This window comes from Dromaius novaehollandiae, chromosome 2 (genome assembly GCF_036370855.1).
Source record: "Dromaius novaehollandiae isolate bDroNov1 chromosome 2, bDroNov1.hap1, whole genome shotgun sequence".
Taxonomy (NCBI): Eukaryota; Metazoa; Chordata; class Aves; order Casuariiformes; family Dromaiidae; genus Dromaius; species Dromaius novaehollandiae.
In genome coordinates, this window is record NC_088099.1 from 89,828,835 (window position 1) to 89,900,923 (window position 72,089).

At 36.7% G+C, this 72,089-nt stretch overlaps 2 long non-coding RNA genes across 4 annotated transcripts in view; both read left to right on the top strand.

Annotated features, from left to right (window-relative positions):
• LOC135327524 (uncharacterized) overlaps positions 1–5,832 on the top strand; it is a 16,171-nt gene extending 10,339 nt beyond the window's left edge. Inside the window, exon 3 of the long non-coding RNA XR_010387783.1 lies at positions 1–5,832. This exon is cut by the window's left edge and continues 4,612 nt beyond it. This is a non-coding gene — a long non-coding RNA (uncharacterized LOC135327524).
• A 14,886-nt stretch (positions 5,833–20,718) lies between these two features.
• LOC135327525 (uncharacterized) lies at positions 20,719–50,071 on the top strand. Of its 3 annotated transcripts, XR_010387786.1 has the most exons (5): positions 20,724–21,263; positions 24,957–25,074; positions 32,628–32,786; positions 34,382–35,038; positions 49,825–50,071. It is a non-coding gene; the product is annotated as an uncharacterized LOC135327525 (long non-coding RNA). The 3 variants fall into 3 exon arrangements; XR_010387784.1 differs by lacking the exon at positions 49,825–50,071 and having other exon boundaries at positions 20,719–21,263; positions 34,382–35,422; XR_010387785.1 differs by lacking the exon at positions 49,825–50,071 and having other exon boundaries at positions 20,720–21,260; positions 34,382–35,422.
• The last annotated feature ends 22,018 nt before the right edge of the window (positions 50,072–72,089 follow it).

Genomic DNA, 72,089 nt, shown 5'->3' on the forward strand with positions numbered 1-72,089 from the left:
ATTAGATTTTGAAATACTAGAGACAGTTCAGAAGAACTCCATGGGAATAATTAAAGTTTCAGGAAATTTTTCTATAGCAAGTGCCTCAGGGAGCTCAATCTTCTTAATTTATCAGAGAAAAAGTTGATCTGATTGTGACTATCTATATAATAAAATGCTTCGCAGATTGACGAGGCAGTAGCATATAAGAAGATATTGGAAGCTAAAACTAGACCAAGCCCGACTACAAAAAAAGACAAATTTTTAGCAGCAAGGAAAATTAATCATTAGAACATCATGTCAAATTTGTGTTAGTTCATTCATCACTGAACACTTTAAAATCAAGATTGTTTGAGTTTCATTTTTGTCTAATGCTCCAGTTTGGCTACAAAAGCTTTAAGACAGAAAGTTTCATAAATTAGCTTAGCACGATGGATTTCATAATCGCTGTATCTACTGCCACCCCCAACACAGCATGAAGTTCAGAGATATAATATAAGTTTAAAAGATAGACATACATCTACTTCAACAGTAAATGTAAGTCAAAGCATGGAAGTAGATCACTAAAGATTGAAGAGTAAGATAAATAGTTGTATAGATATTCTGATACTTGAGCGTGTCTATTATTATAGCTTATACTGCCTGTGACAAAGCTCTTGTGCAAAATATAAAAAAAAACTATTAAAACCTTTTGATACTCACTGCTGAAATTGTTATCACTGCAGTGATATAAAATAAGAAGAAATTACAAAAGCAATTGATGAAAAACAGAATTTGTCTTAATCTACCAATATCAATATCTTTCTGGCTTATGTTATGTATGCTTTGGACAGCATTGTTGCAATTCATGAGAAAAGTATAAAAATATTCGAATAAAAAATTAATTCACAGAGTAGCCTTTAAAGCTTGGTAGAACTGAAAAATTTTTTATTACCTTTCCCCTTCCAATTCCAAAATAGAAACATAATAACTCATTCAGGTGAAACACTGATGTCTGTATTTCAAAGCATTTTCAAAGCAAAGAAATAGTATGATTCTGTTAAAAAACTAAATTTGGAAAAGACTGGCAAAATACCTATGGGGAGCAATAAATAAATCCCCTACATGGATCTTCACAATATGCATTTATAACAAATGGTTCTATTTCAAGCCAAGTTCTGTTAATTGCTTTTTCTTAGTATCCAGACATCATGATTTTTAACTCTCTCTCTGAGATCTGGAGAACAAACATTCATCAGCTGCCCAATTTGTTGTGAAAACATTAGCTCTCAAGTGAAATTTTAACATTTCAAAATGTCTCTTTCACATTAGACTTGTTTTGCCACTGTTGTAAAATGTGTATTCCTATGAAAGGACACAAAAGGATCTCTCTGCTTAAAGTCAAATGTTTTCTAATTGCAAGAGAAAAGAACCTGAGAAGCAGATTTCTATCTAACGGAACAAAGCCTTGCTTATGCTTTCTGTGGGGAGAAGATATTTTTGCTATTGAGGTGCCGATAATATTTTGCTTGAAAATAAATTGTTTACCATAACTATTCTAGATGTTACATTACTACGGCGAGAATGCATTTCCTTGATATCACCATACTGTGTACTCAGACATAGAGATTTAGAACCATCCTACAAATAACAATGGCAGTAGTTAATGTCCTCAAGAATAATTCATAATTTTTGTTGATCATAGAAGAATGACTCATGTCCAGCTCAGTAGCGGCCAGAAAGCTTTTGTGAGAATTAATGGTTTTGAGGCTAATTCCTAAAGGGTAGATAACCACACAGAAATCTCATCAGCGGAGCATCCTTGTGGAACAACCATGGCACGAGCTACCATACAGAGGAGGAAAACGAAGCTGTTTCTGTAACTTGGAGCTCTTATCTAGCATTTGTAAGTCAGTTCCAAATCTCTCCATATGACTGTGGGCAGATTGCCTAGGACCAGACTCAGGTTCTTAAAGAAGGTCTCAGGCAGAAATTAAGTGCTAAGTAGAAAACTATAATTCAAAATACCCTGACAACTCTACCAAACACTGCTATTGATATTGCCTTAGCACCTGCTTCTGCTTTTGAACATGCAGAGAAATCCTTCAGCCATGGTAGCACGGAGCTGCTCAGCACCTGGTTGGCGCGTAGTCCGGATCGGAAAGAGGTGTTCCTCTCCCGCAGGGAGCTTTAATACGAAGGCATGAACACAGCCCTATTTCTCACTTTATAACAGCTCACATTTGCGTAATTACAGCACTCTCTGAGAGCTGAGAGCTGTGCGTCTGCAGTCCATCAGGCAGGGTCCCTGAGCCCCCGTCCTCCACGTGCCTCCCACCTGCCCAGCCATGAACTGGTTTGTTACCACCCACGGTGTCTGCCTCCTGCTCCAGTGTTTCTTTCCTCGGCACGCTCTTTTGGCACACTGTTCTCCTTCCAGTAGGCAGGTCTAAAACGATCAGCCAGGTGCACTATACACAGCCTCTCCTGCTCTCCAACGGTGACCGTAGGTGTCAGATGCAGTGTTTTGGTGTCCTTTCTTCACTCCTGGTGCTCCTAAGGAGGTGATCCAAGTTTCAGTGAACCCAGATCTAACTTCCTTTTCTCCTTCTTCAAATCTGAAGTAGTAAGACAGCACAAACTTATAAGAATAAATGTATTCAAGAGTTTTCAGGTTTCAGCTCTATGGGAATGGGCACAGAAGGCAATATGGTATGGAACGGGCAGAAAAATGAGCAGGTTAGATATGCTTTTGTCTCATGTCATAGTTGTAGTTGAGGTATAAAAGTGATCATTTGTTTTTGCTATTCTCTGACTAAAATGGAGGATAAAAAGGGATAGAGAAAAGATCCTTAATTGGCAAATCTCTTATTATAGAAAAATATAATGTCTGGACATATGTTTACTGCTCATAGGTACAGCTTCTTAAAAGAAGCAAGCAGAAATTATCATAAGAATGAGTAAAACATAGATTTGTTACTTTAAATTTTGAATAAATAGTGCTCACAACTGAATTAAAATAATTTATTAATTTATTTTTATTTTGATAATGTGAATAAGCCTCTTGGGATTTGTCCACTTTATTTTAGACTTAATTCTACCTATTTCTGGGAGGATTATATGGGTATTTACTTGAAATTTGTCCTGTAAAAACCATGCGGATACTTTTATTTAACCTATATTGAATGAATGATTTGCTTGCTGCATAAACTACCTCTTCCTTTTTGGTTTCTTTTTACCTTTTTGCTTATGAATTGCAGGTTCCATATGCCTTCAGTGAATCATTCTGCCTTTGCTTATTATTTGTACCTTGAAAGAATTTATAGGCTGTGATCATGAACCCTGAGTTTTTCTTTTTATTTCTGTACTGTGCTAATTTATCTTCCTTCAGTCATTTCTAGAAACCTTGTATTATTTTTGTTGAGTGTCATTCCTATTCGTTCAGTTCTTACATTTCCTTCCTAAATTTACCACAGGACTCTATCTGGGCAATATCCATCTGATTGTAAACCACTAAAATATGTGTTCTTCTCCAAGCCTCTTGTTTGGTTTGCCCATCCCTAAATTAAAGGTTTAAGGAGCAAAGCGAAAAAAAAAAAACATTTCTGAAGTGGTACTTATAAAAAACAGATAAAAATGCTTAATAAATGATAAAAAGTAGAGCAACATTCATGATGAAAGTTGATTTTCACAATGTTCTACTGCTAACACTGTGTAGTACAAAGGCTTTTTCAACATGGCATTATGACTGCTATAATAAAAGAAATTGCACAAACAGTTATCTGTGATGCAATGGTGTGCCGCATCTGTCCAACGCAAGAATGAGTTTCCTGCATCAGTACTGTTTATTAGCAGATAACAGTATTAGAGGGCAATTCTGTAAATAGGATATCACCATTTCCTGTCACACCAAAATTAAATCAGGGAGCAAGAAGAGTATTTTTTTAAAAATAAACCGCTTCATTTTATGCTGATTTGTCTTCTTCTTGATATGTCTTCTAATTAAAGCTGTGCCAGCTTTTGAGGAAACAACAGCAAATGCACCCAGTTCATTTCTTGTTACCTGATCACACGTTACATGGTGCCCAATTACTATGACCTAAAGAAAAACAAAAAAAACCCCACTAATTAAAAATGGTGATATCAGTAGGTTAGAAGTTCATTGATGGGTGAATACTTCCTTCTCCTAAGACATATGACTTAGAAAAAGATTTTTAGAAGGAAACAACAAAAGGGAATTGAAGAAGAAACTAAAGAAAGACCACGAAAAGAGAAAGAAACAGAAATTCTAATATTAGAGTTGGAATAAAAGATACTTCACAGATTCATAGAACGTGACTTTCTTCCAGTTTACAGTCCTTTTTGCTTCCTATGATAAGCCCTCAGGACCATATTACCAAATCACATAGGAACCAAATTCAACAGAGCTGCTGGGCTCCCCTGAAACATTCACCAAGGTCACTCCTAAAAGCAGATGGATTGAAATAGGAGTGAAGGGTGATGGGTTAAAACAGCCAGCTCAAACTCCCACAGCAAAATTGTGGAACCAGCATAAAATTCAGCACTACTTGAATTTGTTACTTACTTAATTCACTTATGGATATGTTTTGGCTGGTTCATTTTACCCAGGGAATGTTTTACAGCACAACTACTCAACCTCCAAAGGTTAACTACTCAAACTCCAGTAGTTACACTAGACAGTACATACCTCAAGTAAGGTGCCATCAGGCTCCTCTTTCCATTAGGAGCTACTAAGTTCATTAAGGGTCTGGAGCATCTGACATACGTGGAAAGGCTGAGACAGCTGGGACTGTTTAGCCTGGAGCTCCAGGGCATCTTATCAGTGTATACAAATATCTGAAGGGAAGATATAATGAAAACAGAGCCAGACTCTTTTCAGTGGCTCCCAGTGACAGGACAAGAGGCAACGGGCACAAACTGAAACACAGGAAGCTTCGTCTGAACATGAGGAAAAACTCCTTTACAGTGAAGGTGACTGAGCACTGGAACAGGTTGCCCAGAGAGGAGGTGGAGTCTCCATCCTTGGAGATATTCAAAAGCCATCTCAACAAGGTCCTAGACAACATACTCTAGGTGACCCTGCTTGAGCAGGGGGGTCAGACTGGATAATCTCCAGAGGTCCCTTCCAACCTCAGCTATTCTGTGACTCTGAGACTCAGTTCCTCTGCTGTGATTCTGGTATAGGCCTTCTCCCATACTCATTGACCAATATTTAGATAAGTTGTGCATCAAGGTAGAGAAGAATTTTCCATTTTGCATAATATTTCCACAGTTATGATCAAGAAAATATTCCAGGTTCAAAGCCTTTCTGGGTTTGCTGGTGGATTGTTGTCCCTTGGCTCTGGACCTCGGTCCAGCTTTAGGAGACAGTGCAGATCTCATTATTTTCTAACCTTTCAGGAGAGAGGGACATGACAAGATTTTTGCTCAAGGGAAGACTGAATATATTTTTGGATCTATCAGTTTTCTGCCTGGTTAACTCTGGCTATGTATGTGAAGGTAGGCTGGTGGAGTCACTGGAATATGTGTATTTTTTTTGTGTGGAATTGTCAAAATCAAACAAAGCAATGGGTATGTGTTATTTCCTTCTCTATGTAAATCAAAAAACTAATCAGTTCATGGTGCTACTCACTGCATGCTTTGTAATAATAAGCAGCATTTAATGTTTTATTTGCTTCGAAGAGTAACATTGGGAACAACTACACAAAATAATCATTCTTAGAGAGTCCCTTCAGCAAAATAGATATTCTCAAAGTCTAAAAATAACAGCAACACAATTAAGAAGAATCCCTCCAGTTTTATTATGCTGAATCATAACCTCAGATGGCATCCAATTTTAATCTTCTATTTGTTTTGAATGAGAATAGATTTAGTTTCAAAATATAAGATTTCAGAAACATATGTAAAATTCTGTTGTATCTGAGAGTTTCTTGTGCTTGTTTAGTATCTGTACCTGATTCTAAATCAGCCTAATGTAGTCTATGACTGAACAAAATGTGACTTGTGATTAAACATCTTGTAAGCTCCTTTCCTGGAATAAAAGTGCTATCTGAGGTAGAAAATGAGCTTCTCAATTGATGCTATTCCCAAATATCAAAATTTTTCTCAGCTCAGGGGAGATTTTTCAAAGAGTATAAATCTGATTTCCGAGAAACCAGACCCAAAATCATGAGAACAGCTGCTGAACTAAGAACTAAGATTAAAAAAAAAGCATGATGCATTTATATATGCTTACTTAATATCCTTTAAGAGAACACTGCAGTCACAGTGTTCATGTTTTTGACTGTTACATGTTTTTATTTAAAACCAGGAGAATTAGAAACACACTTTACTAAAAAAAAAGAAAAAAGTACACATCGCATGTAATCACTGGACTTTGAGAAATGGAGCTAGGAAACCCCCTTACTAAATTATTATTAATCTTGCTATATATTTATAATCGTGGACGATCCTCTATAGAATCCTGAGAGTTATATTTTTTATTTCATAGATATTTGTTTTATATGCTGCAAACTACTTCTTACTTTTTTTTTTATCTCCATCTAATTACATTAAGATTAATGTAGCTTCCAGATCTGGGATATTTTGTACCATCCCAAGTGATCCCCCCTGATGATCCTGAGGTAGAGACATGTTTTGAACTTTACCTATCAGAACACAGGTATATAAAAACAAGAAAACATCTAAAGGTATATCCACAAAATTGTGTGCTGTTTCTGATAGTGTCAGTCTGTGGTGGTTTAAGGACATGAGATAAACACAAGGCAAGTAAAAAGTGATACTTCCCTCAGCATGTACCCAAATGCTCCCATATTGCTGTATTTCTGCATTTATTTTGAATAACTTTACATATATTTTGTATTTATTTATTGCATTGCATACAACTAATGCATAAGGACAGACAGGAAGGAGTTTGTTGATTTTGTCTATGTCTATACTTTTGTGAGCATTACATTAATTTGCATACTCATGTCTAATAATCTTAACTTGTTGACCTCTTTCCCCATAGGCCATTTCTATGAACTACTGACATTTAGCCAGTTGGCCTATTGTTGAAAGCACTGACACTCAGGGATTCTTCTGAAACTTAATCTACGCTCCTCATTAACCTCATGCATTCTTTTTTAATTTGCACAGATGTGCATAAAGATAGGCTTTTACTTACAACACATCTGCCATTTTGCTGGAGGTGCATCTGTTTTTTGTATTTTCCCCTGGGCTATGTTTTGAGTTTGAGTTTGCAACAGACTGGTTCTTAAACCTCAGTGTTTTTTATATTTTAGGGTTGCCTGCTTTATAAATTACTTCCCTATAAATATAAGCTTGGCTTTTGCCTTGTATGTATTCTTTTAATGCTCAGTGTCTAGATTTACTAGTTTTCATGGACTTTTGGTGAAATGATCTAAAATGCTTCTTTGAATTATTTCATCCATATATGTAATCCATTCATGTAAAGGTTTTAACCATCAGCCTACTCCAATTCTGGACTGGATTCCAAAATTTGCAGGATCAAGAGCTAAGTATTCTAAACTTATATCTAGAGAATAGACTTGGGTCTGGGTCCTGTGTCCCTAAAAGATCTTTAATATGTTAGGAGATACTAAGTCATTGGTATTTTCCCAGTGTCCTCTTCCACTCCTGTATCTCTTTTCAGAACATCCTTTAAATTAAGAAAGACGTCAGACCTCTTCTGCCTTTAAATGCTTAAAATTTTAACACTAGTCAAACACTGTCTAGGAAAGTATGGAGGGCAGAGACATCTTTTTATGGCACACATTGTGGTCCATTATACCTATGAAAGCAATTAAGCAAACTTTTCAGGAGGTCACACCCTTAGTCTTACCTCCTTCATGACCTATCCTTTATTTGGTATGTTTTTTTGATATAATGTCTGTATGCTTACAAAAACCATAAAAGGTGGAGAACGGTAGTGATGCCCTGAGACTTCCACTTTTATTCTATTTCTGCCTGGGGGAGGAAGACGAACTGAAGGAGGTAGGAGGCAGCAATCCCTAGTTTGTCTGTGCAATCAGCTGCAGTTCAGTGTGCCCTCTCTCAAAAGTGTGTACACCTGGTTACAACAACCTAAATCCTACAAATGATAGGCAGGCAGTCATGCCAACTCTATCCTCCAGCAGATGCATTTGGGAGGGTAGCCTGTAGTTCCAAACTACTCCACCCAATATGCTTGATAGCATAGATATATTGCTGCTTTTTCCTTGATTCTGCTGGGAGCAAGCAGGTTATTCTTACAACTGGCTTCTTTGGGTCTACCTGTAAGAGTCATTTCTGGCATGCCTGGATGCCGTTACCCAACAGCACCAGCAGTCTTTTAAAAATCTTGGGACTGTTGATGTCATAGGCAGACTTATAACATTAAGTTCTAGGTTCTACATCTGTTTGAAGAGCAAACTCAAACAGCACTGAACTAGATAGCGTTTGACATCTCTGACCTGGGATCTCCATCTCTAGTGGGATTTCAAAGTTACTGCACCAGAGTTACTGCAATGTTGTTTCTAGTAAAAGTAAGTGGTGTTGATTATTCTTGGCCAATTCTAAATACCTTGGAAAATTTCACTTTGCTTAGGTTAACGCTATTCTGTGGATAGAACAACACAGTTTCCTGTGCTATCAGTTTGATTCACAACCCTTCATTTACACTAAAATAACCACAAAGTTATAAAATGTAAAATCCATTAATTTCCAGAAACACTTTTAAATAGAAAACAATGCCCAAAAGTGGAGCAAGCTAACTATGTACTCTGGGTGGAACATACTCATTTTATGATGCAGAAGCAATCCACCAATAAAAACAGAATTGTCATATATTAAAAATACTGTTTAAGTAATGTTAAATTATAGGACCACCATCATTCATTTAACAGACACGTTTCACAATGGCTATTCTGAATTACATAATTACCTTCTTAAATTCATTTTGCTATCTAGCAGAGGCATAGTCTTGTTTATATCCTTGGGTCAAATTCTACAAGGTACTGAGCATCCTTAGATGATGCCTAGAACTGTCTGCTCTTATCAAGGAAGCTGAGGGTGCTCTTCATCTCACAGCATTAGACATTACCTAAATTAATAGCATTCCTTCTTAGTTGTCATTCTGTCTTTTTCCTAACATACATATTTCCTTTTATGGAATCAGATTATGGCAGAGCAGTCAATTGCATGAGCAATATAAACTGAAAATTATATTGAGCAGCAGAGTTAAAGATTTACAAGGGCATTGTTTTTTCTTACCACTACTATAGGTCAGCATTTCACAATAACTGTATAAAAGATTTTTACCTGAAAAACCTTAACTTGATTTTTTTTTTAATCAGTACAAGTTTATGGTCAATATAAATCATCTTAAAGTTATTCATAGAAAATTTCTCAGTTGCTGCAAAACAGACATATTTTCTTAATCTCAGTTCATTCAGATTGCTCACATTTCACATGGAAATTTAACAGTGATATTATAGTACTTTAGTACTTTAGAAATACTACACAATAGTACTTTTGTATGCCAGGTGCATAAAAATAATACACTGCTCAATTATTTTCAGAAAAGTGTGTTTTTTCCAAACAACAACCAGGAATGGACAAAACAGGATTTGTAGTAGCGATGCTAAGACAATCATTACTAGGAATATTTGAACTATAATAAAACTGAGTTTTTACTTCGTGAATAGCATACTATATACTTTAAAAATATTCAGTCTTAAATATGTAGGGAGCTTGTGGCCCAAATCCTGCAAACGTCTACCCATGTAAATATATATTTTTTAAGTAAACAGGAATTATATGTTTGTGTATATAATGGCCAGGTGTGTGTTTGCCTACATTTTGATAGCAAGAGTCTGAACAATACCATGCAATTGATATTTAAATATAGATTAGCTGATACTGAACTTTACTTTTTATGTAAAAATCTGGAGGATTGAGAGGGGTATTAGGTATGCCATTATGTAAATGCCAGGCTTGTGTGAAAAGTGCTATAGGTTTTCAGTATTTCTATGATCTGTCCTACATGTTTGGAGATGATTAATATAAACATACAAGTCTGATCCTTTCAGCGTGACTTCAGCTTCAAGTCATATCTGTTTCTGTAGCAGTCTCTGTCACTGCTGTTTGTGCCAGGAGATAATACACTGAAATGTACATTAGCTATGTGCATACCACTACCTTTTTTAAACTCTGTATCACAGTGAGAATATGTAACACGTGCCCTCACAAATTTCTTGCCTTCTGTCAGTTTATGAATCAAACGTAAGGAAGTGGTTTCCACCTACATAAAGCATCTTTACCATCTAAGGTCCTGTGAACCCTTGCCATGATTAAGAAAAGAAATTTTCCAGCTCTGGAATTCCCCAAGTGTGCTAAAAGCTAAGGAGATGTTTATATCCTCTCTTGGATGCAGTTCAGCATGTATCTAGGACTCTGGAAGGGAGTGTCAAAAAGACCTAATTCAAAAGGCATCTCTAGATCTGGCCATACTGCATGTGTAGGGAGACACTCACACGGGATACCTCGGGGGTGATGTATTCTTTGTTTCTGGTGAGCGACTTCTTGCTGCATGGTAGCAGAAGCAGCTCTGCAAACAAAGCATTTTTTGGAGAGCCGTAATGGAGAGTTGCATGCCATATAACTTAATTGACATGTATTGGTGGACGTAGGCTTCTCCAGGCAGGAATGTTGCCGCACAGAGGTTGCTCAAGCTGGGCATTACAGGGCTCTGTAAAGACCAGGTGCCCTCAGACTTTCCTCAGCTGCTGGTGTGCTTGGAGGCTAAGCCAGGCGAAGTCAGCTGGGGAACGTGACTTCAAATATAGCAGAAGAGATGCCATCTCTCTTCGGGAATGACATAGAAGCAACCAATAAGATGCCCTTCTTTTCAAAATCTGTTCCTCAAAACCTGGGCTGAAATAACAGGAGTTTCAGAACTACCGAAGACAACTGCTAAGTGCATTGATTTATGCAGCTTTTGGAGGCAGAAGGGGCTTACTGAGAATTAGGATGGAAGGAGACAGAGGGAAAAACTGAGCAGAGTTTCAGTGCACAGGGGATTGCTACTAGATTAGCTGCTGCTCTGAACCAATTCCCCCCCGCCCCAACACCTTGAGTCTGTTTTCCTGTTTTCAAAGAGTGAGTCATGACAAAAATCAGCTAGCATATGAGAAGCTTTTCTTGTTTAGAAATCAAAATTAAGATATCTTTAATGCATATATTAGGGTGCATTATCTGAATGGTAGTTTATTTAACAGTGAAAGGATTAGCAAATACAGACTTGGAGGTAAATTTCTTTATGCACCAATTGCTCCGTGCATAGTGTACGTTGTTTTACCAAAAGACATGGTTGGTCAATAAGAAGAAAAGCTACTTCTTTGTCTTGCAATGGTTGCGGCATTTGGGAGTAGGAGAAAACTTACAGAGTAAGGGAGGAATTTTGCCTTCTCTGAAAACAGCAGTATGCCCTCACTGGAGACCTCTGTCTGGATGGCAGGTTGGGAACGGGACAGGGTTGTGAAAGCCTGCAGGACACAGGGAACCTGGAGGTTCCTGAAAGGAGGACAGATCTGGCTTGCATCAAAGGTGAGGGAAAGGAAATTGTTCTGGGGACCCGCAGGGGACTGTGATGTTTTTGCAACCCATGAAACTTCTAAAAATTGCTGGACAAAAATCAGAATTGGTAGGAAAGATCGCCCTACAAAGAGACTGTTGGCAATGGTAAGACATGTTTTAAACTGTTATATTCAATCCTGCTCACCCAGCTCATCTGAGTTTCCTTATGTAAAAGATTTCACTGTTCTAACGTATTATTTTGTTTTAGCCTTAGCTTTAGAGATTAGATACGTTTTGCTACCTCTTACGTGAACTCCCTTCAGAAAAGAGGTGGGGCGGTTCCAAAATTCTGGCCATCTCAAGGTCCTATCACAGGTGTATAATCAGCCAAAGTGGGAGATACCATAACCAAATTGTGCTGATTGGGGGGAGGGGGAGGATAGCCTTTATTAATTTATACCAACGAAAAGTCCATATAGCCATTGGTTCACGTACACACATTTAGGAAGTGAAATGAAAGTGAAATAAAGTTTTTGAAAAAAAAGTTGCATCGTGATCATAATACCTCTCTCTACGGTATGTCCTTGGAACCTGTGCACACTGTCAACAGCATGTATCAGACATTTTTTCTTTGGTATCTCTGAGGATTTTAAAGTGGAAATTAATTAAAGCTTACACACATTTTCCCCTTGAGCTATTCAATATGTTTAAGTGGCATGATGGGGTACTATCCATTTTTCTGAAGCTGCTCATTAAATAACTCAATTTGGTTTAAACACACATCATATTTTTTTCATTCTAGCCATAATTTCTCTCCTTGACTGCCTAACCTTACCCCATCAAGAGACTCCGGCTTATGTAATTATAATTATCTCTCTGTCTCCAATAAAAGGACAATGCAAAAATATGAATGTACATTGATGTCAGGGTCCATGAACATAGAAAGTTGTACTTTTTATGGATTTATCTCCAAGACAACTGCCAAGTTAAAATAGCTAGGGAATTCTATAGTACTATGACTCAAAAGAAAAAAAAAGAACAGTTTTTTAGAAAGTTTAAATTTCCCAAGTTAGACATTTTGTTATTTGATTATCTTAAAGAAAAGGTAGCATCACAAAACAGTCCAGATTAATCATAGGGTTAAAATGAAATGTATTTTCAAAACTGAAGCCTTGATTAAGTAGTTTTGTGCTTATTATCAAGAATATGCCATTATGTTTGGTATTGTACATTATTTCATTTGAATCATAACATTACATAGAACATACGTTAATATCTTAACGTGCTGGGTTAAGAGTATGTGTATTCATTTGAATATACTCATCAGCATATTCATTAACATCAAATCTTGATTCAGTGCGGGTCTGGCATTTCCCACATTTCTGCAAACATTCCGGACTCTGTTTTTCTGTTCGTGGGAGTGAACTGAAAAGTCTGTCCTGTCAGCTATTTATCTTCAGTAAGATGATTGCTTCTGGATAACTATGGGTGAACTATCTGGCTGTCATTTTCTAGAGAGATGTCCTTGAATATGAGGCTGTTTAGTAAGAGTATGAGCAGTAGCTAGAGGGAAGGAGAATAGGTGAGGATAAACATACAAACAGAATGAAGGTCTTCCATCTGAAGATAATTGTTGTAGCCCTTCAATAATAAGCTGGAGCTGTGAAGCAGCTGTGTGAAGTTTTTTATTATTATTATTTTAATGTGACTATTGCAATCAGGTACTACTCAAAGGGAATAAAGACATAGTCTGGATCTAGGCAAAGGTTATAGTGGTATACATAAAAAGGTTGTATAAAATACTGTTTCTCATATAAGACTTCATCACATCACAGAAGAAAAGATGTAAAGTTGTTAAATCCTGTGGGGCAGATTCTGACCATCTCAATGAAGAGAGAAACCTAGCAATGCCTGAAAAGACATGTACCTAGTTTCAACGCAGTGACTCAGAACATAAGATAACATATATAAGATATATACATATACATATAAGATAACATAAGACTCGTAGGCTCCTAGGCCTTGTCAAAAGAGAGGTAACTACCTCTGAGGAACAATTCAGAAGTCCTAACAGAAGCATCTCTCTCTCTTTGATGCATACCTCCATAGGGCTACTCAGTAGAGCTAATTAGGAAACATAATACACACCGACTGGGAAGCCAACTGACGAGAGTCCCTTGTCTCTGGGTTGTCCTCTGCTTCTCAGTCCAGCTGGGATTCAGGACTCCTAATTCTCTTTAGAAGAGCAGCCTCTGCTAGCTCATGGGATAGAGTGGGTCACTTTTGGATCGCATGATGATTAGTGCATTTACACGAGAAAGAAAAACTCTTGGTTTTTACATCAAGAAACTTTGGATTTTTAGGAACTTTACATCTTTATGGGGTGGATGAGGTAGCAGGAATGGGGAGGAAGGGCTGAATCCAGACTTCAGTTTTCCAGGATACCATTCTATATCCCTTATTAGAATAGCCAGGAAGAAGACCATTTTCCTGCTGAGATTTGCTGCTGTGCATGTAAGGATGCACAATTTATGTGGGTATGGGGAGCAAGCAAGGGGGTACATGGTTCTGTAAACTACTGATTAGGAGGATCTCAGATTATTGTCTTTACTACAGTTGCACTTTATTCAATTTTTCTTCAACAGAATATGTTTAATCAATTCCCAGACTCCAGGATGACTCCTCATAGGGGAGGTCTTTCCCTCACCAATCTACAGTTTGAGACCTTCTCCTACATTTTATCCCTTTTTCCCCCTGTCTTTGGCCCAATAAATCTTACATTCTTTGATTTTTTCTACTTTTTGAAAGTTTTCTTTTTGCACATTTTCTTTCATTTTGGGAAATATCTTGCCTAGATATGTTATATCTCTAAGGAGACATGGTTTCCTCTAACACTCCTTAATCAAGTTCTGGTTAGGATGAGCTTTCAAGAAACAAATGAGGTGTGTGAGCTCAAAGGTGACCACTTGCTTGTTTGTGGTTTTTTTTTTTTTCCCAACTCTGCAAGCTTGGAAGAACTTTACAGTTGTTACTCACTGCTGTCTTGAACTTCTTGTTGAATATAAATTCCATTTTGGGAAGAAACTTCCATCATGGTAAAGCATTTAACTGTTCCAGTACCTATGGTTCTTTTCTCATACCTCTTGTGTGCCTTCAAATACCTTAGAATAATTTAGAAAATCCTCCAAAATACTGTTATTTTAGTTCTGTTGACATCTCATACACATGGGCATTGTTAAGGACAAGAACAGATGCAATACCTAGTGGATTTTAATCTTATTCTACAACATGAATCTACAAACCAAATTATGCTCAGGTACTTGTTATAAAAGAAGAAATGACATTGTTTTCTGACAACAGTCAATGATGTGTGCTTGTGGCTTCATACCCAAAGGGGAAACAGGAGGAAATCCTCTTCCTCCCAACTTTTGAAAAGATTAGCTGACACCCTATTGCCATTCCAAATGGAATTTTGCCTTTATCTGCCTCCAGGATTTTTTCAAGCTGTAGCCTTATGGCCTTTAATCAAATCACAAAGTGGCTTTTATTTTTGTTTTAATTTCATTGTGGTATGCACTCTGCATACCAAGTTTCAGACAAAAGTTAATTTGTATGGATAAGGAGTTTTATAGTAACTTCTATATTAAAGACATTTATGTTAATACTGCAACTGTATAAGAAAATATAGACTTTTCATTGATTTTCAGAGCATTTCATTACCAATCTGCGTGCCAGAAGATGATAATGTCAGAGGCCCATCTGGGAAAAAACAACAATAAACTGCAAAATTATCTGCCATGTTCTATCTTTGAGGGGCCTGAATCTGTAACAGTTTTACACAATATAAATGGTACAGGGCATAACCAGTTCATTAGAAGATGCATTTTCTCCCCTCTTTATCTGGGTGGAATTTTTTGGACCATAAAGTCTTAATTATCCCAGAAAGAATCCTTAATACATAGAATTGTGAAAGGCAAATTCTATGCAGCTATCTCAGAGAAAGGTATGTCCTCTTGTAAATATTAAAAACCAAATGGCAGCACCCACTTGAATCTGAGCTGAACACATACATAGGCACACATACATAGGAAAGAGGGGCAGAAATGCAGTATTGCAAGAAAAATATGGTGTATTAATACATCTCCTCTTGTAATCTTGACTTTACTGCAGTTTAGAATTTGCCTGGAGATCAATCTATTTGGCATTTTTATTACCATTGTGCAAATGGAAAGAGAGGAAATGAACCATTTTCTGCTTTTATTTTCTGTGTAGAGCCATGCTTTAGTTTTCCATTTGGCTACAGTCTACCCTTCTTTTCTTTCTATTAATCACAAAATTGCTCACTTCTCAGTATCTTCGAGATGGTAATTATTAGTTATGGCAAGCTTCCGTTCTGTGTCCCTGGAAACTGTCCTACTGCAACACACAAACTACCAAGAGCTGAGCCGTTGTAAATAAAATCTGGTTTAAAGGGTCAGTTAATACACTGTAATGAAACACCCTATGGCGGTTCAGGAATGTTGAGTTACGGAACGTGCCTGCCTGGTAGAAGGTGTAAACAATTGTTATATTGCACATCCTTTACCTTATAAATATTTGGACTGAAGATTAAGGGACCTGAAGGTAAAAAGGAAACAAGAGAATGCATATAATAGGATTGAGTGTTTTGGGACATGTTCAAGGTTAGAGCAGCATCCATATTTAGTTATTTTGATCTGTTCTGAGAGGAATGAAGTTTGAGCTTTTTTGTGTATATAAAATCATAATCCATCCCTTGTGCACCATGGCTGAAGCAGACGGAAAGCTTAACTGGGTGTGGTAAAATTGCTCTCTATCCATCTGGCCAAACCAAATGAATATTTTCCTTCCAGGCGTATTAAGAGAAATAAGCTAACAGCACTCAGTTTTTAATGCAGATGAAAATTATAAACTGATGGAGTTTTCCCCCAGAAAATGTATGTCTGGATTAAAAGATAAATTTTCAAAAAGTAATCCACAGAACAGTAATCATTCTTGAGTAGCAGTGTGTACTCACTGGCTTCTAACTGCAAAATTCCCTTCTTTTTATGCTCCAAATAGTAGTAATTTAGGAAGGGCCGGATGAGAGGGTTGTAGAAGGCATAAAAGCTTTAACAGAGATTTGTTGCTGTATGGTTCAGTGCTGCATTTCAGACACAGACATACTTTTCTTGTCTTCAGAAATAAGCACAGAATCACAGAATAATTTCAGTTGGAAGGGGCCTCTGCAAGTCCATCACTGCTGCTCAGAGCAGGTCCAATTAGGGCAGTCGCTCAGGGCCACAGCCAGTCCAGGTTTGAAAATCACCAAGGATGGAGACTCCATAACCTCTCTAAGCATGTCCCAATGTTTGGCCACTGTCTTAGTGGATTTTTTTCCTTACATCTAATCGGAATTTCCCATGTTCCAGTTTGTGTCCTCTGCTTCTTGTCCTATCATTGTGCACCTTCAAGAAGAGTCTAGCTCCATCTTCCTTGTACTTTCCTGTACCATTAGTTGTTTGCAGACAGCAGTAAGATCGCTCTTCGGCCTTCTTTCAGCCATGTGCTCCAGCCCCCAACCACCTTCATGGCCTTTCTCCGGACTCACTCCAGTATGTCGAAGTCTCTCTTGTACTGGGGAGCCCAGAACTGGACACAGCTCTCCAGATGTGGCCTCATCAACGCTGAGCAGAGGAGGAGGATCACCTCCCTCCACCTGCTGGCAATGCTCTGCCTAATGCAGCCCAGGAGACCATTGGCCTTCTTGGCCACAAGGGCACATTGTTGGCTCATGGTCAACTTGTTGCCCACCAGGACTCCCACGTCCTTCCCTCTACAGTGGCTTTCCAGTCAGTTGGCCCCCAGCTGGGTGCTAGGGGTTATTCCTCCCTCCCCAGGTTCAGGACTCTGCATTTCTCTTTGTTGAACTTCATGAGGTTCCTGCCAGCTCAAGAGTTTTGGAAGAAAGCACTAGAAATATCCAACACACTGTTACTGGCATCTCTTTATCATACTTTTTGTTAATAATAACCGCTTTCTGCTTGCAGACTTAAGCTGGGTATCCTGGAGTTGAATGTCTAGTTCTCATGCTTAGTTGTTTGTACACAGACCTGTTCAAAACCTATGTGTTCTATGCTTTGCTTTCCTTCCATGTATGGCAATATAGCAATATGAAAAGAAATCCCAGACAACCACAAAAAGCTGAGGGTAATTTTTAATATACATATATAAAGAGAGAGAAAGACAGAGAGCACAAAATGCATATATTTTAAGTCATTTCTCAATAACAACAACAAAACTAGTTAAGGCGTGTAGATTAATTAACAAACACCACAGAAAACTTTCAAGCAAAAAAGTCTTTCTTCAGCCTCATCCAAGCAAATAGCCTTTATTAGAGTTAAATGAGTTTTTTTCCATCTTTTAGGTGAACAGTCATGAAATCCTATTGAACAAAAAGAAAAAAAGAACAGAAAAAAGGTTCCCTATCTCAGAATGTTTTCCACTATCTTCCAATGAGGACTGGTATAGTTACCATTACATGATCTTTGTATTAGACAAAGCTTTGAAGTCTTATTTTAAACTTATTTTGACTGACACCACCGAGATAGAAGACCTATCTGAAATATGCATGTGGAACATGCCAGAACAAGAAAATTAAAGTTGACTGGACTGCAATAAATCTGGTGCTTTCTTATTTTTGAATGTTTGACCTCAGTCTCTTGATTTTCTTCCTCTGTCATAAGTTTTGGTTTACTAGATAAGTGCACACACACATAGAAGAGCACTACATTATTTTACTTAATATTTCTGAATATCTAATACACTCAACTTTTAATGTTTTATTGGGAACATAAACACATGACAGCATATTAAAATATTATGCCCATAAAGGATACAAGAATTTATTCCAAACTGTGTACATTTTTATAGTTAAACTCAGCATTGATTGATAAAAGATTCTGATAGTAGCTTTTTAGAACTAAAGAAATTGATAGTTGTTATTTATATCAGTGAATATCACCAACATTTTAGCTGCTTTTTTCAAAATGTTGCCTTAAAAAGAGTGTTTATGTCCCCATTTCTAACCTTAAAGAGACCTAGATCTAAAAGTTATATTCGAATTCAGGAACTCAAGCAACTTTATCTGAGGAATTAACTGTTGGACAATTGAATTTCCAGATTAGCTATCTTCCTTGGAGCAAATAAATTCAGTTTTATCTGTCTATTTTCAGTTATCTTGTTGTTTGTATACTCTTAACAATTAATGTCTTAAATTTCTATAGTTTCATTCCTGACATGGGTAGGAATCTTCTCTTTTCATATATTTTCATTATCAGTTACAGCTGGCTTACAACATGGGGGAAGAAAGAAGCTGTAACATCAGACAAGGTCTCAAATTAGCTCCAATCCAATATTTACCTATTTTCTTGAATTGGGATTCAGAGTTAAACACTTAAGTGATTAAAATAATGTGGTTTTACACATAACTTTTCACTTTATTGTCTGACTATCTGCAACATCTAATTGACCACGTCAGAAAAAATGAAAGTTCTGAAAAAGAAAGAAGGTAATGAGCATTTTTAAATTATTTTGGAAAATAAAATTGGCAAGCAGAAAGGTTACTCTTCAGATTCTTGTCACTAACAGACAGTAAAACAGTGCTAAAATTTACACTGTTAAAAAAAGAAGAAAAAATATAAAGGGAATGATGATGAGGGTTAGAGGTTTAGAAGTGAACAGAGGCAATAAACATCAGGAAATATAAGGAGATAAATAAATCTGTTTGAGGGAGCACTTCACAGAGAAAAAGCTGGAGCTGGTGCAGGGTAGGACTTGGAAAGATTTGGAAACAGCAAATGAAACCTATCTTCAGATCTAGGGAAGAAAAATAGCTGAAAGCCCTACTGCTGTAAGTTTCTCAATATGTAAGATGTGTCCTTCACTTTCCTGAACTGCTAGAGAGTTTCTGAACGAGCTCATGGAGCTAATCAGGCTTTTGCTTCATTGAACACACACGGCCAAAATTCCTTACAATCAACACAAACTTCCATTTAGTTTAAGTGACGATACTTTACTTGTCGGTAGAACAAGTACATTTTCACTTTTTTCCATTGCACTTTGTCTTTCATTAAAGTTCCCTTCATTAAAAAAAGGAAAAGTATCATAAACCTTCCTCTCATTTTCATTATCTAGTCTCTACCATTAGACCATATTTTCACAAATATTGGATATGATGTATATTTGTACCTCAGAAACACTGAATATGATGATATATATGACATGTATGAAACTTGTTACGATGAAACAGGTACTCTGAAAGACATAATGTGTGGTAGGTTTTATTGACCTATATTTTTATGATTTTAACTCTTGTCTCCCAAATAATACAGTTTTAATATCTAAAAGCAGATGTAACAAAGACACCTTGATTTTCTCTCTTTCTCTCTCAAGGATGGCTTAGCCCTTCTAGAAGTGTTAAAATTTAAATTACACAAAGATTCTGCATATTATATAGAAATATTGCAAGCTTTGACTTTTGTACTTGAAGAAGGAAGCTTGTTACCTTCAGGCAGGGTGGAGCAGAAGACCTGAACTTCCCAATAGTCAAGAAAAAGCTGTAGGTAGTCAAGTCAAACCACAAGAAAGAGGGATCACTCATTGTGTAGCCAGTGTATCTGGATTCCAAGCCCGAATAAGGTCCTTGTAAAAGAAATTAGTGGCTGTGGCGGACAGATGAGTGAACTTTTGCCTTAAACATTTCTTGGTACATAAGGTGCAAGCAAACCAAAACCCCGAACAAGCCATCTGTTCCCAGCGGAAACAGGACTGAGCTGCTGCGACCCCTGAAATGGTCTCCCTGCGACCATTCGGGACACACCGAGCCTGCGCTGAACCGGACCACGATCGGGCAGAGACTTTGGGACCTGGACTGCAAATTACTGCTGCTTAGCACAACTTTTATAAAACTTGCTTAGCATAAGTAGCTAAATTTGCTGAAGCCTTAGGCCGCACTCCCTAGTTCAGTGAGAAAGGGCCCCAGAGCTGGTGCAGACTGGAAAGATAAGGGAGTTACAAGCAGTTTGCATTCCTATGCGTCACACTCCAGGAGGGAGGATGTCAAGGCTTTGAAATAAGGCCTGCTTGGGCGCCAGGACCCTGGGAAACAAAGCCTCCCCTCACTGCTGAAACAGTGTTAATTAGGGGGGGTCTGGATTATGTCCTCTTCTTCAGGACCTTGGAAGATAACACCTACTGTCACTGCTGGGGCAGTGCTAATTGCTGGAACAACACCTGTTGGTCAGGGCCCTGAGAAAGAAGGGCAGAACCCGAGGAATCAAAACACATTTGTCAGCAGAAACCGCAACAGTAAAGATAAGGGAGAAAAACAGCCTGCCTGGGAACAACGATGAGACCCAATAGGGAGCAGGAGACCCCAAAGCCAAAAATTACTATTGGTCTGAACTACCGCGTGAGGGGTGGGAAACTTAATTTGAAAAAGCTATAATTGCCCAGGGATTTCTTTGTTCAGGGTCCCTCTTCAGAGGCACCCAACTCGAGCTGTAACTACTGCACGCATGTCATTATTTAATTTGCCTTGATTTGGCTCCAAACTTTTCAGCGGGAACCTAGGGTCGGACCCTGCTCGAGTTGTAATTACTGCACGCGCATCGCTAAAATTTACACCCAGGGTGAAGAGGACCAACGGGACGCCGCTGGATCCACGGGTGGTGATATCTCTTTCTCTCTCCCCCTTTTCTCTCTCTCTCTTTCTCTCTCTCCTCCCCTTTGCCTTTCCCCACCTTTTCTCCCCACTCTGTGGAAAATAAAGTTAAAAGGTTGTACGATATTTGACCGGTTTTAGCGTCTTAATCTCGTCCTTGGGATCGTAACGAACCCCCCCGCCCCCGATATTGGATCGGGACAGTGGCAAACATGAGCTATGAAAATGTTTTTAAAATTTTTTCTTCTGCAATTGTGTCTTATTTTCTATAAGAAACTCATTGTTTCTTCCTGTAGTTAGAAGGTAACCAAAGTAATGCCTAATGCTGATAAGTAATAACATAGGGTTGGATAAATCAAGTTCAGGTTCATAAGTAACTTTCACACATACCATGCAGTAATATTACAAATCAATAAAATAAGTGGCACTCAATGTCCTAAAAAATAGGAATGTATTTTTATTAAGAATGGGATTATGTGCTCTCACAGAAGTCAGAGATTGGCTCCAGTTTTAGCATTGATAATCCTCCTTTTTTTCCCACTGTACCCATTGAGAAGTTTTTTTCAAACATGTGAAGAACAGTACAATTTACAATTCTCCCTTTTCTTAGCATGCAAGTAATTTCTACTTTAAATGCAAATTCAGCTCAGTGGCTGCCTGTTGTTGGAGAGATATTGTGGGAACATTTACTTACCCTCATGTCACTCACTTTTACTTGAATCAATTGAGTAATTTAGGGCCAATCTGTACATAAATGTAGCTGTGAATTATAAGCCCCTTCACTGTCCTCAAAATATGTTCTCCCACCTTTGTGCCTTTTTCTTTTGTGCCAGTTTGGGCAAAGAGTAATAGCCATCTTCTTGCCATCTTTAACTTCTTCCATCTGCTTAGGAACTGAGCAGGTAATCAACAGAGAGGCAAGGACCAAGGGAAACACACCTGCATGGCTAATTTGACAGGTCTGATGAGAAAAGTGATAATGCCAGTTGTCATCTGATAGAAGGACGAAAGACTTTTTTCTTTTTTTCCCTTTCTTTTTGCAAGTCTTTGTTTAAAGATTTGAACCAGAATAATTATTATGACAGAATCATAGTTTTCCCCCTTTCTTGTTTCTCATGCTGTATAGCAACATGATATCCCTTACCTGCAGCATTCAGCTGAGTCTATATGTAGCTTACGTTACTGTCTTGTAGCAGACAGACATGCAGGATGAGCTAGCATTATCTTTACTTTTCTCATTGGTCTCAAGACACCTTGTTCTGCAGCTCATCCAGCCTGCTAGCGTTTAAGGTTGTCATGTGCCCCAGGTGTAGCAGCAATGGGATGACCTCTCTTACAACTCCCTATAGAGGAAAGTCAGCTCGGCAGTAAGTGGGAGAAGATGAAAGGACGACACCTGGACAGAAGCTTGTCAGTGGTTCCTAGACATTAGAGGAGCAAAATAAATATCTGTCCAGTCTGCCCGGTTACAAACAGCAGCCTTGATGGTGTTCTGCCTTCTTCCTCCTCCCCGCCTGCTGTGTGAAGTGGAGAAGGACTTGTCTCTGAGCTCACTTTGGTTTGGAAACTCCGTTGGCTGCTGCTGCTAAGGGGCTTCTCTGAGCCACTTCCACTCCACTTCCTACTGAGAAAGAGCCCCCATGTTCCCCTTCCATGCACCGACGAAGTCAAACAGGCCTCTGTTGCTCTCGCTCTCATTCCTTACAAGCGACAGTTCTAGCTTTGCTTCCATGTCAAGGTCTGCTGCAAATTGTTGTGACACATATTTTAGGTTGCTGGAGTTTCAGTTTCCTAAATTCCTCTTATGACCAATGGATTTTATGTTGAGCTTTTGACTAGAGTTAATATCTCACAGGATAGACATCTGCTAGTGTTTCATATGGAAAATTATTTACCCTCCCCAGTCCTATATACTATGAGAGAATGTATTTGCTTCCACGTGAAGATTTAGAAAAAAAGTGAGTTAAATATATTCATGTTTGGAAAGAATAGCTGTCATTGGGAATGGCTTTCTATGTATGTTAGTAAAATTATGACAAAAGTGTTTCAGAAAGTTGTGACCCATTATGCATCAGTTTAACTCAGACACTGAATGAAGCAGATTTTTGTTTGTCTCCGTTGCTCTGAGTGACTGCTGAACAATACAAGGCACCAGTAGTAAAACTAAGAAAATACCTCAGGTAATGGGAATAGTGTACTTACAAGCTTTACCAAGGTTAAAGTTCCCCAGAAATACAGAAACAATTGTATCTTCACTCAGTGAATGCTGGCAAAAGCTGACAGGTACAAAGTGCCTCCTGTTGGTTCAGTGGCACTGGACGTTTCTGATAGTTTTCAGTTAGTGTAAGCAGGGGATGCTAATTATGATACTAGAAGGGAAAAAAACCACAAAAAACAGTGAGGCACTGTGTTCCTCACCAAAAAGAGAGAGATGAGAGAGATATTTTCAAACAAAATACAAAAGGAAAAATATAAAAGAGCTTCTGACTGATACAAGTCCAAAAAACCAATTTCACAAGTTTGCTATGTGGAGGGCAGCTTGGGGAAGACAGAGGAGAAATGAACACCTCATAAGAGGGACTGTGACCAAGATGTAGACTAAGGACATGTGGATTCCAGCACCTTGCAAAAGTTGCAAGTGTTTGCTGACATGCAGAGCATATGAAATGAAAGCTGTGCCACTATTTCCAGAGGAAGCACTGGAGAAAGTTGCAGCAGAAATAAATGAACAATTTACCAAAAGTAAATGGAACATCAATTAAATCTTGGACACAAATTGGTGAGGTGAAACAAAAATGTTACAACTGAAAGAAAACCAGAGGACAATAGAAAGTGAACACATGAAACTTGGGGATTAGAAAGGTGATCTTAGTCCTGCAGAGCAAGGATAGGAATTAAGCGAATGGGTAATACGAAAAGATATTATTTATGATTCCAGTGAAACAAAATTTTATCTTGTCAAATTAAAGAATGGCAAGCAAGCTGCTCTTTGAAAAACAGGAGCCCAAGACAACTGGGAAGGAATGTGAATTCCCTTCAAAGTATAGGAGAGATCTTAAGGAGGTAGGAGTACAACAAACCTATACATCACATACTTAGTAAACGTTCTTTTTTAACTGAATGCTAAAAGAGGAGCTGCTGGAGCATATCCTTCAGGAGTTATGGTTCGAATAGAAGAGCCAAAAGAATGTTAGCTGTTGTGACTGTGGTGCAGCAAGCCCAGTGGAAGACACATACAAGGAAACTGTGTTTCCTGAGTCCAAGTCCAGTGCTATATGTGTGAAAACTCCCTGTAATAGAGAATTTGTATGCCAGCACATTGAATGCATGAAACCATTTGAAAACCAAGAAAGTCCCTCCTGCCTTTCAAAGATAATATTTTTAATTTTATTGCACACGCTCTGCTACCTGTCGGTGTTACACTTAATTATGTCAAAGTGTTGGCATATTATATGTTTTCTGCATTTTGTGTTTGTGTGTCTAGACATGCTGTGTTGCATTTCATTTATATTAAGGTGATTTACCATGACAAGACTTCTCAGGAAACGATTAAGAATACTGTTGTGTATTATAAATATGAAGTGACAAGTCAGAAAAGTGGCATGTCACATCAAAAGCATATACACATATTAGCCAACTAACTAGTCTGGCTAAGAGAAGATAGATCTTTTCAAATATTTTTATTTCTGTTGCTTCACAGGCACTGACATTTACTACCAGAAATGACCTGTGATCTAGCTCAGTCACTGTCATTCCTGCCCATCAAAGAGCACAGAGATTATGATGAAGAATTATGTATAAGAAATTATATCTGAAAGGTATTCAGTGTGATTTCACATAAATGCATCCTGATGTCTCAACTAGCGTTTTGCCATAAGCTGTGTTTAAAAGTTTGGGGAAAAAATAATAAAAGATTTTTTTTTTTTTTAATGGAGCAAATACAATAGTAATCTAGCTGTGAAAGCTACCTCAAATATGTATGGATCACCATATACACACAGTAACATGTAGATGTGAATGATTAGTTACCTGCTGTTTATGGACACCAGAGCATGAATCCCGCACACAGCCACAAGTATAAATCAGGTGCATAACTGAAAATACAGTTTAGAGAAAACAATTCCACGAATGAAAAACCAAAATAATTACATATTCTAGTTTTAGAGCATGTAGAATTATGGAATATATACACTTAAATTCCTATTTAGGGGTCTTCTATATTTCTATTACATTTATTTTCATTTATCTGCTCAGTATCATAAATTTTAAACACTTTGGAAACTTACAATTCTATTAATAAAGGATAAACCTGCCAGAACCACAATTCTATTCTTCAAATCTAAGTTTCTCTAGTTATTTAATTAATCAACCTTCTGTCAGGAAATTAGATGTGCCACGTTAGGCCTTGGGGTCCAAAAAGAATACCCATTTACATGTACCAACCAACAAGAGGAGCCACAGTCATTGCAAATGCCTTGAAAAATAGGTATATTTTGCAGCAGAGAAGTCAAACAGAGAAAAAAAATTGCTGGTAAGAGCACAGTTATTAGTTAATATTTTAGAACATTAATTTTCAATCAAATTATAGCAGGTTGCAAACTCCCATCACAACAGTTATAGCAGCACGCCCAGATTTTTTTCAAAACTTGTTTATAACATGGAGTCATGGTTTGGATCAAGTTGCAAATGGCATACTAGACTATTTATAAACAAAAAAGAGAAGTGTGGAAACTCTTCATTAGTTCTATTCTTGTTGCTGTTTTTTATTTGACTTATGGTTCTCTGCAGAATATAAGTTACGCTCCTTCCTGCCTTTCCTGAAATATTTCTTTGCTCTTCACACTTTGAAGTCTCTGGGGCTGGATATTCCAGCATTTATTTAGTCATCATCTCTGAAAGTTTACAGTGGTTATTATTGCACTTCAGATACAGAAAAAAAAAAAAAAAAAGATGATAGATTTTTATCTGCACTTAAAATTAGTGCTATCTCCAATAACAGTCAAATCTTTCATAGAGGCAATTTATATCTCCTTATGCCATCAGTAATAGTTTACAGCTATAATAATTTTGCCTTTGCATAGCAAAAAGCCCTGCTGGATGAACAGGATTTTGTAATGAAATAATATGCCAATAAGCAAGAAATCAACACATCTCAGAAAAAACTAACTAGGTATAATATTATGGGTAGACTTAACATGCAGAAGGAAATGCTATTAGGTCCACCTTCAGAGAAACAGATATTGGCATTATGGCCCCTACAAGCTTCAAATAAAATAGCTGCTTTCTCAGAAGCCAAACATTTCTTACAAAGATTAATTCTGTCAGAAAAAGCTTAGCTTCCCACCTTAGCAAGGTTGGAAGACACACCATGCTCTGCAGACTTGAGCCTTGAAAAACATGAAGATTTCTAAGCTATCTTTTCTTACCAATGATTATAATCTCTGATCTGATGGTTTTGAACTGATAACAAGTTATTATCTAAAGATTAGAGTTTGTCAAATATTTTAGGTAGGCAAGATATCTTTCCCAAAGCACCAGAATCCTGAAACAACAAGGGTTATTAATAAGGGGAAAAGACATCTAATGTTAATGATAAAAATGCCTTCATTTCTGACAGCAATAAGATGTGTGCTCAGAGTACACTGCTAATATACCACTGGTTTCCAGCACAGAACACAGTAACAGGGTAAATGTAGCATATCTAATTTACCTGGACTTCAAAAAAGTATCTGATATGGTTCCTCGTGGGAAATCATTAGTTAAATTGGAGCGGATGGGGGTTAGTGAATGAATTTTAGGATAAGGAATTAAGTACGGGGAGTCAGGTTATACTGAGAGGATAACTGTCTGGCTGGCTGGAGGTGACCAGAGCAATTCCTCAAGTTCTGGCCTTGAAATATAAATTTTTTAATATTTTTATTAATGGCTACAGCACAGAAAAAAGAAACAGACTGATGAAATATGCTGACACCATAAGGCTGGGCGGCCAACTCCATTGGAAAAGGGGGCCTCAAAAAGGGGGCCTCAAAAACCATATAGAAAGAACTAGATGACCTTGAAGACTGGAATAATATAAATGAGATGAAATGAATATAAATGAGATGTTATATTATGTTTCATACAGTAACAGGGAACTATTGATGCCATTGTGCAAGTCACTGGTAAGAATTTGTATGAAATAGTGCATACAAGAAATCCCAAACTGTTTTGGACTGATTGACTACCACCCTTTAAATTTTTGCTGTGGTATCAGTGTAACCACATACAATACTGAGTTGTGTGATACTGTTCAAATTAGGACTGCTTACCATAGCTCTGTATATCACATGGGGACCTCGAAATACAGACTGACATCACTTCAGTATGCAGCGATGACCACTGATTAAAAAGAAGGAATTCAAGCTCATACAGGTACAGAGAAAAGCTAGTTAGATCCTCAGAGAATAGGGAGGCTATTGTGTGAAAATTAGCAAGCAATACAAAGATTAAAATGAGATTCTTCATAAATAGAAGGAATAAACTCCAGGGAGGGAGGACTATCTAAGTGAAAGAATAACATTGGTACAAAACAAATGGGAATCACCTGGCCATGAATGAATTTAGGCTGATAGACCATGACTTCAAGACACAGGAGGAATAAATTCCTGTAACTGTCTTCCAGCAGGAGAAATGGAAGCAAAAAAACAACCAAACAAAAAAATCTCCTAGATTAAAATTTCTCCAGGTTTAAAGTCGGTGATTCCCCAGTTTATGGTGGAAGTAATACAAGGGATTTTTGGGGTAGCAAGGGCACTTGACCCAAGGCACTCTCCATTGAAAGTTGTTCAGAGTTCAGAACTTAAGATTCCAGAGCTAAACTTGTCTTTATCTAAAGTCTGAACACTAGGGTCCAGGTCTCCTGACTTTGGATTGCCAAACTTGCTGCTCAGCTGCACAAGACTGCAATGAGTTTTTGTATTCAGACAGTTTGTCAATAAAAATAGCCTTTAGTAAGATGAGCCTATTTGAAGTATTCTTGTTCTTGAGTTGTTCTGAGTTGATGTTACTGGCCATCAGTGGTTTCCTTCCCACCCTCATTCAGTTTTAAACAATACCAAACCCACCACCTTCCTTTACTCATCTGACACTTGACCAGTTGTCAAATATTTATTTAAGCAGGAAAAAAAAACCCACCCTCATCTTTAAATTAGATATTAGTCAGTAGTAGGGAGTTAGCAAGATGATACATACCCCTGCTTAGAGACTATGATAATCAGCATTTACTAACTGGTGAGAAATGTTGTTAAAAAAAAAAAAAAAAAATGGTGGTAGTATCGCTAAATGCAGCATGACTGGAAATACTGACTAAAAGCAGCTTTTGTCCTGGCTAGTTCTTTCTGTGATTGCAGCCCACTGCATCTTCCATTCCTGTGTGCCCATCTCATGAAACCCTGCCTTCAGTGAGTTGTCTGTTAAGACAGCAATTAGTTGCCAATAGCGATCAGCAGGTGGAAAACATTATTTTTTGAGAGTACATTAACAGCATTTATCAGGTATTGCAAATGATTAGCAACTCATAGTGGTTTTGCTACATACCTTTTCTTTCTTTCTTTGTAGACAGAAAATGTTACAAATGCAGCCTTGGGTACTGACCCAGGTCTGGAACACAGCGTGAACATTGTCTCAAGAAACCTAATGCAGCCCAAACACCCTGTATCCTTGGGAATATGCTGCTTACTGAATGCTGAAGTAAAAACACATTTAAAGTTGCAACTTCAAGCATTCAAAGACTAGAAAGTGTGAATATGATTTTGGCCTTTAATTTTGCAGAAGACACTGTAGGTTGTCTGCATCTTTGTGTTTCATTCAGGACTCAGAATACACTGTGCTCTGAAGATGAAATCAAGATATTTGCTCAGGCCCCAGATATCCAGACCAAATATCCTAGCTTTCCTTTCGAAAAAGTGCTTAGCTGTGCTAGAGACAGACATGAAAACCTCTAATTTTCTGCATGTGTAATTCTCCTCTCGAGTATGATTTAATGGTTGATCCTTAAAATAATTAAAACATGCAGGAACTCATGTCATGTAGAGCGAGGTGAAAAAAAGCTACTCATATGCTTAGAGACCCACATACAGTGGTAAGATTTGCTGAGATCAGGATCTGAAGTATTTTATCTACTCTGTTCAATGAGGATGAAAAGTCTCACATGAAATAACAATCAGGATGTATAACAGTCTGTTTTAAAAGATGATTTCAGGATCATATTTTTCTTTTGTTTTTATTTTATTATATTTAAGCACCTAATTATGCCCTTCATATAACTTGCCTGGTGTTCAAATAGCAAACTGAATTATAGAATTGCATGAAATCAGATTTTTTAATACAAGAATAAGTCACAAGCTATGTCAGTTGAACATGCATATCTAAAAATGTATTTGTTGTTGTTGTTTTAAAAATGGAAAATTTATACATGAATTAAGTTATACTATAGAATTAAGTTACACTGTAATTTTCCTTATGCTTTTGATTTTAAACATTTCATAAGAACAAATTTACAATATGACCTAATTCTTTTAGAAGCACTCTCTTGAAAAAATGTCTATAGCAGCAACAGATGGCAAGAAGAAAAAGAACAACAAAATCCTGTTTTGAATATTATCCAATTTGACAAAGAACCAGCTGTTGAAATAAGCAGTGTCAACAACAAAAATGTACTTTAGAATGAAACTCACTTATATCCATTAAATGTGGAATGCTTTAAGCAAAATTCATGCAAATCATAAAAGTTCATATTATATTCTCTTTTGTGCCTGTGCTATCTACTAATTTCTATATTACCTGGTGACTGTCAACTTTTGTCAGGATAATGAGGTCAGGTAAATGGAAGAATGACCATATCTGCTTTTCCATACAAAAAGAAGCTGTGTAGTGTATGTAACATAAATCAAAGTTATAACCAAATTCCATCTCATAATTTCATTTCTCTACAAGCTAATTTGAAAATAAACTTCAACTGCTTTTAGAAGAAGTTAATAATTTTTTTTCTCTACATCCAAATACCTTTTGGAAGTAGATATTCAAAATAAAAATTTAAAATTTTGTTGTTGATATTTTTAACATGTCATGTTGCATTTTCTGATACCATTCCTATTTTCATTAAGGTAAGCTAATACACAGTACGTTATTTTTGGCTTTACACTAGCTTCCGCCTGTCCGAATAAAGCAGTTTGCTCACTTTCTATTAGGTTTTGTTTTGACATTCTTGAGCTCTGCCAAGACATTGAAAAGTTTGGCTAGAGGGAAATCGCATTTGTTATAAAATCAAGAATTATGTTATGCCCTTTAAAGTACAGCCCTGTATTGGTAGTTCTGTCCCAGAGGAAGTTCAGGAATCATAAAAGGCCTCTAATCAAAAAGCCAAGAGGAAAAGCTCTGCCGAAGCCTGGGAGAAAGATACCATTGTTCTGTAGAGCAACCTGTCATGGAGCAGAAGCAGAGACTGCTGACAAATACACAAAGGTAGCCAAATTCCAAACACGGTGTGTTGCCCTTTACAGAAAGGATCACAAATTCACACAGCAGATCAGTGACAGAGCTAGAAATACAAGACAGGTCTTTTGATTCTCAGCCTTAGGAACTCTGCAGCACCCACTCTTTTATCCCTCCTTGCCTATTTTGCAGGAGCTGGAACTACCAGAATTGCACATGGAAAGAAAGATGCTCTGTTTGCAGTCTCCCTCACACATACACTACAGAATGTGTGATTTGCTCTTAATTTTTTACAAACTGACAATAGCAATCATGCAAGCATATGCCAGCTTTCAGATATTATTAGCACCACCAGGAGTCAAATTTGAAATCTAAAGATTTCACATGAAAATGTGAAACAAAATTAGTTTGGACCTCCATACAAAAATCAGAGAAACAAATCAGGCAGCACTACCCCTTTTTAAAAGACAATAGTGATTTTTTAAAAAAAATAAATAAACCTTTTATGGAGTTTTGATGAAAGAACCCAGCAGTAGTTTTGGAAAATATAGCCAAATTGCATCAAAAGTGTGCATGGAGCGAGTAAAACCCTGAATAGTATCTTTGATAGGCAGACAGAAATACTGTGTAATTGTCCAAGCCTCATTTCCATGGAAAACTGGCAGTGCAAGGTTGGTACTGTATAGAAAAAGATACCTCCCTTCAGCCCCCCCTCTGAGAGAACAGCACCTGAAAACATTTCTGTAGCAGTTGTTCATAATTTCTTTCTTCTACCTCAGCTACTGCTGCCTATGATGTACCATCTGCAAACTGAACTACTTAAGGGAAGCATGGAGGCAGAGCTAACTGGAAACATTCAGCAAAACTGAATTGCATTGGAAAATGCCACTTCATCAAAGCCAAAAATGCTGCATTGGAAATATCTCTGACTTGACTTATTCATGGCAAATCAAAAGTCAGGATTCCTGCAGAGCCACCTTGGCAGCGCTGCCCACCAGACTGCCCCTGCTGCAGAGCCTTTAGCACTCCCCATGCCTGGGAGCACTTGAGGGAGCATCTGCTGTCCCCAGGCAGCCTGGCTGTCTGCTTTGGGCCAGAGATACCAATACTTTCAGTTTTCGCATCCGAGAGCAGCCAGCCATGTCAGAGCTTACAGTCTCAAAGCCACAGAGCAAGGGCTGTGTAAGCCCTAGGAAGTGTCCACTTGCAACAGTCTTGTCTTGCAATCTTGCAACTGGTTGCTTGGGAGCAGCTGGCAAGTCACTGACAATAAAGCTATCCGGGTGTTCTGGCTATGTGACCCAGGAGTTAGAGCCTGGAAATCCTGGGGTAGGCTTGAGGTTTAGCGATCCTTCTGCAGACCCCGCCAGAATGAGTTTCTGTAGCCTATTGAGCATTAGTCAAACAGATTTTGCCCTACAGGCAGGACACAGGCATTTTGTTGTCAATTTGTTTCTCAAAAATTCTGTTTGGAGATTCTTAAAGATTTAGTTTCAATCAGACCAAAACATCACCAGCATTTCCTGTGAACCAAAATAATGAATTTAAGTCATCTGTAAATAATTGTCTTTTTTGGTCTAACCTACTCCTTTATATACTTGTAGATACATGCCTTTGGGGCATATACGTAATTGAGTAATGCAGAAGCAGAAACACTTTCACATCATAACTTAAAAATACTTCAGTAAATTTGTTCTCAAAGAAAAGAAAAAGAGTAATACTCTAGGCTCAGTTATTTAGTGGCAGAGGGAATAAATAACCTGGAAAAACTACATCATGAATGCTGAACAGAACATCTAAGCTAGGTTACAGGATAAGAGCTCTCAAAGATGGGAGAATGTAGAACAGAAATTCCCAGGTTAATGCTACCTCAAGCAAGCTCATATAATGTTTTTTCTAGACCCTGTGTAAGTGGACAAGTGCGATCAAAGAAGAGTTAATCTACAACTTGGAAATTTCACTCTGAGGTAATGGAGTGCTCACTGCAGAACACCCATCAGTTCATAGACATAATGGCTATCTAGTCTGATCACCTGTCTGACAGGCAAAACATCTTCAGGTAAATTGTTCTTAAACTTCATTACAAAACTAGCGGCATGATTTTGATAAGTTTCTTGCTTATGTTAACTCTATTTCCTGAATATTTATTTTTGTTTGCTGGAATAGGTGTCTGAAACACATTAAACTGAAATATTTCACCAAATCCAGATATGGGTAACCAAGGTATTTGCTAAGTCAGCTGAAGTAAAAGAAGGAGAAAGGATTAATGCAGAACAGAGATCAGTGGCAAAAACTCAGTGTTAGAAGACCAGCATAACTTTTTCTCTGCTCCATCTTTTTAGCTGCAAACACAGTATCTCCCTCTTTTTTTAAGCCAAATTCCAGACTGTCTTACTTAGAGAAGAGGCACAAGTTAGTGCCTTTTCTTGACAAGCACGAGCGATACAGTACCAGCTGGGATTCTTTCAAAGAGATGAAATCTCTCTTTACTTGGGTACTTAGGGAATTCATTATCAACTTCATGCCTTGCCTCTAATGACAGACTTCCTTCAGGGAAGGGAATCTTCAGTATGTTGTTTAAAGTATGGTAAGTCCCTCAGAGACTACTTCTACATAGGTGCTATATACTCTGAAACACTAATTAAACTATCATCTTATTGCTTTCTGTTGCTATACTGTACTGACTCTACCAGAGATGGCTCTTGTTTTCAAGTTAATAATTCAGTCACTATCGTTTTAGGCATAACACTGGTTGTAGTGTCTTAACTATTATCATCATTACTTGTTTTACAAGAATACCTAGAAGCTCCCGGATCACTTTTTTTAGTATTTTATCAAAACACAACAAATAATGATCTTTATCATGAACAATGCACATTGGAAGTATGGGATAAAAATCCAGCTTGTTATAACAAACAACAGACTGAACAGCAAATAAAAATAAGGTTGTTGTGATCACTGCAATAGAGGCAGGCTCATTGCAGGAAATATTTTGAAAAGAAGAACAGAGCAACATATTATACATTTTGCTTGAATCACTACAGAAAGGTTTTCTTTAGTGTAAGCATCCTATAGACACTTAAGAAAATTGCTAAAAATATGACCTACAAAGGCCAAAAAAAAAAAAGCTGGTCCTCGAGGAATTCTGGAGTGAAGATGGCAGCAAAACTAAATTCAGTGAAATAAATAGATGCTTACAGTTAGGCATGATAATCTCAAACTTCTGCACGTTGGTCCCAGTGTGGAATATACCGTGCTGGTGCCAAGCCTCTCTGAACAGCACACACCTTTCCTACGAGGCAGTAAATGTTTCTGGATGGGATCTGGAGGAGCCACTGTATTGAGCAAAGGGTCAGCCTGGAGCTGTCAGTAAGCAAATACCAAGCACAAGACCAAATCTAAAATCCTGCACTTGTGATCCCTCCTCCATATTCACAGGTATACGTAGGTATTAGTATTTCTAATACGTAGGTATTTTCCTTCAAAGAACCAAGCAGAGGTCAAACATTTCTCTAGAAACCCATCCACTGGGTTACAGGAGCATAACAGGCAAAACACTTATTGAGGAGGTAAGTGACCTGGGTATAACTGTTTTATTGGTCTGAAGGTAGTGCACATCCACATTTACTAATGAGATATTGCTCTAACTTCCAGGATATAGCCCATACTGGGTGAAAGATCCCTCTATCTGTCTTGAAGGATCTGTGCCAACCTCCAGCATAAAAATTAAAAATGTATAGAGAAAGAGAAATGGAAGATAAGAAAGAATCTGATTTTGCTACTGACTAATGAATTTCCTTCTCATTGAAATGAAGTCTCTGAGCATATCACCAGCCTTTAATCACCAGTCTTTTAAGCAAAGAGTGGATTGAGTCATTACCACAATTTTGGTGGCATAAAAAATACTGACCACAAAGGCATTCTGTGGCAGCCTGTCTCCTAAGCAAGTGCTGCAGGACACCTTCCAGATGGGCGTACTAGGATAAATAAATGACACGTTACCATTAGGAGGAAGATGGTATTAAGCTACTTACCCTGGGACAGTACCAAGGATGAGCAGAGGTGCAACTCAAAGTGCTTGGGGAACTTGAAAGAAGAAAAGAAATCAGCAGGTTTTAGAGCATTGGCACCCTCAGGCTTGGACTTCAGCTGGCCAGAAGTTTTGAATTAACATTTCTCGGTGAACATTTTGGTACCCAAACACTAGTTAAGTCCCGCTTTGGGCATGTAGTCCTGCATTGAGGCAATCTTTTCTAGAGTACCTAGGAAGATCATGATATTATTTATTCTTAGCTTTCAGTCACTCAGCAGGTAAGTTTCACAGGTTGGTGCCTTGCCAAATTTGTCGTATGTTCCAAATGATTCTTTTAGAGCTTATCAAATGAAAAGGCATATTATGCTCCTCTTCTGTAAAAAAGCCACTCATTTATTTTACAGTATGCATATTCCTTCAATTGGCTTATAAATGCTTTGTTTGAAGATGGCACTTCAGAATGCTTATGAGAGCTGCTTTCTTAAGTGTGGAAGAAAATGCTTCATTCCAAGAGTTTCTATAAAAAAGAAAATAGGCATCAATTTTTGTCTTCTCAGTATATTAAAATTATGCTGAGCAGCTAATGCCAGCTATTGCCACATACTTTGAGATAAATGCTCTGTTATAGAGAAACGAACCTTAAATAAATTCTTCAAATCCAACTATTCTAGTAAGTGTTGGTCAAATTTATCCAACGATTATATCTATATAAAATGATTCAGATGAAACAAGCACCAAACCTTTCTTGACATAAGGATAACAAATTGACAGAATGGGAGTTAAACTGCTCTAAAAAAAGAACAGTTTAATTTGGAATTGAACTTAAGGAAATGTATATAAATCTTAACACTTTTATGTCTTTCAGCTTGTTACTCTTGTTTATCTTTTTCTTCTTTCATCTCTGTATTTGTATGGGTTGCATCAACATAGACAGAATGAAGATACACACTAGGACAGAAAAAAAAACAGATTACAAGTATGTGAAGGTCAAGCATCAGATGCCAAATCAAGTCCTGTTTCTTTATTAGATTAAAATTATAATAGAAAACAGTTTATTTCAAACAGCCTGTTAAATTTTAGTGTGCAAATCAGACTTTATGTGATTCAGACTGAAAATTTGATGTAGAATTCCTTCAATATCTTGGCAGATGGGTGGTCAGTGCAACAATGACACCCAGTGAGACTTCAATGATCAGGTCTGGCTGGACATCTTACTCCTAAAAGACATATCAAAAGACCTTACAAATGATGATAGGAAGGATTACACATATACATATAAATATATATATAGGGATTGGCAAAATAAAAGCATGGTCAAAATTCAGGAAAAAAAAAGAAAGAAGTGAGGATCAGGTGCACAGACATCTATTGCAACAGTTCAAGCTACATGCTGTTAAAGGACTAGAACCACAGAGACTCAGTGTGTCTGCACTACAGGAGCTGGTGACTGCTTTCTGGCCACCAGTTAAGCTTCAGAGCGTATCCTGCCTCCATCAGCCCAGATTTGTTGCAGCATCTGCGTCTTTTTACTCCCTTTGTTCCATTCTTGCCCTGCCCACTCTCCGCTCCTATGCTCAGAACCATGGAAGTCTCAAAAATTGTTAAAAATAGCTCACAAAGAGATACAAATATGAATTAGAGGTTAAATAGTTGCTCACCATTAGCTATTAGCTTGGAAGAAAAATTACAAATGCAAAGGGCATCCATACGAAAAGGTTTCAGAATCAATAAACCTGTCCATTTAATGAAACCTATTCTCTTCCTTTCTGAATTGCCATTTTAGAAGAAGAACAAGAGCATTAGAGTCATTATCAAAAATGATGTGGTAGCCTTAGTCTAAACTGTGGGAAGTAATCTGTAGACTAGTGTCTTTTTGGCTAAAAACATTCCTTTACTTCAAGGCGCTTGTCTTGCAGATAGAGGGCTGCACGATCAACAGGAACCCCTTTTACAGTCCCTTCAACTCTGTACACCATCTAGTGCGGTGCTAAGAATTAATTATGTCTATACAAAGAATTATCCTTTTTATTGCAACACTAAAATCATAAGTAACAACAACCTTTAACCAGATGTTTTCACAAAAATGAATGACTATTTACTATATCTTTATAAATAATGAAGACCAAATTACTTACTATGATGAATGCTGATAAATACCCTCTAATATGCAAAAACTTTACCCACCATTTACATTTTAATGAGATTTGAAATGTTAATGAATGGAGTCTACTAATTACCTTGGTGAGCATCTGAAATAAAAGTGAACTTTGTTAGATGAATTAATATTAGTTCCTCATTACGGTGTTCTGATAGCTGAAAATAATGCTTTAGCTAATATGCTGAAAATAAATAAGTATTTGAATTTTTTTTTACAGCTTGACAAATATTTTTAATGATAAACAATGAGCTGATCAGTAATATGGATGATGTTTCCAAGTGTTCCACACACAACCTCAATAACAAGATTCCTAACTCACATCATTTTGGTATAAAAAAGATTTTTTTAAGAAAAAAATTATATTTATCTGCTTCCCATTTGAATACTGGGCAAATAGGCACTGACAGAAATCAGGCTCAGTCTGAGCTCTATTATTTTTAATACTTGGATCCACAAATTTTTCCAATAATACATTTAATGCAAAAATAAAAGTCACTAAAGATAAATATGACCCTAATTATCTTTCTGTGACAGATTTATGCTATCCAGCAAGGAAATTAATGCCAACATGGTTAGCTGTTTTCCTAAGTATAAACTCAGTGAAAAGTGCACTTTCTGCAGCGTACTAGGCTTACGATTCCCACCGCTCAGCTCAGTGAGGAGTATTAAGTGGGTTGTATTCCAGACAACAAATTCAGTCCATCCATCCCAGCCCATGAAAAGCAAATGAAAGAGGAGACAATCATTTGCTGATCTCATTTTGCATCATAACAGCTCATTGCCGTGCTGACTTGGAAAAGAAAACTGAAAAAAAGCATTTTCGATTGATTCCCCTCTTACTCTTTCCCAAGGATAAACATTTTTTAAATAAACAATAGCATTTCCCTGCTGGAAAAGTGTGTTTTATAAACAACAGCAACAACAACACCACAAATAGTTTTGATGTTGAAAAACTCATTGATGGAAAATTTCAAAAAGAGGAAGGGTTATAATTTCCAAGACTGCACACAGTATTGTGTGAAATTGTAGAGGACAGATGCCACAGACCTCACTTGCTCACCTCTCAGTAAGGACCTGGTAAAAACTGCACAGATTCTAGGAGAACTATTTCCTAAAGAAATTTTAAAGCATGAAGGTCACATTATGAATACATAAAAATGCTAATTCATATATATATTCAGGAAAGAATACATGCAATTTACTGTAACGCCAAGGATAAAATTTATATACACTGCTTTAACCATTTTTCTTGGCATAAAAATACATTTATAGCCAAGCTGTTTAAAATATAATCTGTCCTCCCTACTCCCCTAAATGAATAAATAAATGACACATTCAGCCTTATGTTGTAACACCAGTTGGTTGCAGCATCCTGAATATGTACTTACCATAACTTCTCACTTAACAAGGCTGCTGATCCTGAAAATACACAAGCATATATAGCTCCAAGGAACATATCGACAGGTATATTTGTCATGTTCAGACTCTGATCTACAGAAGCAATTCCAGTGGGTTAGCAAGGCTTAACATGCTCCGCAGCACTCAATCCCCGCGGCAGTTAACAAATACTTCCTTCTGAAACAGTTGTATTGAAAGGTCAAAGTATATCTTTTTTGCTTGTTACGTTAACTTCATAACTTAGTGGGCTGCCAGGTACAGAAGCAAGGAATATATATCATTATATCTGTCTTTTGCACTTCAAGTCGACTAGACAGCTATGTATAAACGTACATGACCTGTAAATGGTTTGATTATCATACCTCCGGAGCCATATGGGGCACCTTGAATTTTTCCCACTATACTCCCAAAACAGACACATAAATCACAAATCTGACTTCTAAAGGTGTTTTTTTCTAGTTCAGTTTAGAAAATTTATCATTCTAAGTAAGTCTCTGTTTAAATTTGACAAGATAGCACTGAAATCCTAGCCACAATGTCAGAGGGTGCCCATAGGGAGCCTCTGCACCATGGGAAGGAACCTGAAGGGCACTTCATTTCTTTTTAATCTCCCTGTAATTTCCTCTGTTTCCACTCTGTGACTGAAAGAGATTGTTGCCAAAATGCCACTTCTGCTTTCCACATCCAGAGAGCTGAAACTGCTGTAGACTGGCAGGCATGTATACTGAAAGGCCCATCTACACTCAGGAGAATTGAAAATTTTCGACCAGTTGCTCATGAAAGTCGAAGCTCTTAACATCCTGAGGTTAGCAGGGAGTTGTGGCACTGAAAAAGCAAGCATGGTTATGTGGCGTTATCAGGATTAATTCTCTTGACTAATGTTTATGTGAGACTCCTTGGAATATCAAGGAATCAAAAAGACGCTAATGCTAATTAACCTGTGTTATTACAAAAGCTGCTGGGCCATGGAGAAAATTATTTTTACAGATGATAGCAGCCTGAGAAACATGCCTTCCTATTCCCGCAACAAAACAAAAAAAAGCAAAAATTCCATGAGGAACATATGCCAAAAAGACCTAGGGACATTTAAATGAAGCCAAACATAGATTAAGTCACCTCTTCTCTTAATCTGGGCAAAAAAATGTCATGAAAGATGTCAATAAATGGAGATGCAACAATCACGACAATACTGAGCAGACTAAATGAAGAATTTTAATGTTTAACAGTAGTAATCTCTCATGTTATTATATTTGGTGAAGATGCTTAGCTTTCTTGCTTGACTTTTTAGAAAAATTAACGAGTTGCTATTGATATGCAAAGGTGTGCATAACACCTAATATTCTAACTAGGGATTTTCACCTTCTTTTTGTCTAGTCTCTGAAAAGTAGAAAAGGCTTGGAGAACAGTAAAAATTACCTACAAGTTGCAGAATCAGTCTTGAAAGATCCCTGCGCTTAGCAGTCCTGTTTTGCTACAAATGCAAGTGCCTAACAGATGGCATTAGAGGCAGCGAGGCACTGGCCTCCCAGTGTGACAGTGCTTCAGCTTTTGAAAAATGCATCCAATCAGCGGAAAGGGACTAGAAAGTAGCAGTCTTCAACTCATACTGTTGCTCCTACAGTAATATATACCACTTTCTGCATGACCAGAATAGGAAAGACTCCCTTTCCTCTGCCGCTCTGCAGTTATCAGTACAGGCAGCATTCCTGCTCTTTTCCCCTCTAGCTGCCCAGCTTTCCACCTTTCCGCAGACTGATGAAAAACTCAAATGAAGTGAGAAAATCAACAGCAGGAAAAGCACGGTTAGGATATACATTGATCTTCCAAATTCTTCCCAGTCTCTGCAATAACGTTAGCCTCCGAATAGAATGAAAAAGTCCTCGACAGAACTTCACTATTTTGCTTTTCTTTCCTCGCTTGCTTGCTGCTTGCTTCCTTCCTTCTGAACAGCCAAGAAAGCAGCAGCGAGACATGCTTTTCCCCAACCAAGAGACAAGGCAGGCCTTGTCACAGACTTTTCCGGCTTTACCCAGGCTGCCAGAGGAAGACTGATCTTATCAATATTTTCTCCCATCCAAATTGTCAGGCACTTAGACACGGCAACTCAAGTCTAGCAATTTAGGGCATGCTCCTCTGCATAGTACCAGATGCGACTGTTGCCTGAAAGCTTTGTACATTTGCAAGAATCCATTGTTCCTTTCTCCTCTCAGGGACTATTGTGTCACCTCACCACATGATATTAAAACCTACAGACAGCTGGTGAGCTCTCCATTCCTCTTTTATTTATATTGACTCAGTTAAGCAATGAATACATCACCTCACTAATACCTTACTAGAGTTAGAAAGCAAGGTGTTGCCTACAAACTTGTTTATGTGATCGATACTTATCTGAGTAGTGATCTCTCTTCAGGTATAACTGATTTCAAAAGAGACCAAGATAAAGACAGTTTAAAGCAGTAGAGAGAGAAAATAAAACAAAAGTGAGATGTACCATTTTTGCTAAGGATCAACAATACTTTTGAAGCCTACAAATTAATGTAGTATGTCTAAAGCCATCCTTTGTATCCTATGCGTGATAAATAATCAGTCAAATCCTAAGAAAGCTCTGAAAAGATATTCAAATTATGATCTTCTGTGTCCTTTCAAATAAGATGTTTTGCTTTAGACCTATCCTACAGATTTCACTGCATGTTCAATAATTTATAGTATTCTGCTCCAGAATGGCCCTTGAAACATGTAGACACTATTTTATATTTGCAGAAAAGCTAACAGTAAGTGCTTTCAGGTTTGGTTGCCAATTCACCATTCGTGTTTACAGAACTCACTCAGACTTTGATTCATAGGACATCTTCCATGCCTTCCACTTTTACTAAAGCAAAAGAAGAGTAGAAGCAGAGGACAACATGTTGAGATTTACTGTGTTTACAGGAAACATTTTTTTTCCCACTGATTTGCAGTGACTGATGTCAGTGGGAGTGTAATTCCATTCCCAGTATTTATGTGGTTAGCATAGAAGCCTCTCTGTCAAACATACTTTACTGAAGTGAGTAGAAAGATTGAGAGAGACAATAAATTCTGCCTTGATCACTTTGGTTTCTTTTGGGCTGTTTTCAAACCTGAAGCAGTTATTTACTTCTAGTAAGAACTGTTACTTCAGGAACTGCAAAATCTGATTTTTGTTGTGTGTATGCTCTCTCTTTGTATATAACTGCTTCTTCTTGTAATTCCTAATAATAGTTAGCAATTCTTAAAGACAAAGAAGGCATATGCATGTGTGTATCTATGTGTGCGCAAGCATACACAGACTCCTGACTCTGAGAGTGTAGTGTTTGCAGAGCAACACTAATTGTTTTCATTTATGTCACACTTCTCATCTTTTCATCATCTATGGTTGCTTGTCAGACCAACCCAAGAAATACTCCTTTTACATGTACAAGTCATTCCACTGAACACAATGGGATTTGGTTTGGTAGCAAGTACTGGTCTAATTAGGAGTCCATATTTATATGGTTAATTTTGCTTAAGTTGATGGGCAATTTTAAAAGTGGGATGTGAATTACTAAGGCTATGACTGAGGTGTGCTGTTCAAAGCTATGAGATTCTGGGTCCTATGGTTTCTAGCTACTGGAAGAAGATAAAATCTGTACATTTAGAGAGTTCAGAATTAGATTTTAATATAAATATACAAAACACAGAGAATTTCAAGTATAGCAAAGAAGTCTTCCATGTAAATGAGGAACCAGTAGGCAGCACTACAGAATACATAGCAAATCCTAAATGATCTCTTGCTGTGTCCTACAAAGGGCTTCTGTCCTCTGTTCTGCTATTGATACTGGCTTCCAATACAGAAATACTGACTTTTTTCATTCTTTGCTGTCCCTAACCCAAAGTAGTAAGTTGCTCCAGGTAGGGCAGTGAATGTCTTAATATTTCATGTCACAGTGCAAGCCTAAATAATCATTTGTGAAAACCAGAAGATTTTCAGGGTCCCTTTGAGAACTTTAGGACTCACACAGCCTAAGAAACTAGCAGAAGCAGTGGCAAAGGTAAGGGTTAATTCTTGTGATAAATATGGTAAATTTACCAGTGTTTCATCTGGAACTGTGATTTCACATGTATCTAAAATTTGATCAATGAAAATTCCCTACAAAGAAAAATTGTATCTCAGAGAAACTTCTGCACACAAGATTTTCCAGCACTCTACTTTCAAGCAGAGGTATGAAATTACTAACAGTAGTCAGTTAGTAGGAATTTTTCCTATTCACCCGCTCTTACTGCTCCTCAAATGACTTGAGGATGCCAGCTGTCAGCCAGCCAGTATTCTGGATACTGAAATATATCACAATGCAGTATTTCGTTTATTAGACTTTTGAATTCTACTTTAGACACTCCAATTAATTACTGGAATTGTTTGTGTCTAGCTGTTGGCTATGTAATCTGGATACTTCAATAGTGTCTGTGGTGCTTTGTCTAGATGCAGTAGATGATTAATCAGTTTGGTCATTTTGCTTCTGTGCTGTATGAGGGCCTATCTTAGCTGTTCGTATGATCTCACATAGATTATCATTCTTTTAGAATTTGACTGAAGTCTAAAACTTCAGATTTGTTGCAAAGCAATGTCATTTTTACTTAGAATATATATTTTTTAAAAAGAACACTATTTTACATTCTCTTAAAATACCCTTCCTTTCCACAGCATATTTTCTATAACATATTTCAAAGTGCAGCCTTACTCAAATATAGCAATATGGAACTATTATGAGAATAAATTAAAAAAAAAGAAACACATTTTGTTTGAACATTAAAGGTGGCCTATTTAAAGAAAAAATGCTTTAGACATCTTCCTCAACAACTGTCAAAAAGTTGGCATTACAGTCAGTTTCTTATACTTGAAGAAACCAGCAATGTCATAGGGGAGAAATGCATTTCAAGCTGTTTCCTTTATAGGCTGTAACTTTTGAGATAATGAACTCATTGCTAGTCACATGGTGGTCAGCTGGTGCTGTCAATAATGTGTTATAAAAAGGACTTTTAAAGTCTTTCAAATGTGTTTGATGTGTCCTGATGAAGCAGAAGGAAATCTCTGAATGTGAGATACCATCATGTGCCCACAGATCTTGCTCTCAGGGGAAGGTATACCTCACTCTGTCCTGACACTGTCTTGTGTCATGATGAAGACATGCTCAGTACAGGACTCAGCATTGCCTCCTGTCTCTTCTGCCATGGCACTAGAAATGGCTATGTTGCAGGGACACGGTTTAAAAAAAGAAGAGAGAAGAAAATTATGGCTCTAGATAAAAATTCAAGACAAAGTACAGACCTCAAAACTTTCTTCAGCATGTCAAGACAGTTCCTCTCCATTAATCGCAGAGGTCTGATCATTTTTGACATACACGCAGATGGCACGTGTGTGTTTCTGGCACAGTTAGAGATGGGATGCATTCAAGACTTGGTCCAGCTCGCCACACCAGCAGTATCTTTATTTTATAAGTAAGAATATAAGGATTTCCCTAGAACAGTCTCACTCTACAATTCCAACCTGCCCCATTATAAAAAATCATCCCACTGGTGTTGTCGAACCTGTAGGGAAAAATCTAGCTGAAATACCAGGGTGAAGCTGTTTGTGGGCAGCAGCCTGCAACCCTGCTTTTAGGTGCTTTTCCAGTTCAGACTTCCCAAAAGACAACACTGCAATCCCGCCCTGAAAACTCATTTGCCCCATCCTTCAAAACAAACTCATGCTCATTTCAACATGGACTTGAAGTCCACAGAGAATTCAAAGCCAACAGAGTCTGCACAACACAGTCATGCCAGTGATAGGCATTTCAGTGCAGTCCTGGCCAACTTGGGAGCAATGTGCTCCCACACTTCACCCTGCTGCAGCCCAGGAGAGCTGGGAGCATGCAGCAACAGGCCGTAAATGCCACAAAACAGCGTGCTAAGAATTGTCTTCTGGCTAGGAACAAAGTGGCTCTCAAAGCCAGTAACTTCTAACTGTTCTAATATTTCAAACCTTATAGCTAGCTTCCAAGTGACAAGATGAGGAAGGAGCAGGAAAAAAGCAGTGGAATTTTGTTGAGGAAACAAAGAAATTAATAGATCCGTTTTCCTTAACTGATTAACACTGTTGCATTCTGAACAGGAATGTTTGTATTAATACAATTTGCACATATTTGCACAATTTGCATATTTATTCACAGTTTCACAACTGATGACTGTTAAAGCTTTTCCATCATGTTTTTCAGTGGCTTTGAGAAACCAGAAGTTAATGGGTTGTCATGTAAAGAGAATAATACCTTTTTATTAAAATGTCCTCAGAAAGTTGTCAGCTTATACTTTTTAATTTCAATTAATAGTTCCAAAAGTGCTGATGAAAAGCAGGCACACGCTTAGGATTGCTAACTGTGAAAGAAAAGTTATATATTTATTTTTTGTATTATGAAGAAGAGTTAGAATGCTTTTGAGATTATTCTAACTTGTTTAATGAAACTTGTTTAAAGTACAATGAATGCTGTTTTAAATTATTGGATTTAAGAATAAGACATAAATGGTATTTGTTTAAAACCATTTATATAAGGTTGTTCAGCCTTAGAGAAAATACCATTTTAATTTTGAAGGTTTCATTTATAATCAACGTTAAGCAATATATTGAAAATGAATATTAAAGGAAAGCAAACAAACCTCCACATGCAATTTTGCTTTTCCTTTTTCATAAAGTACGCATTTTTTACTTTACTTAGAACTATGGAGTTCAAGAACATTAGAATTTGTTTATGCTTTTCACAATAGCCAGAGGAGATGCTTAATGATCCATTTTGCTGAATATCAGTAGTACTGCTAACGCACCAGCTATGATAATGTATATTCAGTTAAGTACTCCTGTCGTACATTTTATGGACCTTTGTGGATTTCTACTGTCAGTTTTACAACCAATTTCATTGTTCCGTGCTACTCTTTCTTATCATATTATAAAATCATACCTATAAATGTGTGCAGGCAGAATTCATGGTTCTAGCTGAAATCAAATGATGTACAGACTTCTAGAATACAATATTGAATCGTAAATTATAAACCTCAGAGCAGAAATGATGTACTTGGTTCCGCATAGGACTTCCCTTTAAAGAACGTCTTCCAGGACAACATCAATTGTTTCAAACAAAAGACTTCTACTTCTCACATTGGGAGAGTATTATAATGTTTGGGATATTTTATGGTTACTTAATATCTAGCATAGATTTGATTTCATTTTGTAGGTCTTAGTTATAATCCAACTGATGCCAACTTAAGTAAGCTTATCTTTTCTCTGCTATGATGCAAATATGTAAATGCAGAAAAAAAGTTATGCCACTAAAAATAACTATATTTTCACTTGTGTATCTGTATTTCAGAAAACCCCCACACATTAAAATTTCTTAGACAACCCATACTTTCAGAGAAAAAGTACAAATGTCAGCAGGACATAGAAATCAGAGATTTCTAAGATTCTAAGAGGAGCTTTTGGAAGTAGAACAATGAGATTATAAAGGATTTACATCTCAGGATTATTGGGGAAAAGGAAGCTCTGAGATTAACAATCTGATTCTAACAAGAAATTGTAGGTCTCATGTGAAAATAAAATGCATTACCTTGATTTTATACAAAGAAAAGGACCAAGTTTTGGCTATTTCATTCTATTTGATAATTTTTCCTAATTAGGACAAAGTTTCAGGTTCCAATCCTGTTATTCGGGATGCAGCTTGCCAACCAACAAGGAACAAAAATGGGCAACAATGGCACTAAGCAGAGTTTACAATCGTTTCCTTAAACCAAACAATGCAGTTTGTATTTTTACAAATAGTCATTCTGAAACTGAAGTAATTCACTTTCCTAATTTATTTCTGCAATGAAGTTCTGAAACTGGAGAAATTCTGGATACTCAACACTATTTTTTGCACAAAATGTGCAGACAAAATCACCATTAGTGGACATTACGTATCTCTTAAACACTGACAACTCAGGGACACCAAAACTGTGGTATTAAATTATTAAGAACCTTGATTTTTATTTCCTTTAAAGTGCATGAAATAGAATAGAAAAATTATATCTATAGTGTTGTATAATGTTAAGAGATAGTCTCAGTCAAGTAGAAAGGTTGATACTTAAAACAAAATTCAAAACAAAATTCAGAAATAATTCAAAAAAAAAGCCCAACTGTTTAATTTATAAGGTATATAATTGGGATATAATGCCCATTGGTAAAGATCAACCTGTAGTCAGAACTTCATATTATTCTCTAGTTTTGAAAAAAAACACTTGAAAATAATCTCAACATTTAAAGTTTTTTCAGACCTTTACTGAAAGACCAATTCAACTGAACAACCAATATTTGTTTTTATAGAATCCCTGTAACTGTGAGTAACATTTAATAAGTTTGCATAACCAATATTTTTTTCTCTGAGTTGATTGACTTATAAAAGCCTTTCCCTGTACAGAAAGGTCTGAAACATTAAGCTAAATCCCTGTGAAGGCAGGCACACAAATTAAAATATTTACCACTCAATAAATTCAATCATGCTGCTTTCTGTTTACAAATCAGATCACATGCTGTATGTAGCCTAAGTGGAATTGTCCTCCATTTTAAAATGTTTTTCAGAGATGCCAAATGAAAAATCTATTCTATGTCTCAGTCAATATCAACAGTCCGGTAAAATTACACATTTTGTGTTTAAAAAATATGCTTTTTCAATTTTACTTTCCAATCATCTATCCCTAAATGATATTTTAAAGGTATTAATTTATAGTTCTGTGAAACAAAAAGGTCTCATATTTTCTTTTGAACTTTAGAATTTAGCTCACTTAGCTCATATTGACTGTCAGCCTTTTAAATATTTAATTATTATCACTTCATGAGGTGGGTTTTTTTCAGCTTTCATGACTCTGAAATGATTTCTTTCTACCTACTGTGGTTGTCATGAAAGAGACAGTATGTTCCAGAGATATTTTTTAAGCAGCATAAATCCTTTCAAGCTCTTAGGTCACCGTTGCTAGGTTTTGAATGTTTTACATTGGCAGAAATATCAACTGATTTCTCTTCAATGCCAGCAGATTGATGCAGAAGCCTGAAAACCTGGTTTGGGGACCCAGGCATGGCCGGGGGAGTTCTCATGTCCCTTGACACTGTAGAGTCCCCTCTGCCATATCTGGGTAACTTTAAATGCTGAAGCTTTGAGGAGATAGTTTGAACGTGAAAAGGGAATTGTAAAGCTGTCCAAAGCATACCTCTTCCAGAGCCTGTTATCTAAGTGCATTAGTATTTCCAAGCATTTCTGCTAGATTTGGGCAAGGGTTTTTTGTTGTCTTTTTTTTTTTAATTAAATAGTTTTTAATACCTGAAAACTGAAGCACTTTGTAAGAACATATGCATCTCTTCAGTGGAATTTTTGTTTAGAAAGGTGTCTCTGAGCCATAATAAAATTTCAGGACAAAATCAGAGCAGCAAACCCTGCAAAAACTGATAGCAGAGCAATTATCCGTGGTATAAGTGATTCAAATTCATTGAAAGGTAAAATCTTGAAACTGTGTCATCCACACCCCTGATTAGCTGTAAAAAAGCAAGTCTTTTAGGAGTCTTACTCTGAAATACAGTATTCTCCAGACAGTTTTGATGCAGACTCCTTGCTTTTAGACAAGTAACAGTTTGAATGAGTCAGGCACCCATCCTTTTCTATCCTAACAAGTTCTTTCCCCCAGTATTTCTTACTGTAACTCTTTAATATCAATGACATTATAGCTATAAACTTGCTGTCAGACTCCTCATTAATGACCAAATTATAACACTATATGTTAGCTTATAAAATCAGTTTGTTTATAAGACTTATTTTAATTACAAAAATGATCTTTGCAGTTAGACAAAAGAGGCTTTTGTGTCCTGAGAGTCATGCTGTGAACACAGGCCTTGTGTCCCAGAGGAGCTTGCCAGCTCTGCCTAATGCACGGTTTCTTTCAGGAAAAGAGGTAACAGAAAAGCAGAAAAGAAGAGAAACCAGTGCTATTGGAAAACCTTCTGTGAGATTACATTCTGAAGTGGAAGTGTTCATAAAATTGATATTTAACCTCTAGAGGAGAGCTCAAGAAATACATAAACACAACTGTCTGTCCTAGCTACCCACACAGTTCCCCTCACTGTGTTATCTCGCACAGTTTGTTTTTAATTCCCATTTTATAGATGAGGTAGAGAGACATCAAAACAATCCAAGGTTTAGATGGAGAAAAAAACTAATGAATCTCAATAGTTAGGGCTGCGGATCCTATCTTATGTGCTTATATATATACATATATATATATGCCATATATACGATCCATAGACCCAAATCTTTGTTTCATACACAATACATGGAGGGTACTTCACACACAGTTGATCACATCTGGTAGTATTGAGTGAGGTTCCTTATAACCTAGTCCGCTGCAAAAACAGAAGACAAGGCTTTCATTTTCCCTCTCATGTCTGGCTCCTTACTCTGCAGCTGTCCACACAGGGCTTTCTGCTATGAACTTTTTCTGGAAGGAATTAATTTGAACTGCTTTTTAAAGAGCATGGAAGGGGGTGATGCCTTCATTTCAATACCCAACAGCCTCCTTTTCTGTGGCAGAAGGATGAATAAAAAATTCCTGCACATGAGTTAGGGGAAAGATGAACACCATCTAAGTTACCTTAGTTAGTTATTTATTAGTTAGTTACTAATTATAGACAGATATATAGATATATAAAACTAGTATATATATAGAAAGAGATATATATACTAGTTTATACATATAAATATATATATATACACATATAGATATATAAAGAAGCTATCTTAGTTAGGCGAGAGTTTAAACCCATTCTTCTTATTTGTTATCTGCTTTCTTATCTGCTTCTTATAAGAAATATGCCTGATCACTAATCAATACCTATTCTTTTCTGCAGAATGGGCACTTGTCCTTCGAAATTCTTTTATTTGTTTAATTCATTGGTTCTAAAGAGCAGAATTCTCACATGAGAGAGGGGAGCCCTGAGTTTCTCGTGAACACATTCCAATTACTATTCAAGTATTTTTTCTCATTTATATGTACGACATTTTATAGTCTGGTATATTTTATAGTAAATGCATAAACAGCCCTTCTGTATCTTTCCTCCCAATAGGCAACTGCCTGATGGTTTGGGCACTTGTACATGTATGCATAATGCTGTGTTTGTATTTTCAAATCAAATTAAATAACTAAATGCTTTTACAGTTTTTTTTTTATATTCATCAACCCCCAAACTAGGCTAGCATTTTCTGTCAACAGATTTACACTAGTCTTATGAGAAATTTATTCCTTGAATTCTTAGGAAAACAGCAAAGAGCAAGATACAGGAAACAATCTGATACTGAAAATTACTTGTTACTAGAGGGGAACCCCTTAGGATCAAGCAGATTCCAATATATGCATTAGAAAAGATTTGGTTTACATGCAGGAGTAATTTTCATTTTCTCTTTTTTTATAAAGGAGAAGTACATCATTGAAACAGCAAGGCCGCAGGCTGTATCTCCAAAAAAAGGAGCATACCATCAGATTCCATTGCTCTTGAACACATAGCCAGCACTGCAGGAGAAATAGAGAAGTGAGGAGGCAGAAGAAGGTTACAGCATTTTCTTAAATTTTTTTTCTTAAGTCAATAGTTTATAACTTCTTCATTAACACACATAAATACCATCCCTTTGCAGTGACATAAAACCTGCACAGAAAGCTTTTAATCCACAATGTAATGAATCCCTTGTTGATATAAAATGATCAGAAGACTAAGATGAAAGCTTTAAACTCTACTATAAAACATTGATAATTGTGCTGTAATACTCAATACTGTGACCCAAAAAAAGTAGTTTACTCTTCCGAATTCAACTCTAAAGCTTTATAAAAGCTGTATATAATCTTTTGTAAGTCTTCTTGTATCAACAGTTCTAAAACCAGCAATTATCTGCATAACATTTTGTGTTAAAATTGCCAATAAAACTTGCAATTCGGGCTGCAATGAAGTATTCCATTTAGATTAATTAGCAAATATAATTAGTTAAATCAATGAGAATTGTTTTAAGCTATCCATAAATGCTTAAGAAACTTGAATTAGTGTTGTCTAGGGCTTTTTCTACATTTTTGATCTGATTCTAATCTGTGTAATGTGTCAGTACAATTAGGAAATTCATTAAAATGCATATAACATGAGCTTATGGACAAACTCCAATAAAAGTCTACTATACAATTACTTGATAACATTTCAAGCTCTGAACTGCTTAATTAGCTCATTTAATTCATGAAAATACCACATTACTTCAATTGAACACTTAATATTAATTTCTATGCTTTTATGCCACTCAGCAGTACACGTGATGAGTTCAGCCGCAGAACCATGAAGCCACAGGAGAAAGAACGAGCTTTTTTGACAGTTCTGAAGTTCAGGGTTTTTTTTATATATAATGCCGTAATTTTGTTTATGCTAATTCTAATTAAAAAGCAGAGGCGAGTGGAGGTCTCCCACAGAACTGAACAGTGACTAGAAAGTTTGGTGTCATCTGCTTTAGGGTGGATTCAGCTTACTGAGTTTGACTGGTTTTTGAGAAAGACTCTTGAATATGAAAATAACTCTTTATTTCTATACCTGAAGCAGGGCCTTATGAAAAGTGGCGTCTTGTTTTGTGAACAGATATAAAACTGTTTAATGTTTGTTTTTAAACTTTGCTGTTGTCACTGTGGATACCTTTATGTTTACACTTCAGGGTGTATTTTCAAAGCGGTGTGTAGGAGCTGAGAAATTACGCGTCTGAATCCCATTATTTGCTAACAGAATTTGAATGCATATATTTGCCCTAAGATTTAATTATACTTCTTTGCAAATGTAGATCAATTAGCCAACTTAAAAGCTTGCTCTTTGGGGAAATAACTTTGGGAAATAACAGACAGGTTTCCATTTTCCTAGAGTGTCATAATTATACTGGAAAGTTTGCTTACCACTTTTTCTTGACTTCCATTTGCATGGTAAAAAATATAGATATTTATAAGGTCTTTTAAATTAATGAATACAAAATTATAGAGCAGAGCTGGAAGGGACTTCAGGAGGTCGTTGGTTCATGTCTTTGCTTCAAGACAGAAAGAACCATAACTGTGTGCATCCTCGTGCATGTTTATATTGCCTGTTCTTAAAGAATTTGTATACTGGAGATTCCACAGTTCCACATTCCTCCAAATCTGGCCTACTTTAGTGCTTCACCATCTGTATCATTTCAACATATAAGTTAGATTGCTATTTAAATCTATTAATTACCTATTGTCCTAACATCACTAACGTGGAGAACTGACAACTACTTTCCTCTTTCAACTAGCATTTTACATATTTGAATACACTAAAGTCTTTCTTCAGCCTTCTTTCAGAGAACCTATCCCAAGTCATTCAGTTTTCTCTCCCAAGAAATATCATCTAACTTTCTGATTATATTCTTTTTTTTTCCCCTCTGAATTATTTGCAGTATTAATCTAAACCTTTCTTAAAGGGTCCAAATGCTTCCCAAAACAGGTTACTAGCTCCAGCAAAGGCTTCATATATGATGAACAGGGCAGACGGATTACTTAGCATTTCTTGTGAGCTGTACATTTACACATCCCAGTATGATACACAATGTTCTTTACAGCAGCATGGCACTGCTGATTGATGTGTGCCTTATGCTCTATTGAGGATTATCCTCATATTCTTTGATAAAGAATAGCTATCTAACCAAATCATGTAGAACTGCTATCTTGTATTCATGCTACCCAAATAGTATTACCCCAAAGTAGAACATTGTACATGTCCTTATTGAACTGAATCATATATTTTTAAATCATTTTTTCCATGTTGTCAAAAGCACTTTGAATTACAGTCCAAACTTCCAACATGCTTGCAGATTATACTAGGGCAAATTAATAAGCATACTTTCTATTCCACCATCCAGGGTACCAACAAAATATCAGCTAGAAATCAAGCTAAGACATTCTGAAAGATTTTACTCAAAACATCCTTCCATTAATAATCTGTCTCAATACCAACTTGTGATGAGTTTTGCTATAATGTCAGAACAGTTTCATCTACACCATATCTTTTAAGCTTAATTATGGTAACGTAAAACCGTATTGGGAGTCTTACAAAGGTCGTCATAGATCGTATCTTTTGATCCTTTACTATACATAAAACTGATTACCTGGCATAAAGAGGAAATAAATTTCTTTGATCCATATTGGCTGTTACTTCATTAATTTTTACAATCTTGCAAATCGCTCAATTTTTTGTGGCAGTATTTGGAGGAAGAGAAAGGGTTGAATAGAGTGAAAAACTGAACGAAATAATTTCCTATCTCTCTTAAAAACATGACTATATTTTCTGTTTTTTAGACTTCAAACACCTCATCCATCTTTCAAACAGCCTCAGAAATAATGACCAATAATTATGACATTACTTTAGATGGTACTTAAAGCAATCTAAGGTAAGTATAATCAGGAAAAAGAGATTTGAGAAGATTCTTCTTCTCCAAATATGTTCCAGCTTATACTTTCCATGTTTGAGAGTAAGAGCTTTTCATTGACATCAGCTATTCATGAAGTTGAGCATTTTAGTGAACACTGATGTAAAAAAAGGCATGTATCCCACATTGATTGGCCATTGCCATCCCTGACTTTTTTTTTCTAAGAAAATGTTTTTGCAGAATGATTTCTCCTCACTCTTCCATGTCAATTCCCAATTGTATTTTCTCTTCTGCTGTTGTTCCTACCTATATGAGCTACTTTTTTTTATCTTTCCAGGTTATGGTGTGACCTGTTTTCCATAGTCTGTATAGTTCCTTCTATGTTTTAGGTCATTTGATCTCTTAATATACTTCTTATTCTTCCTCTGTAATTGGACAGCTTACACTTGTGCCCTTAATAATGTCAGCTGATTCTTCTTAGCTCCTTTTCCACTAGGATTTGTTTCTCTCAGTGCCCTGAGTTTGTTCAAGTGCACCCTTTTAAAGTCTGTTATTTCTATTCTGCTTTTCCTTTTCCTAGGGATTATGAACTCTATCACCTCCCAAATACTCAGAAACTTCCTTCCTACTAGTTGACATCAAATCCAGAATACCTTCCCCTCTGACTATTTTCCTTTTTCTGTATATAAAAATAGCCATTCATACATTCCAGGAACTAACAAGTGTAAACAAAATGATCACTCAGAAACTTACAGACTTACAAATCCATATTTTTTTAAAACTGGCATGCTAAGCATAATAATGCTTGAGGCTATTGCATGTTTTCTTATCAGTAATTTTAAATACTGCAGCATGAAAAAGAATTCCTAATTAATAATTTATCTAATGAATATGACCCATTTTTTCTGCTTTCAAATTATCTGATATGTTTATATCAAATTACTAAACCTTACTTGTCACTCAGAACTGTTGAGAAATTATCATCTCCTTCTTAGTCTGTGAGTTGTTTGAAAGGAGCTCTGCATAAATACGGAGCAAGACCACAGTCCTGGGTGCTTATTCACAGAATCACAGAATCACCAAATAGTTGGGGTTGGAAGGCACCTCTGGAGATCATCGGGTCCAACCTCCCTGCTCAAGCAGGGTCACCTAGAGCACGTTGCCCAGGATATCTCCAAGGATGGAGACTCCACAACCGCTCTGGGCAACCTGTTCCACTGTTCTACCACCCTCACAAGTAGAAGAGTTTTTTTCATGCATTTAAAAGGAATTCACTCTGTTTCGGTTTGTGCCCATTGCCTCTTGTCCTGTCACTGGGCACCACTGAAAAGAGTTTGGCTCCATTTTCTTTTCTGCCCCCCATTAGGTATTTAGGCACATTGCTAAGACCCCCCTGAGCCTCCTCTTGTACAGGCTAAACAGTGCTAGCTCTCTCAGCCTTTCCTCAAATGAGAGAGGCTGCAGTCCCTTTATCATCTCAGTAGCCCTTTGCTGGACTGTCCAGTAGCTCCATCTCTCTCTTGTACTGAGGAGCCCAGAACTGGACCCAGCACTCCAGGTGGAGCCTTGCCAGGGCTGATCAGAGGGGAAAGATCACCTCCCTTCACCTCCTGGAGATGCTTTTCCTAATGCAGCTCAGGATGCTGTTGGCTTATTCTGCAGATACTACAGCAGCAAAGCCTTCCTTGATCATCGTTCTTGTGGACATTGTATAGACATCAGTAATGCATATAAAGTAGGCATATAACGGTCCCAGATCAGAATAGTAACATTTTATAAACATATCTCTCTAGTGTAAATTACTGCATATTTCAAAGAACAGTCATTTAGGCCTCAAGCCCTTTATCCTGAGGAGGTGATGAAATAACTTAGTCATAAACTTCTTGTTTATGTCCAATTACGTAAAGTTTGTGAACTGAGAGCAAGAGCAATACACAGTGTGTGTCTGTAGTATTATACCTTAGTGCCATATATGGTAAATACAATAATTTTTGCCTCAGTGGATGATATATAGAAAAAAACAAGAAAATACTGTATTTGAATGAATTTTACATATTCAGTAGTATCATTTATGTAGGTATTTTAAATACTTTTTAAAAAACTTGCAAACTATTTATAGATAACACTTTAATATTCTTGAATGATCAAGTTTTTACTTCCTTCATGAACTTTAAAAGAAAATACATTTAATAAGAAAAGATTTTTATATTACTTCAGTCAGTACATTTCCTAAAAGCTTTTTTAAAGCTGAAGTTTAAAAAGTTTTTACCTCTAAGGACTGCTAAGTCTTCAAGTAAACTTTCTTTACCAGTGGTTTTGTGCAATTTAAAGTTCTTGTGTTAAATTCATTTCCATGTGTAACTGAACTAAACATCAGGAGAACTACTCTAGGAACAAATATGAATCAAGAGGACTTTAGGTCTATTTTGTTTTCACCATCTTTCTTTGCCAGAAATTATGTTTTCAACTCCAGATAGCAATACTAAATAATGTTAGTAGTTAATGTAAGAGTAAAACAAGGGTTTATTTCCTTCAGACAAGTCAAATGTCTCCACTACCTGACTTTTCTGGGCAAGGAATAGAACATAATTGCTGAGCAAGTGTAGCATAACAGTTTGTCGTGTTTGTTTGTGTTACATGTTATCACCGAGATAAAACCTTGCATTATAGTTTACAGGATGCACTTTCTAGACATAATGTTAAGAAAAAGACATCTTACTGAAATTACATTATTTCTTGCAATTTGTCCAAGTCCAGAGCTTACTGCAGAATTCATCAACATGTGTTGTAGACACTGTCTTTCAACCCAGAGAGATGTTTTGGTAGTACTTGAAGCTGGAAAGTGAGTTGGCTACCCTGAAAACAGCTAGATATACTCTGTTGAAGGCCCTAAAGGCCTGTGAATTATAAAGAAAAATCTACTGATTCTGGAGAACATAAAAATTTTACTTGAATGTGAAACTGGCTTTTTGCTTAATGCTTATATGCTTCTAGCTCAAAACTGTTACAAATCTTGTTAAAAATCTATTAAAATGTTGCTATAACTAAGTCATCTTCAATCACCAATGTTTGTTTTGTTCGAAGGTGGCACATTGCTAAGAGGTAAATTTGTTAAATATTGTTGTTGATAGCTCTGTATCATGCATTCTCTTTCATATCAGCATGGTGTCCATCCTCATGTCAATGCAATATTTTTACCACTGACATCTAAATGAAAATCATGACAGCAGTCTCAGTCTTGGTTGTCGTTCTATGTCATTGGTGTCCAGCTGTGTACAGCCATGATGTCAATGGTGTTTTCTATGATTTCTAAACATAGGCAAAAGGCTCTTGACTACAGTTCTTCTCTGTAATCCCAAATAGATACATAAGGTTATGTTCTCATTCCAGTTAATGACCTAACACTGAATCAGGCAATAAGGAACAAGAGACTTCTAAAAACCAGTTCAGCTGAAAACTAAAACATCCAGTAAGTGCATTCTATGAAATCTAATGCAAGTTTTATTTAAGTGATAAACATGTGAAAAAACATAATATTGCAACTGAAAACTTTGAGCTAGGTTTAGTCTGATGACTTCCAGATGTCCCTTCCAACTTCAATTATTCTATCATTCTGTGATTGCTCTTGAAAAACTGAATCTGTGAAAGGAATTTTTTTATATATTCTCTACATTAACCCAGCAAGACAAATCAATAAAATTGAAATGAAATCATTCCATTTGAATAAAACACCAGTAAAAGAAACTTAATTTATTTCTGTCTTTTCAAAATATCAAAATTCCAATCACAGTTTCTAGGATTGCTTTGTTTCCCTTTATAATTGCTACTTACAGCATTCGCAGAGCATGTGGGAGATTGGTTTCCATCTGAGAAGGGCAGAACCCACATACTTGCCCTGCAGGGCAACTTCCCAACCATCAAGCCACAGCATATTCTAATATACATGCTTGTGAAGATGGAGCAGATACCCGGTGGCTGTCATTCAGTTTGGTTTTCACAATGTTCTGCTAAATCCAGGCATCCTATCTTTATGTGAATGCCATCATGCTGGAAAGAGCGTCTTTAAATATTTTATACAAAATATCTCATGCCCATCAGAGAACTTGGAGGACTCTTCTTCAAATATCTATCATATCTCAATAGAAAAGTGTGGTGCAGTTGTTCAAACACCTCTGCTGAATTAAAGAATACTGGAACCAGGATCAACCAGCAATAAGGTTTGGATCCTGAGCATGAAAGATATTATCCTCTGACTATACCCTCAGATCCTGCTGTCAAGTATGGCCAGTATGCCTGAAGTACTCACCTGTTCTCTAAGATAAGGAGAGACTGACTGGTCTGAGCACTCACACTGGAGGTGCGGCAACTTGATCTGGTCATATTCCAGTAAATTCGTAGTGAACAGTATCAGTGGGAAAGACAAACTCCCTTCCTGCTTCCAAATGCCTTGAGAGTTTTCTAGGAGTTGGGAGATGCTGGTTAAAATTTTTGAGAGGGAAGAAAGGAGAAAAACAGATCTCCCACACTTTAGAGTTGTAAATGGAGTACTGGGTCGTGTTTGTTGCTGAAACAACCGAAATTACACATTTTTGAGCTAGAAAGAAATCAACACATTTTCACCAAACTCTCTGGAACTAAAACTCATTTGGAGTTATTGCCACACTTTCCCATTGAAGTCTTATGTTACACATTTCTTGCTTTTTATAATGTGCATGGAATGATTTCAATGTGAAACACCATTCTCCATCTCCATAATCCATGCCTATGGAGTCTGGCTTTGTACCAGCTCTGGCTTTGTTTATGTATAGTGATTCAATTAGGTAAACACATTAAATTAACAGTCCTAAATAAGCTTAACATGTTCCATTTGGAATTAAAGCATACTTAATCTGTTAATTAATATTAATTATTGAAACAGACTTGAAGTTTAACAAATGTAGTTAGATTTATTTTACACACTCCTTGGCTTTTATCTGGAATGTTTTTAAAAAAATTATTGCTATTTATTGTCTGACTTATTTTTAAATCAATAACTTTGATAGGATGCCACTTGAACCATACTCTCTGCCTCTGAGCTAGGAAATGCTAGGAAATGTTCACAATCCGCCACTGGCTTTATAGGTAACTTGTGACGAGTTGCTGAATGTCACATTTTTTTCCCTCTCTAAAGCAAATGGAAACAGTGCCTCTTTATACCTCTATTTCTTCTTCTTCAGTGTATATATGAAAATGCATTCCTACCTTGATAAAGTGGCTTGAGATCCAGTATCTCATTTATTATCTCAGCTGAAAATATACTAATGAGTTTCGAGTTGAATGAAACCTCTATGTCTAAATGCAACAGTCTTTTTGCTCACATTAAATTCATTAGTCACTGGACTTAACAGAGAGTTGTTGTTTGTCGTTTATAAGAGCAGAGAAATTTAAGGTTAATAATTAATGCTTACTATTTAACACAGAAATATTGAATTATTCAGTCATGGTTTTATCAGACAACATATCGTAAAACAAATGAGAAATAGAGCTACATTTTGATTCATTTGATTTCTTGCACTTCTAGTACTTTGAAATACAGCAGTCTTGCTAGTCAGACTGATATTATTCACTTTCCATAGGTGTATTTGTAATTAATTACTTCCTTGCAGCCAATTTTGTTTGTGAAACATGTATATAAACAAACGTTAGCACCGCCACATTTTCTTACATTTTTCTACTTTTATCACAAGTTGTTAAATCGTGTCTTGAGGTGGAACGTTGATGATGTTTTCTTACTGATTCCTTTTATTTTATTAATAATCATAGAATTCTTACTTTTAAATGCCAAGACCCACTAACTGCACTCCCCCATCCTGATTTGAAATGTAGAATAAAACTAGACATATTAATTATATAATATTTTGGGCAAATGCTGTCAATGGCATCTAGACTATGCTATCTGAAAAGATGATACATGATATATTTGTCTTATAATTTGATCGTGGGCTCCATCATTTTCAGATCAGTCAGGCTATGATTATTGCTATTGATCTTTAAACCCTACATACAGACAACTATGTTAACTAATGAAAACAAAATTCCAGAGTTTGGAAATACCATCTCCAAGAGCATGCCAGCTACATGCAAGCATCAAGAAAAGACTTTAAACACTCCCAACTGAAAATACTAGAGAAGATATTTTAAAGCAATCTTGATAAGCAAGATTCTTAGGTTTTATTATAGACCAACTGCAGTCAGGCCTATAAACTGTTAAGGATGTTGAAAATTCTCCACCAGGAAAACAAGACTTGCAAAAGCATACTGAGGTGGCATTTCTAAACATTTCCATGAATATACCTTATACTACTATATCATTACATGTCTCTTAAATTTCTCTTATTATTTAAAGTCTTTGGGGGCTTTTAATGGTTGCAAAATAGGTGATGGAGTACACAGATGTCCTGTGCCTAAGTAGGGGATAGGTCATTCCAGTAATTTCTCCCTTCTGTTATTTAAAGCTATTTGCTAACTTTTACAAAGATTTTTTTTCCCCCCACTGGAAACCCTATCCTAAGAAGAAGCACACTGTTACAAGACAATTAAATAATTTTTTTTAGTTGCAATATGTCTTGATAAATATTGTTTCATTTTAAGTGTATGTTATATCCTATTTTAAAGATATGAGGCAGAGGTGCTTAGTGGGCCTTCCATCAAGACTGGTCCCCCAAACCTCAAGATATGTACAGTTGCCATAACTAAACTCTTTCATGTCTTTAATGAATGGTAACTGACTAGAAAGCAGGGATTTGTTACTGACTCAGTTGTTCCTGAGAGAGTGTTACTATCATCTAGAGAGATAAAGGTTTTATTCTGGGTGAACATTAAGAAAGCTAATAGTGTAAACTCAGCTGTACGTAAGACTGTATCTCCACATTTGACTGTCCTATTATTCTAGGTGCTGTTCATAGTGACTGCTACAGTAGAGTTCCATTTGAAAATTGTGATTCCTTGGTGATATTACAATGAAAATAGTTTGTCATAAATAATTAGTAAGAATTATTATTTTTGTAAGAATGATCAGCTCCACTATGACAACTTCTATTCTGTTTTGCAAAGACTTAAGGTATTGTTATAAGCTGCATGTGCAACTACTACTCATTAAGGAGCTGAACTACAGAACTGAAAAAACAATGAAAGTCTTCTGATGAAGCTTCATCATAGCATTGTAATATCAAATCAATAGGTTTCTGATAGCATAAGTTTTAACAAGCATGAATTGCTAAAACATCTATCAGGAATTTCAAGATACTCTGAGCCCTCCAGTATTCATCACACATGCTCCCGTTTGTTTGCATGTCATCTGTGTGCTTCCTCTAGCTGTATAAAACTAAAACAACACTTTCCTGCAAGCTGGAGGAGTTGGAAATGTTCAACAAAAACAAAACAAGATAGGAGTGTGGCAAGATGAAGACTGGTGGCCAAGCTGAACAGGTGTTATGATAAAGGCAAATTCCATATTTTCATCACTGTCAAAGCATATTTCCAGTATTTTGTCTCTGGAGAAATGTATGCTATTGATGGAAAAATGATGCTTTCTATTTTCTGATTAATGTAATGTCATTCAGTTACTACAGATAGCACTTTCATCTTCAAACAGAAGCGTGGTTTGCAATTTTTGAGTAGCCATGAGCAGGCTATAGTTACCAAAGAATGGACCATAAAATTCTCAAAGGTTTAGTTTGGTTTAAATAAGTTTATTCAGGGTTTTTTTGTTGGCCTTTTCAAGACAATGAAGTGATTACAAAAAGCCGTAGATAAATGTAAAGATTTAAACTTAATTTTTTGATCTATTCAAACTTACCTAAAGCTCCTTAGTTTCTTCATGAAACTTGAAACCTCTTGGGATATCACCTTCTAGCAACATTTCTAACATTTTTCCTTGTATTTCCACCTTGAGAAACATCACAGCGTTAGGATGGAAGGAACATAGTCCACAAAGCCAACAATAAACCAGCATTCGAAATTTTGAGAGACTCAGTCATTGTGGTACAGGGCTTACTATAGCATTGACTCAAAAGAATGGGAAGCTTTCCATGGCCTTTGCCTGTTCTGGGCCATTCAAAGTGTTTGTTCTTTAAATTATCAGTCTGCATACTTAAATACTTGGAATAGAAAAAGTGTTATGTGTTTGAAAGCATTTAAAGGGGATAGGCAGGAACAAAAATATTGTACAGATCATAATTATAGAGTGATATGGAAAAGTGTCAAAAAAACAGATATATTTCAATGCGGAAATCGTTTAACAAAGTAGTCAGCCCAAACAGTAATTATGTTCTTCTTTTATATAGTTATATTGTAAACAACTAATGGAGCTAATTGAAAAATTTAGTGAGATTAGGCTTTGACCTCAGTTAATGGTAATTGTAAAGCTATTTTTACGCTTTTTTCACTTTGTACAACATTAAGTAAAATTTTTAAGCATATGTACAATAAACTTCCTTCTCACCTTCTTAATCTTCCTGAATTTACTGACACCATTCCTTTGTAAGTCTCATTCATATGATTTATTTTTATCACGTGCCTGTGCAAAACCTTACTATTTCCATTGCTCCTTTTTGTTTACTTCCTTCCATTGTTTGCTCTATCACACGTTTTGTCATGTAGATTGTGAAAATAATTTAAATAATCTATATTACATAGATAATGAAACTATGGTTTGTACACGTTCCAGGTGTTTTGCTTGTTTTACTTAAGACAACTACCAGAATGAGCCAGCCCTGGAGGCACTGAAACACCCCTGCTAGCACCACAGGACTTGTACGGCTCTGGTTCTCCAGTCTACAGTTCTTGATGGGTGACTGAAGATGACCCACTTCCCTGCAATGTGATGCATTACTACTACCAGCCGCTAAATAGTAAACAAACTGCTCATTTTTAAGAGTTAGCAGCTGAGATGATGTGCTTCCCTTGCTCAGTAAGCACCTACTTTGTCAAGTCCAGATTCTTGCAGACAACTCTGTGGCAGATTTAAGGTCTAGAAGGCTGCATAGTCAATGGGGTTAAAAATCTCATTACCGCCTCTACAACAGTGACGAATGCTTTGTGATTATAAAGAATTCAGCATTATCCATTTCTGGCATACATACATGAATTACATCTCAAAACACATCTAGACAGCAGCAAATTATTAATGTCTTGGTTTTGATCTGTGTGTCAGAGATTTAGAGTGAAAATTTCTTGATGTCCTTCCACACCTAATCTCCCAAAGGCCCAACCCCACGTTTATGGAGTTACACACACACAAGCACTCTGGCAGTGTGTGCCAGGGCCCCCAGTTCATTGGTGAGTGCAGGCTCCCATGTCGCACACTCCTCCCACAGGAACTGGGGGGCTCCAGCTCTGCCTTTGCCCCCAACGAGGCCACGCCAAGGCGACACCTTTAATCTGACTGATGGTCACATTTAGCAAGCTCTGCTATTGTTAAATTCCTCTTTAGTGTTACCAGTTTGGGGGCAAACGCCCTCTCGGGCAGCTTTGCGCATCCCACTGATGCTCGGTATCACAGGTCCCACTCCATACATGTCCTTCGCAAATGTGCCAGGCTGCTGTTCCTCAGGATGCTTCACCAGTGCTGGCAGGGAAGAGGCTGCACAGGTCCCCCCTCCACGTAACCGCTCTGTGCTCCTGGAACTCAACTCAATAGGAAATACACACACCACCATTAAGTGGACTTTCAATAAAAGCCTCTATGTAATTATTTTTGTCTTGCATCCAATGAGGAAAAGTCAGTACAGATGGAGTGTCTAAATATATCTCATGATGTTGCCCTTTTTCAGTGAATGCATTACCACAGAATTAGGATGAGTCTACTTTCTTTTCCCATCTTAAAATACACACTTTATCAAGCTTAAAAATAAAACTCCTTTCTCTTCCCACTTAGAGTGCTTTGACTGACTATTCCTTTGATGGCTAAGTGTAATTTCTGGATTGCATACTTTTACATGGGTGGTTATAGTTCCCTTTCAAGAGGACAATGATAGGCTAGAATATCTTAAAAATACTGAAATCTGGTGGCTCAAAGCTGCCAAAAAAAGAAAAAAAAAAAAAAAAAAAGATTACAACACCACCTACTTTTCACCAAATTGAAATAGCAGGAACTTTGAAGAGTAAACAGAAGCAATATAGAGACAGCAATATCCTAACCTTTCTTTAACTATTTATTCATGAAAGGCACCTCACTGTCAAATTTATAATTCTGTGTTGATACTACTCTTGGAATTTGCATTAAATGACATTTTGATTATACTATTCAAATGCATGTGCCCTTAAGACTTTGCCATTTATTTTGTATGCAAAAATCTTCCAGCTAAATGTCCCCATTTCCATTTTGCTCTGGATTTCACTGAGACTATACAGGAAAGAATAGCTAAGTTTTTCTTCTCCCCCCAAATTCTTGTCAGGTAAAATAAACTAAAATTATAATAAGCATAATATACACCATCTGTTTGATTCTTAGCTCTAAACTATGGCATTGAACAAATGAGCTGTTTTTCTTATGATAAAATCAGATTTTTTTGTTTGTTTTAAATCTAACTTTGTTTCTAATAATCCAGGATAAGACCCAGCTTGACATACTTATGTACACTTATACAAATTCTCTGACCATGAGTTTGACCCATAAATTCTGGAAGCTGTTGGGAGTTTCATCCCAAACAATTAGACACATTCAGGGAGGGAAAAACAATACCAGTGCTATTAAAACAGCAATGTGGATATAACCTCAGGAAGTTCTTAAACTAGAAAATGTTTGCATTTGGGTTGGTCTGATTGACTTGGGAAACTATTACTACATGATTGCCCTGTCTTTCTTTCCTTAAGAGTCTGCAACATGACAGTCCCAATGACAGAACAGTAAGTTAGATGGTCCATAGACCTCACCCAAAATGGTCATTTTTGTGAGCAGAATTAAGCCTATGTTTCTATTAGGCCTTAGTATACATTTTTTTTTCCAGACAGATGGAACATATTTTGTTTCCTCTAAAATTGCCCCTTGCAGTTATAAAAATACAGATCATAATGCTTGAGTCTGCAGTTTGTGAAATGTTTTGCATCTGCAGTGAATTGGCATCTCGCAGTTTGCATTCTTCAGTCAGCCACACATTTTCCTAACAGTTCACTGTAGCAACCAATGCAAAAAGCTAAACAAAACTACGGTTGCTGAAGTTATGGTGCACCCAAGTGGCACCAATGAGAAAAATTAAGATTTAAAGTCATGTCAAAGATGCCCATTAGCTTTTAATATATATATATTTTCCCACTTGAATATAAAAGCTGAGTTTCAAAAGCACATGATGAATATTGTATTTAAAAGTCAAATCAAATTGCTTGGCAACAGAATGTTACCTTGGGCACAGAACATTAAAGGGTTAGCTACAATAAAGCGTTGAGAGCTTCCCAATTGCTGGAATCCAGTGCAGCATAAAATTTAAATATATACTTACCTTTTAAAACATGGGCAAACCACTGTGTTAATCATCTGCCTAAACACTTTGCTGGACCCAGGTCACATTAATCCACTGTCTTTCAAGATCAGGTCCTACACATGGTCAGATCCTTTAATGAGCTGCACTGAGGGACACCTCTGTGCCTTCTTACGGGTCAGAACAGAAGACCTGGTTTGCCTTCAGTGGACAATGTAAAGCTAGTTGTAGGAGACAGTGAGACAACCCTGAGGAGACGAACTACTGCCTACAGTACAGTAGTACAATTTTCTGAATTTTGTCAGACTTTCTGATATAATGGAGTCATGTTTGTGCATTTCTCATCACACTACAGGTTGGCACAACCTTTACTGACTCTGGTGTCAGTGAAGCAAAAATATCAGTACTTAAAAAAAAAAATTATAAGGAAGAAATAGTTCAAATATTCTATTCCATGTCACCTCAGAAGTGCTTAGATGAAGTAATTAGGGTTTTTGGAACAATAATTCTGGAAAACTTTAAAATAATCTATTTAGTACTAGCTGTAGTTGTTTAACCTTATATCACACATTTTATTGCAAATATTTTAAGGAGTTCTAATTTGCACTGTTTTATTTGCTCAAAAGGAAAGAAAACATGGAAAGTCCTGATTGACATGATAATAGATTTGCTCTTAAAATATGCACTGTAAATCAACCAAATTACTTTACAGTTGAACATTTCTACAGGAAGATGAAAGCTAAGCATATTAAGCATATCAACTTAAAGATGACATTTTTTCAGAGCACTGATCAAGCCTGAAAATATTTTTTCAAGAGTTCTACATTAATATTGCTAAAAAACCTCCTGTTATAAATTAGTTGCATTAGAGAGAAGATGTAGAAATCACAATACAATTATACAGTTCTTGTATAGGTCTAATACTACATTGTCTTCTAAGAATATTGGCTCATTTCTGTCTGTTTACACTCTAATGGACATCAAGACCATGAAAACGAAAACAAGTTAGGTAAGCAAGGAGCTACTGGGTAGAAACAAGTCATTGGTTATGCTAAGGGATGTAGGCCAGTGCATATGATCTTTCCATCACTAGTAAAAGGCCACAAGGCTTGTCAAGTCTTCTCTAATTACTATGGCACTGCTTTCAGACAGCTGAAAAAGGACTGACCTTTTGCTGGAGCAATATTGCCTTTCTTGCATTTTTCAGTACTCCTTCACGCAATGTCTTTCTTCTCCTTTTCATTCACATGTAACATCTTTCTACAAAAATTCTTCCACAAAATGATATCGTTGCCACAGTCAGGGATGTGCCCCAGATTACCCCCACACCTCAGGACTGAGACTGCATATTACATTCCCTGTCAGACACTTAAAATGTTCATACTATCACAAAGTTGCCAGCACCTCCTAAAATTGTAAAGGGAGTATGCACCCTTTTGCCTGATACTGAGCAGATCCATCACGATTTCTACCAGTCCATGGAGGAGCTCACCCATAAAGGGCCTGAGCAGGAAAGATCACCCAGCAACCGTAATGCAGTGAAACAGTTCCTTTAGCAACCTCTGTGCTTGGAGGATAAGTACAGGTAGGAGCTCTTCTACGGGTAACACCAGTGGCACAAGAAGTACCTGACTGTCCAATATGACACCTTTAGTTTGACCACTGGCTTCAGTCGCAGATTCCTGGCTTGCTACTGCATCATCACCCATCTCACCAACAATCTCCTGCCAGCAGTTGCAGGGTGGTCACGTGGATAGCATTGAGAGCTGAATTTGCAGGCTCCCACATCCCTGCAATAGGGAGTCTAGTCAAGACGTGCACTGAAGGAAACTTTCAAGGCCTCCACCACTGAAAATGGTCACTCCTGGCCCAAAGCAGTCAATATGGGAGAAACATGTCAGCAAAGGGGCTCAGAGCATAAGACAGAGCTGATGAGTGTGAGACTAGCTATGAATATATTTTGATATTACAGTGGCTATTCTGTGTTCCCTGATGACTTTAAAGAACAAGCTAGAATATGGTGTGTGCTCACGTTTTCTGTCTTTCAGTAAACAATTGGCACTGAAATGTAGCCTGAAAAGGGCTTCTAGATCCATTACTTCCAAATAAACTGAGAGTTACTAGAAGGCTCCCTCCCGTGACCCTTATGTAAGAGGGCTAGCTCTCAGGTTGTGTCCTGTGTGCTTGCTTCATAGTACAGACTGTACTGGCCAAAAGCGTTTTGTTGTTGGATCCTCTGACTTCTTCTCAGGAACTTCATTGAAACCCATCTGTAGGATCACAACCACCTGTAGGATCCAATGTAATTAATCTTGTATCTAGAGTAGAAGTAATATCTCATAACTGCCAGTAGTAATTTTACCATGTTTATTGGTAGGTGATTGAAAATGAAAACATTTAATTTAATCTTCTTACAGAATCATGACTAAACAAGACTAATACATCATATATTACCAGAGAATGCATCAATTAATATGATTAAACTATATGATGGACTTGCAGAGGTGTTTGAAAGATGAGCATTCATACTTAAATCACCCAGATGCCATAATCTCAGTACAGATGTCTCCTATATATATGTAAGAAAAAAGTTATAAGAAGAGTTAATACTGAAATATCTTTTTTGAATTTAAGAGCTAAAATAGAAAACCAGCCTCCTTCTTATGTATATAATTAGAGTCCCTATTATAGAAACACTGGAATTTATTCTGGTGACTGACAACCATGAAATTCTAACTGACATTCTGAGAACTCTGTCATTTATTTTCCTTCAGTCCAGCTGCATTTTACTAACTGTCCTTCAATTTCTCAGTATGAATACATTTAGACATTAACTAATGTATCATTCTTGACATCTATTCACCTTCAGCAGTGTATTAAAAAAAAGACAATAAATTTAAAGCAAAGTCAAGGGGCATTCTTATCTGACGCACAATAAAATACAATAATGCAACAGCATGAAGTGAGTGTAAGGGTGAAAGCTATACAATACCTCTAAGTCTTCACTCCCTTTCAAGTTGTAATGCCAAATTATATCAAGGTTTATCCTTATTTTAAGGGTAATGCTGCAGTACACTGACTCCATGCATCATTACACACTCCAAAGCTCCTGAAAGCATATCCAAAGTACCAATTCCTCTGGACTAAACTGTACCCTTAGTTCAGCTAGAAGGACTGTCTGTGTTGTCATCACCTGATCTAAATATGATTAGCTTCACAATCTGGTCCTATGCATTTAAATTGCTTCTATTTTATAATTTTTTTTTGATTATCTTACTTTAAAACGCTAAGCACATCACACATTCTCAAAGCAGAGGTGAGAATATCTTTTGACAATATTACGCGTGCATGAACAAGGTTGATAAGTTACAGAAATAGAATCATTGCATGGCAACATGTGCTTTATGTAAGTATTATGCAAGTATTATGTTTTATCAGATATATGTCATAAAGTAGCACTACAGAAAGAAAAAGTCAATTACAAATAAAACATAGATAAATTTAACAGACATCTGTAGCAAAGCTTGCATTATTCTTAAGTAATATATAAAAATTAAAACTGAGCTGCTGCTATGTTCTGTTCAAATCATCCTGATCTCTCTTCTTGTATGGCTTCTGGTCCCGAGAGGTTTCCTTTGCTATCAGCCAATTATTTATCTTCCTTCCTATGCAATATATGACAGTCATGGATGTCCCTTTGTTCTCTCAGTGTGCTATAGAGGTTGTCTGTGCTGGTCTCTGGAGCTCACTGCACACCTCCCAAACTGGGAGATAGCCAGGCTATCTGTTTCTGTGAAAATTTGGAGCCAGCATTAGCTACCTCAGATCGCTAGGGAGTCATGAAAATATGCCTTCATTTTTTTAGATCTTCTGCCTCTGAATTAGCAGAATAAAGTCACACAGTGAGTGCTGACGTTGCCTTACTATAGTTTTGCTGGGAATTAAAAATATTTTCAAAATAATTGTCCCAACATGAATTCCTGCACTGAACGAGGGAAAACAAAGATTTCGGTACCCTTAAATCCGATATATTGTAATTTCTGACATATTCCAGTATAAGATAGTAGAAAATGTTGTCTAAAAGCTCAACCAACTCTAGTATAGCCAAAGTTTTCACAGAACAGTACCCTTTATCACAAAAACATTTTTTTTCCAATTCTTGTTCTTTCCAATTTCAAGCCTCTCTTGTTATTACTGACAGGCTCATGTGAGTAGAGGAATTCATTATAATAACTAATAGGTGACATTTCCTCTTTCTACACTTCTAGTCAAAATTTGTATTCAGAGCAGATAAGCAGAATACTAGGAAGACTCTCTTACGCCTAACAAATTCAGATGATTTTTTTAAACAAAATGATTAAAAAGTACATCCTTTTGTACCTGGTATCTGTTATAAACATTTTACAAAACTTTCCAGAATCTACATAAACACACACACAAAAATTCAAGTCTACTGTGAGTGAAGCAGGTATATCCAGGTAAATATACTGACTTTTATGAGACATGAAGCTGATCTAACTTGAAATAACTTCCTCAGAAACACATGACTACATGCATATTAAGCACTAATGGAAAAATTGGAACAAAGAAAACAAATTCTGAAACTGGAGGAAAATCAGTCTGTGATTGTAAGAACACTTGTAAATGTCTCTTTACCTTTATTTTCATAAGGAAATAATTCATTTTCCAGAACCTAAGAAATCAATACTTTGTTTTAGTGTTTTCTATTGAGTGTGTGCTTAAAACAAAATGACTTGCTTAGAGAAGAATTGTTTTATATTTCAAATATATCACTAATAGCTGAGGCAATGTGACAAGACATTTGAGTCATAAATCAAAGGAAAGAGAAACAGAAGGAAAGGCAACGTATTGACTCCCAAATTCCCTTGTGTACCGGTTATTTTACATAAGCTGGTTTGAAATTTCTCTTGCACTGAGATTTGGTGCAAAGGGAGCTTTGGTGCAAAAGAGTAACTTCAAGCTTTGTATTCAGTCATCTTTATACTGAAAACTGATACCTGGGCAGGTAGAGAAACATTTTGTTGTCATCTGCTCTACGTAGTAAGCAGTGCAACATCAAAGGAGGAACAGTTAGTGTGTGCAAAAAGCAGCTAGCTAGATCATTCTGGGTACTGAAATAATCACGAGAATGTGTTTTGGAGAGATTATGCTACATATAGAAGTCAAATCTCCATTCTAACCCTTCCAATTTGACTTGATTCTAAATACAGATGGTGCACTGATTTGACAGACAGCTTCTCAAAAACAGAAGGAAACAGCATTCCTGACATACAGCATGCCCAGGCACACTCCATTTTATTCTTTTCTGCTTGAAAAGAACTAGTCCTGTATGTGAGGAGAAAGTATATCTAAGACAGTTTTGCAATCCTTACATTAGAGGTGAGGATAATCAAAGCTTAAAAGTGTATTACTCCATGCCGACATTGACAAGCCATGTACTGCATCCTCTCGCTAAGTGATATGAATGTTACCTGGTGGTAGTTCAGTCAGATTAAGTACTTAGTGTAACTGTTGGTATGGGGCACATTAATCAAATGAGGAGCAGTTAGATGTTCTTTGCCTTGTAAATTTTAATAAATAAATGGCATTCCAACTTGTTATTTATCTACCTTCAAACTTTAATGAATATTTCTAGTGCTAATTGCTGATTTTCTATATTTAGAGGGAAGAGGCACATATGGAGATAATAGCACAATGTGATATTTATGAGGTGCCAGTTCCCCTATAAATATAGAAATTGAGTAATTAGCACTAGAAATATTCATTGAAATTTCAATGCATACTTTGGGATTTGAAATTAAATTGAGCTAAAGTTGATGATCCTTGTCATAAATTAATATTTGGGGGATTTGGAACTTAACTCACTGGAGATGTGCTTTCAACTACTGAGTAATTCAAATAAAAGAAACATTGGACATAGTGAGCACATTTGGTAAAAATAAAATGCATCAAAGATCAATTACAGCTATTTGATGGTGTAGGATACTTGTTATCACTTCTGCAATGTATTTGTTATTTCCTATTATATCAGTCTATTTCATTACTTCACCACCTGTAGTAGAAGACGATGTAAAACAGTGATGGGACTTATATGCTTTCCAGGTCAAGCCTGTATCTACAAAGGTATGAATCAGAGATGACACAGTTTTAAATTACACTGTGAATAAACTAAATGATAAATTACAGGTTTCATTGGCATAGGGTTTGATTCTTTCAAACCTCTAATAATATCTTTAATAATAATTAATATCAAAACAAAGCTGCTTATAAAGCTTTAAAGTCATTTGTGGTAACTAGTGCGTTCTGAAAGTATCATGTGAAACAAAACCTAAACTTTTTTTAAAATTCATTAGTAATAACTAAAACAGTAACTTGTTGAAAACAAGGAAACACAGAATGCCTGTACAATCTCGAGTCTCTCCTAATTTGTCACACAGCATAGACAATGGTGATCAGTGGCAAGCATTGTAGATGCTTTTATTATTTTGGATGTTGACATACCCGAGCAGATCCACCAAGGGGCCATGAAGAGAACTAAGGGAGACTGCAGCATCTGACATAGGAGAAGAAGCTGAGAGAGCTGGCACTGTTCAGCCTTGAGAAGAAAAGGCTCATGAGGGATTTTTATCAATGTGTACAAATACCTGATGGGAGGGAGTAAAGAGGATGGAGCCAGACTTTTCTCAGCAGTGCTGCATGAAAGTACAAGGGGCAAAGGGCACAAATTGAAATACAGGAAATTCCATTTAAACACAAGAAAAACAAAAACATTTTTATTGTGAGGGTGGTCAAACACTGGAACAGACTAGGAGTCTCCATCCCTTGAGATATTCAATGTCTTGAGCAACCTGCTCCCTAGTTGGCCCTGCCATGAGCAGTGGGGTTGGATTAGACGATCTCCAGAAGTCCCTTCCAACCTCAACCATTCTCTACAATAAGAAAGAATGTCTTCTCAGCTTTCCAGTTTACATAAGATGGCTTTATGAAGTGTGAAGTTGCTATAGGTAGAAGAATGCAAATAAGAGACACCTTCATCTACCACAGGTATGTTTTTCTGTAGGGGATGGATGACTTCAAATGTTTTAGGAGGACTATTAATGCATCATATGCCCAAAAGAGATGATTACTTGGGCAGATTTCCTACTTTCATTCTCTAAGTAGTGGCATAGCTTCTTTAAATGGATGTGAGTGCTTCTATCTTTTCTCATAACATCCCTCGTTCCAATACGGTTACCTGCTTTTATCTATCAAAGTCATTTATTCTAAAGGCCAAGACTGGAGACTCATTAGAATTTGTGATTGTATTATGAAAAATAATTACAACAATCAGTATAAGAATATACTGATTTTTTATGTGAAAATATTTACTTTGTGGAGAAATTAAAGTTAAGAACATAAATTAATCACTTCTTGAGTTGCCCGCTTAACTATGCAAAAGTGCAATAAATCATAATGTGATTATTTATGCTAAGTAGCTTGGGTTTTATAAGTAGCTCATTAAGTGGCTTCTTATCTAAGTTAAATGTTTGGGAGCTTTTACTTTCATTAAATGTTATCTACATCCACATGAACAAATTCATACATAAATTCCTATTAATCAGTTTAAAATAGATTTTAATAAAAACACTAAACAATCTGAATGAGAAAATTTTTTTAGTATACTGTAGACTTTTAAATGATGAATATTGCTCTCTACATATGATAATGGATATAAAAGCTTTAAAACTGAGTGTACCTGATTACTGAAAGGAATTCCAATTGAATGGAAGCTTTGAAGAACCCCTGTCATTAAAATTGGACCTGGACA